General features: G+C 49.3%; 3 protein-coding genes and 1 pseudogene across 3 annotated transcripts; 3 read left to right on the top strand and 1 right to left on the bottom strand.

Moving 5' to 3' along the window:
• The first annotated feature begins 4,946 nt into the window (after positions 1–4,946).
• LOC121749498 lies at positions 4,947–6,185 on the top strand. The gene has a single exon (XM_042144065.1). The coding sequence runs from the start codon at positions 4,947–4,949 to the stop codon at positions 6,183–6,185; it is 1,239 nt and encodes a 412-aa protein (XP_041999999.1).
• Positions 6,186–39,712: 33,527 nt separating this feature from the next.
• On the top strand, positions 39,713–41,943 carry LOC121746469 (annotated as a pseudogene).
• Positions 41,513–42,022, top strand: LOC121749496 (casein kinase 1-like protein HD16). The gene has a single exon (XM_042144063.1). It carries the CDS (start codon positions 41,513–41,515, stop codon positions 42,020–42,022), a length of 510 nt encoding a protein of 169 aa, XP_041999997.1.
• Positions 42,023–68,906: 26,884 nt separating this feature from the next.
• On the bottom strand, positions 68,907–69,881 carry LOC121749495. Its single transcript, XM_042144062.1, has one exon. The coding sequence runs from the start codon at positions 69,879–69,881 to the stop codon at positions 68,907–68,909; it is 975 nt and encodes a 324-aa protein (XP_041999996.1).
• Between the last annotated feature and the right edge of the window lie 2,208 nt (positions 69,882–72,089).

Raw genomic sequence — 72,089 nt, 5'->3', positions numbered from 1 at the left:
ACAAGATAATTGGTCAGGAAGGAATCAAGAGGGGCAGGGCAACTGGATTAATCGGAACCAAGGAGACCACTCGAGCTGAGGAAACAGGAATCAGAGCAGTCAAGGGAACTGTTATGTACCCCCACACCAAAGGAATTTTCAGAACAATTACCAGGGCCAAGGAAATCAATACAATAACTCTTCAGGCGGTCAAGGAAACGCTCGTCAGAATCAAGCAAGTGGACCGACTCTAAGTATCGGCCCAGGACCCAGTCAGCCACCGAAACCACCAAAAAGTATCGATGATATGGTGCACGACCTCGTCAGTTCTCAGCAACATATGCAAAACAACCTGCAATCGAACAATGACGTAGTGCACAAGCTTCAAGATGCTCAACAGGAGCAGAAAGCAGCCATGGATATGCTGGCTAAGCAATTGTCCCAGATAGCTACTTCTTTGTGTGATATGACGGGAAATGAAGGGAAGATTCCCGCCTCCGTAAGGCCACCGGACAGAGCTAATATAAGTCAGATTACCTTGAGATCCGGGAAGGGATATGATGGGCCAGTGGTAAGAACAAAGGAGGTGACAGATCCCAAGGAAGACAGGGAAGAAGAGGATACAATTCCTAGGCCAAGACACTTGGAGGGAGGAAGTCCCTTGGTCAAGGATGACTTTAAGACAGGAGATTTAGAGAAACCTTTGCCTAGATCAACTGAACCATTCTTCCTTGCTCCAGAGCCGGAGTTGGAAGATGAGGTAGTGGGAAAAGAAACTGGAGAGTTATCAGCTGAAAGTTCTATCGGAGCAAGGAAGCGACTGAAACCCTTTCCGAGTCGGGGGGAAGCCAAGAAATAGAAGGAAGAACCGGTAGCCTTCATGGACATTTTGGGAAGTTGGAAATCAATCTGCCATTCTTACAGGCCTTGAAGATGCCAGTCTTTAGCAAGTTCATCAAGGAATTTATAGCTGGGAAGGCTAGGCCTAGTGGGAAAATTCTGATAGGCGAGAACGTCTCCGCAGTGATTCAGAAGAGGAAGATGCCTTCAAAATGCAATGACCCAGGTATGTTCACCTTGCCCATCTCTATTGGTGATGTGAGAATCGAGCACACTATGTGTGATTTGGGTGCATCGATAAATGTGTTACCACTTTCCATATACAAGAAATTAGTGGGGGTAGGCATGGTAGACACGAGGGTTGTGATTCAACTGGCGGACAGGTCATGCATCTATCCTGAAGGGGTGCTTGAGAATGTGATAGTCAAGGTACATGACTTCTTGTACCCTGCTGATTTCCATGTGATTAAGATGAGTGATAATGGGTCTGCACAGTCGGGCGGAGTACTTTTAGGGAGATCCTTCCTACGTACCGCTAAGACTATCATTGATGTTTTTGATGGAACAATTTGCCTTGATTATAATGGGGAGAAATACACATTCAGCATTGATGAGGCAATAAAGAAACCTCTTGACGTTGAAAATTTGCATGCTACAGATGTTATTAACCCTTTGGTCCAAGAATACCTTGAGACGGAATTAATGCAGGAACAGATTGAGAACTCCGGGATGAGTCATGCCATTGATAGAGAAGTGGCCAGTTGGTGTCAAGCAATGAACACAAGCGAGTTATCAGATGAGGAGCTAGCTGAAGCAATTCTAAAATTCTGGGCAAATCCGGAGCTAGCTAGGTCAAGGAATACACCTTATGTGGCGAGTGTGGAAGGTTCTGCTGGGTCGAGGAAGGGAATGACAACGGAAGTAACTGAGAGAATTTTTCCAAGAATAGTCAACTTCGATATTCTAGAGAGAGATGCTCTCCCTTCTCTCTAGCAATTCTCCCTTTTGAACGATAATCCACCTTTCGACCACCCCCCCACGCCGACCTTCCGTTCATCTCCGACCACCACCCTCGTTCGTCCAAGGCCACAACCACAACCCCGGCTCGCTCCACCAGTCTCGAGCCACACCTCACCAACCTCCGCTCAACTCCCCGGTGCGGCTGGTGTCTTGACTCTCCTTCAGCCATGCCGGAACACCCGCCGGATCCTCCATTGGGGTCCGAGGAACCCCGCACCATCTCGGATCAGCAAATGGTCCTCCGGGCGGCCGAGGACCCTCCCTTGGTCCAACAAATGACGTTCACGTCGGAAGAGGCTTCCTCCACAAGCCTTCCCTCCAAGAAAATGGCGAGGAAATCCTTGAAAACAAACGTGAAAGAGAGGAAAAGTACCCCGGCCCCTTCCACCAAAGGCGATGGTCGGAAAAGGTTTGTACTCTCACCTATGCCGGAAGACAAGCAACTCCGGAAGAAGATTGATTTCGGGGCCGAAGGTGGCTCACCGGGTGGAAGTCCCAAATGCAAAACAACCATCTTTCCGGCGCCTCCCGGCCGCGATATGAAGGTGGCTCCACCCGGGAATGAGGCCGAAATCGTCACCTATGATGAAGGGGATGAGAAAATTGCCATTGTTCTTGACTCTTACGACTATGCCGGCGAGATTCCGTCCTCCGGCCAAGACTCCGGCGACGGCCAGTCGACCGTCGAAGCAAGTGACGAGCCAGCCGCGCACCCTCCCCCACCACCTCATGTTGGACCACGTGATGCACAACTCTCCAAGATGGTTGGTGAAGTCATCTTGCCAAATATGGATAAAGGAACCAAACCACCTTTGAAAAGCTCCTTTATCCCTTACCCTCCCAATAAAGGTGTCACATGTGCTGCAAAGAATACCTTGAAAGAAGGAGTAGTCAACTTGCCCGAAATGGAGTTAGGAACAAAATCACCTTTTGAAAGTGCCTTGGTGCCTTACCACAATGGGGGCTCACGTGAGTTGCTAGCCGTTGAGGCTCCAATACAGCCACAAACCCATGAACTCATCCACCTCGCCACCTTGGACTCGGCGGAGACCCTCGACACAATGGCCGCCCAACCCTTCATCATTGCCGGACCACCGGAGACCGGAAGTAAGCCCTACGTGGCGCGCGCCAGCCGGGTGCCGAGACTTGAACCTCCGGGGTCCTCACCCTCGACGGACCTTATCGCCTCACTTGAGGAGTTTCCACCACTTGAGAAAGGTAGAACACTCAAAATTCGGGACACTTTTGAGAAGGGATCACCGAGTCGGAAGGAGGAGATGGCCGCGACAAATCCAAAACTAAGATGGGGCAGCTCCGTGCCACAAGGAACGCAACCGAAATCGCCTCTTCGATTAGGATATGGAGTCCCAAGCATTGAAACGTCCATCCCGATGGTAATTGGAGATGGAGACGAGCAACAACTATACACCTCCGGATTTGCATGGGCCGAACCAACAAACTTCCGGAACAGGGATGGGGCCGAGCACGGGATTGAACCATGCGAACCTGCCCAAGACACACGAGCCACACTCGGTGAACGCCGGGAAGCCAATAACATTGGCCGAAGTGCTAAAAGGCTCCTCCGACCCAACCGGCCCGCAAGTGTTCGAACCGGAGAAGATTGAAAACATTGGCTTTGCCTCAGCATCAAACGGCATCCCGACCATTTACTTTTCCGGGGCGGAGACACGAAAGTTGGCTGAAGGCATTGGGCACGCAATCGTGGGTAAGTTTTCTCATTCTATCCCTACGGGGCATCAAATTCAAAAGGCCCTTGACAACATCAAATTGAGTCGTGGCTTTAATTGGAAATATATTAATGCTAAACACATTCTTATTCAATGCGAGGACATTGGGGATTATGCTCGCCTTCTTGGTGGCCCGAGGGGCTCCCCCGTATGGTTCATTGACCGACACCCGATGAGGGTATTCAAATGGTCCCCGGAATTTGATGCGTATTGTGAGTCCCCGATCGCGGCAATTTGGTGCAATTTAATAGGCCTCCCAATTCACCTCTATGATCAATCGGCCCTATTCGCCATCGGCAAGCTCCTCGGTACCCCAATTCAAATCGACCGTGCCACGGCCAACAAGTCTCGGCTATCCTTCGCACGCATTTGCATCGAGATTGATATTACAAAGCCACCTCCCGAGGAGATCATTCTTGATCTTTGTGGGCGGGAGACGGTGCAACAAGTCCGATGGGATAAGATTCCTTCCTATTGTCAAGATTGCAAACATGTGGGACACACGAGGGAGGTTTGTTATGCAACGGGCAAGAAGGAACGACCGGCCAAGAGAAACTATAATGTCGGCCCACTCAAACAGCCACATTCGGACGACCGAGGTGTTAAACACATGCAAGACACCGGGGGGAATGATGCTAATCCTAATGATGCTAATCCTAATGAATGGAAACGCCAAGGGAAGAAAAAGAATAGTGGTGCTGATCGAGCAAACTACAAAGCAAAAGGAACCAAAGGTGCGGACACACATTGGCAAGGCCCGGACATCTTAGGAGATTTCAATGACAACAAGGAAGCTTCGTCGGATTCACAGCGTGCGAGTGGAACTCGGAATGGTCGAGAGGCCTCAAGCCATCTTAAAGGCTTCAAGCCTTTTGCCTATCCACTCGAGGAAGCGACACCGGGTGTCGTTAACCGGGGCTCGGCCGTCCGGGGTGGGAATCCCGTCTCGGCACCCTTCGGCCCAAGCGGCTCAACAACAAAGACCACCGTGGCCAAGAGTAGAGAACAAGAGAAGGCAAACTGTTTGAGCACTAATCAATACTTCTCCCTCATGGAAGATGAAGAATATGAGGATGGTGATCATGATGCCAATGAGAGCTTCGAGAGGGGTGCGCACAATAGTGATGATGCTGGTGGTGCGAGCAACCCAATCTTGGAGGCCGAGACGGATCACGAATGGCACGACCAACAAATGACCGAATACCGAGGGGGGCCTTCACACCCGCCGGGTACGGAACCTCACTGTTAATTATGTCCTCAAACTATATGTTTTGGAACGTTAGGGGTATTGCGAATGCTCCAACCCAAAACGTTTTAAAAAGATTGATCAAGTCTCATAATGTTCAATTTCTTGCAATAATGGAGCCGTTTACAGACCCCAACCCGGAGAAATTCTCTAGGGCATTGGGGCTAGTGTTTAAAGGCTCTAATAATAATGGAAAAATTTGGATTTTTGTTGAGGAGGGCGCCAACTTTGTTGTGGAAGAGGACTCGGATCAAATGCTCTACGGCCGTTTCCTTTCTCCTCGCCTTGAAAGACATATTTCAGTCTCGGCTATCTACGCGAAGTGCTCACGGACGAGAAGATACCACCTTTGGGATAAGTTGAGGGAGATTGCGGTCATCACCGACGGAACACCTTGGATCGTCGGCGGGGACTTCAACACTATTCTATCCCCACATGAGAGAGTTGGGAGCGACACCAACCGGCAAGCTGAGATGATTGACTTCGCCGAGATAATTGTAGATTGCAGGCTTCTTGACCCGGGGTTCGACGGATCGGACTACACGTGGGCAAAGAAAGGACTTATGGAGAGGCTCGATAGAATTTTGGTGAATGATGCTTGGCCACAGGTTTTCGAGGCAACGAGGGTTACTAACCTCCCACGCGTCTCATCGGATCATGGGCCGGTCTTGGCAAGATGTAGATGTCCTAATCGGCAGCCAGGAGGAAAGGCCTTCCGATTCCAAAACATGTGGATCCGCCATGAGGGCTTCTTGGATACTGTACGCAATACTTGGAACCAGCCTACGGAGGCCGAGGGATTGCTTAATCTTCAAATCAAGCTTGCGCGAACAAAAAAAATGCTCAAACTTTGGAATAAGGAAGTCTTTGGAAATATACATGCAAATCTAAAGGAAATGGAAGATAAGGTGGCTGAGGCCCAAAGTGAGTTTGAAATAAACCCGTCGGGCGAAAACAGAGCCTTGGTAAACAAGCTCATTGCCAATTACATCCTTCTCCTCAAAATGGAGGAAGACTATTGGAGACAAAAAGCGGCCCTCCGATGGCTAGCGGATGGAGACAAAAACACAAGGTTCTATCAAAGCTGGGTTAAACAGAAGAGGATTCGATTGCGGATTCATAGAATATCCGTGAATGGAGTGGAAATCACTGGGGAGGAAGAGATCAAGAACTCGGCGGTTGATTTCTACAAGAACCTCCTAGCACCTCCACCCTTGGCCCTCGGCGTGCCGGACTTTAGTTTGATCCGCCAGCTCCCACCTTCGGAACAACTCCGGGATCTTCCTACACCACCTGAGGGGGATGAAATTAAGCGAGCTGTGTTTGATATATCTGGGGATAGTGCACCATGACCGGATGGTTTTACGGCTACCTTCTATCAAACGTGCTGGGGTATCGTGGGACAAGATGTGGTTCATGCGGTTAGACAATTTTCCTTGGGGCGTTCCTCCCGCGGAGTGTCACAGCAACAAGTATAGTCCTGATCCCCAAGAAGCTCACTCCTGAATCGTGGGGGGATTATCGCCCCATCAGCTTGTGCAATGTGATCAACAAGATCATTACAAAGGTCCTTACGAAAAGGCTTACTCCTTTCCTTCCCCACGTCATTGCCCCAAACCAAAGTGGGTTCGTGAAAGGTCGACTTTTGAACGATAACGTGCTCCTGGCCCAGGAAATGTTCCACGAGCTTCCAAGGTGCTCCCCTGCCCCGAATGTTGCTCTTAAAATTGACATGACAAAGGCCTATGACCGCGTCCAATGGCCGTTTCTCATCAAGGTCATACGACAAATGGGATTTCCGGAAGCTTGGATCTCCCTCATTGAAAGATGTGTTGGCACTTGTTGGTTCTCGGTGCTAATTAATGGCGCCCCCTCGGGCTTCTTCAAGTCTACCCGAGGGCTCCGACAGGGCGATCCTATCTCACCGGCCCTGTTTGTGATTGCGGCGGAATACCTCTCTAGGGCGCTTGATAAACTTATTTTGGGACACAAAGAGATGGCTTTCAAGGCGGCCCGGCACTGCATGGAGATTAGCCACTTAGCCTATGCCGATGATATCATCATCTTCACCCAAGCGGCGGCGCCCTCTATTAGGCGCCTAAGAGCATACCTTGAAGATTATGCGGAGGTCTCGGGCCAACAAGTCAACCTTGCTAAGAGTAATTTCTACATTACCGAGATTCATGATGGTTGGGCAGGATCAATCCACTCGGAAGGAGGATTCTCTCAAGGTACATTCCCTTTTCTTTACTTGGGAGTACCCATATTTTGAGGAGTTAAACGAACGGACATGTTTATGTTCCTCCGGGAGAAAGTGGCGTCGCGGATCTCGGGATGGGCTCATAGGCATCTCTCGTTCGGGGGGAGGCTAACACTAATCAAGAGTACCCTGGAAGCGGTTCCCCTTCACATTTTTCAAGCCATCGAGCCAACAGCCGGCGCTCTCAAACAGATTGATCAACAGCTGGCTAGGTTCTTCTGGGGATCCTCAAATGAAAGGAAGAAGACACATTGGATCGGGTGGGATCAAATCTGCCTACCCACCGCCGAGGGCGGCCTTGGCATCCGCAAGTCAGAGGAGGTTCTCCGAGCCTTCAATGTCAAATTGTGGTGGCGATTTAGGGAGCAAAACTCTCTTTGGGCTATTTATATGATGACCAAGTACTGTACCATGGCTTCCCCTCTTGTGGCTAGGCCCTCGGGACGAAGTAGCCCAAATTGGAAACGGCTCATGAAAGTTCGGGTGCAAGCACAGCCGCACATCAGATGGGTGGTGGGGCAAGGCAAGATCTTTTTCTGGGACGACATATGGCTCGGCAATTGCACCTTAAGGGAGCTAGCGCTTGATGATCGAAGATGCGCAAGGGATAGGATCGAGGACTATACCCGGGATGGAGTATGGGACGAAACCAAACTCCAACTCCTCCAAACCCAAGCCGGCCTCCCGCACCATGTAATCCAGCAAATTATCGGCACCCCAATTGTTCATGGAGAACCGGACATCCCAAGATGGAACATCTCTCGGCTCGGGGACTTCTCCCTTGCCACGACATGGGAGACCATCCGTAACCGGAGGCCTATCATCCGGGGCTTGGATGACTTATGGAAGGCCGGCCTAACACATTCAATTTCCATCTTCATTTGGAGGTTGCTCTCTAACCGTATCCCGGTCGACACAAAGCTCCAGTGGAGAAAGATTGAGATGGCCTCTAAATGCCAATGTTGCCAATTTAGGCCAAACATTGAGTCCCTACAACACCTCTTCATCCAAAGAACGGGGGCTACCAGGGTGTGGAGGGAGTTTGATGCTTGGTTTGAAGGATCAGCACCACGAATCCAGGTCAATGACACCATTCCGGACCGACTGGAGGTCTGGTCGAGAAGAACCAGGCAAGATAACAAGAAACACCTGAGCCACGCTATGCCTTATCTTATCATGTGGTTCCTATGGGCCGAGAGGAATCGTAGTCGTCACCAAATGACCCAATTCAAGGCGTACAACGTGGTGTGGCAGGTACAAACTTATATCCGAAACAGCATGATTAATGGGAACATAAAGAAAAAACATTGGAAGGGAGTGAGATTCAATTTTCACCTACCGGCCGAAGCGGAGAATAAGGTGCCGAGGGCTCTTGTTGTATCAATTAAATGGCACCCTCCGGACGGGGCATGGATCAAGATCAATACGGACGGTGCCTTCCTGGAATCCTTGGATAAGGCCGGAGGGGGAGGAATTATCCGTGACTGTGCAGGGCGAATGTTAGTCGCCTTCACCACACCGCTCCGAGCCCACTCGGCCCTTGAGGCTGAACTCCAGGCCATCCATCACGGACTAACCTTGGCGAAGGAGTTTAACCGACCTATTTGGCTCGAGGTGGACTCTGAACAGGCGTTTAACCTCCTTAATGGTGCCAGCTGGGGGCCGCCCCAAGTTAGACATGAAGTAGCTCGTCTAATCGTCCTCAAACGACATATAACACTCCGCACATCCTTTATTCATCGGGAGGGAAACAAAGTGGCTGATTTTCTAGCAAAAATGGGTGCGGAGAAATTAGAGTATCACCGCATGAATGATAGCACAGCCCCTCGGCTATTAAGGGCAATGATCCGCTTGGAGGAGATGGGCATTCCGAATATCCGAGTCCGAGATGAAGACTCTACCTAGTCTAGGTCGTTTTTATCGTTTTGAGTTTTGAATGGAGTAGGGCGAGGTCCGCACCATGTTGGCGCGGACCGCTCACTACTCTAATGGCTCTTTCTTTGTCGGGACACCACTATCGGGTGTGGCCATGAATTGTAACCTACCCCCTTTTTTGAAATATAGGGATGAGGGACCCACGAACCCTCCACCGTGACGGTGTTTACTAAAAAAAAAAAAAAAAAAAAGTAACTGAGAAAAATCCCTTGCCCCAGGAAAAAGATGTTCCCAAGAAAGAGTTGAAAACACTTCCACCAGGCCTGAAGTATGCTTATCTAGAGGAGAACGAAACTTTCCCTGTGATTATCAACAGCAGCTTGACCGAGGGACAAGAAGAAGGACTGCTGAAGGTAATCCGAAGAAACAAGAAGGCTATTGGGTGGACACTCTCTGACTTGGTAGGAATTAGTCCAGATTTGTGCATGCATCACATCCGCTTGGAGGAAGGAGCAAAAGCCTGCAGAGATCCTCAACGCAAATTGAATCCTAACATGAGGGAGGAAGTGCTGAAAGAAGTATTGAAACTACTCTCCCTAGGAATCATTTATTCCATACCAGACAAGAATGAAGTCCAGTCCATATGGTACCAAAGAAGTCAGGAATACAGGTGATCAAGAACGACAAGAATGAATTGGTGCCCACCAGACTAGTTACTGGGTGGAGGATGTGCATCGATTATAGGAAGTTAAATGAAGCGACCAAGAAAGACCATTTCCCTCTACCTTTCATTGACCAGATGCTGGAGAGGCTAGCAGGCAAGCAATACTTCTGTTTCCTAGACGGGTATAGTGGGTATTTTCAAATCTATGTGGATCCCGAGGACCAGGAGAAGACAACTTTCACGTGTCCTTTCGGCACGTACGCTTACAGGAGGATGCCGTTTGACCTGTGCAATACGCCAGGCACTTTTCAGCGGTGTATGATGAGTATCTTCTCGGATCTTTTGGAGGACTGCATCGAGATTTTTATGGACGACTTCACTGTGTACGGGAATTCATTTGACTCATGTTTGGCTAGTTTGGATATAGTATTGAGAAGGTGCCAGGAAAAACATTTGGTTTTGAACTTCGAGAAATGCCACTTTATGGTCCCTGAGGGAATTGTCCTTGGGCACGTAGTCTCGGAAAGAGGTATACAGGTAGACTAGGCAAAGATTGAGGTGATCTCAAAACTGCCTTACCCGACGAATCAGAAGGAGGTGAGAGGATTCCTAGGGCATGCAGGATTCTATAGGAGGTTCATAAAAGATTTCGCAAAAATTGCTCAGCCACTCACCCACTTGTTGCATAACGATGTTGATTTTGTCTTTGATTTTTTTTTTTTTTTTATCAAACACCTCTACGGTGGAGGGTTCGTGGGTCCCTCATCCCTATCATTCCAAAGGCAGTAATTACAAGGCGTGGCCACACCCAAAAGTGGTGTGCCGTAACAAATCAAGAGTAGTATGCGGTCCAATCCCACAAGGTTCGGACCTCATCATACTCTTTTCCAAAATACAATTAACCAAAAAGCTAGTCACTATTGTCTCCCATCGTCTCATTATCAACTTTAATGCCCGTTCCCGTCAAGGTATCGGATGTGTGACACTCCCATCTCGTCCAATCTAACCAAGTCCAACAGTTCTCTCGGTGCTGAGTTGTAGTACATTCGTAGACCACTGTCTTGGACTAGCCCCATTTTCGCAAGGAAATCCGCCGCTTTGTTCCCCTCCCTGTGTATGAAGGTGGCTCGGAATTTGAGTTGGCGTTTATGAAGGGTTAGTTGCGCCACCGCGTGCCGGGCGAGTGCCGGGCCCCATCCTGTCCCATTGACCAATTTGATTGCTTGCTCTGCATCGGACTCAATCCAGATTGGTAGGGCGAGTTCTTTGGCTATATTTAGCCCGTGGAGCATGGCCAACAGCTCCGCCTCTAACGCCGAGTGTGCTTCTAGGGGTGTGCTGAAGGCGACGAGCATCTTACCCAAGTGGTCTCGAATAATCCCTCCAGCCCCTGTTCTACCGTTCGCTTCATTGTAGGAGCCATCGGTGTTGAGCTTTATCCACGGCTGGTCCGGGGGGTTCCATTTGATTGCCATGGCTAGGGGTAGCGCCCTGATTGCCGCCGCTTGAGGAATATTGATTCCAAGTTTAACTCCCTTCCAATGTTTCGGCTTCAAGCTTCCATTGGACATAGCATTCCGAATGAACATGTGGACCTGCCATACCACATTTTGTGGTTTAAACTGTGTGCCTTGGTGGCGACTCCTGTTTCTCTCCGACCAGATAAACCACAGAATGAGGTATGGAGTGGCTCGGCTAAGATGTTTCTTGTTCGGCTGTTGGTACCTTCGCGCCCACACTTCGATTCTCGTAGGGATTGTATCATTGATATGGATGCGGGGGAACGGGCCTGTGAACCAACCGTCAAACTCACTCCATACTCTGCGAGCTCCATGTCCCTGGATGAAGAGGTGTTGGAGGGACTCGGTATTCGGTCGGTGGGGGCAGCATTGGCACTTAGAGGCTAGCTCAATCTCCCGCCACTGAAGCTTCGTGTCAACCGGCACCCGATTGGAGAGAAGCCTCCAGATAAAGATGGCTATTGAGTTGGTGAGGCCTGCCTTCCAAACGTCCCCCAACCCTTGGATGATCGGGTTTCGCCCTCGAAGTGTGTCCCATGTCGAAGCCACCGTGAAATCCCCATGTTTAGAGAGGTTCCACCTCAGGATATCCTGTTCATCATGGAGGATCGGTGTATTAATGATGCCATCGATAACATGCTGAGGGAGGCCGGCCTGATTGTGGAGAAGCTGAAGCTTGGGCACATCCCAACCCCCATTAGTAATGAACTCCGAAACCCGGGTGGTTGGTCTTCCCCTATCATCAAGACTAAATTCCCTCAGAGGGCTATTGCCAAGCCAAATGTCATCCCAGAAGTAGATGTCCCCTTGTCCCACTAGCCATCTCATGTGCGGTTGTGCGAGGGGCCATGCTCTTGAGAGCCTTCTCCACGTAGGGCTACTCCTGCTCGGCAGTCTCACGGTGAGCGGTGTGGAGTTGGTGCAATATTTTGCCATCATGTATCTTGCCCAAAGGGAGTTTTGCTCCCGAAAGCGCCACCAAAGTTTGATATTGAAGGCGCGGAGGACCTCCATAGTTTTCCGGATCCCAAGGCCTCCTTCATCAGTGGGCCGACACATTTGTTCCCAACCAATCCAATGGGTCCGCTTCTTCTCATTCGTAGACCCCCAAAAGAATCGGGCCATTTGTTGATCAAGTTGCTTAAGGGTACCGGCCGTGGGCTCGACGGCTTGGAAGATGTGTAAGGGGATCGCTTCAAGGGTGCTCTTAATCAACGTAAGCCTTCCTCCAAAGGATAGGTGACGGTGTGCCCATCCTGAGATCCTTCTTGCAATCTTTTCTCGTAGAAAGAGGAACATGTCCGTGCGTTTGACACCACGATAGATAGGTACTCCGAGGTAGAGGAAAGGGAAAACCCCTCTAGTGAAGCCCCCTTCCGCCTGGATCGAGTTTGCCCAATGCTCATGGGCCTCGGCAATATAGAAATTACTCTTAGCAAGGCTGACTTGTTGGCCGGAGACTCTTTCATACTTTTCAAGACAAGCTCTTAGCCGGCGCATAGGATTTGCCGCCGCTTGGGTGAAGATGATAATGTCGTCCGCATAGGCTAGATGGCTGATCTCCATGCATCTCCGGGAGGCTTTGTACGTCATGTCCTTTTGGCCGAGGATGAGCTTATCTAATGCTCGGGACAGGTATTCCGCAGCGATCACGAACAGAGCGGGGGAGATCGGATCTCCTTGCCGAAGTCCACGAGTTGATCTAAAGAAGCCCGCGGGTGCCCCGTTAACAAGGACCGAGAACCAGCAATACCCAATACACCTCTCCATAAGTGAAATCCATGAATCCGGGAATCCCATACGGCGTAAAACTTTGAAGAGGAAGGGCCATTGGACCCTATCATAGGCTTTAGCCATGTCAATCTTTACTGCCACATTAGGCGCTGGGGAGCATCTAGCAAGCTCATGGAACATTTCTTGAGCCAGAAGTGCGTTGTCGTTAAGGAGCCGACCTTTGACAAAACCACTTTGGTTTGGGGAGATGACCTGTGGGAGGAAAGGAGAGAGTCGAGAGGTGAGTACCTTGGTAATGATCTTGTTTAAAACATTGCAGAGACTGATGGGTCGGTAGTCGGTCCATGACTCCGGCGATGCCTTCTTTGGGATAAGGACAATGCTTGTGGCCGTGATGCTCCTTGGCAGGAAGGCCCCTCTGAAGAACTGTCTGATTGCTTCCACTACCTCCGGCCCCACAATGGACCAGCAGGCTTGATAGAAGGTGGCCGAGAAGCCATCAGGTCCGGGTGCACTATCTCCGGAAATGCAAAAGGTGGCACTCCTGACCTCGTCCGCACTTGGAGCATCTGCGATGTCAACGAACTGCTCGGCTGAGTGGACCTGCTGGATTAGGTCGAGGTCTGGGTCTTCAAGTGTCGGATTGTTGGGAGCAAGGAGTTGTTGGAAGAACTCCACTGCGGACTTTTTAATCTCGGCTTCCTCGGTGAGCTCCTGCCCATTGACACGAATTGAATGGATGCGGAGACGGACCCTCTTTTGTTTCACCCAGCTTTGATAGAACCGGGTATTTTTGTCTCCCTCGGCAAGCCACCTCAAAGCTGCCTTCTGTCGCCAAAAATCTTCTTCCATTCTCAGCAAAAGGATGTACTCGGCAATGTGTTTGTTGATCGCTGTCCTGTGCTCCGGAGTCGGCCTTGCCTCGAAACTAGTTTGAGCCAGAGCAATTTCTTCCTCCTTTTCCTTTAGATTAGCATGGATGTTCCCAAAGACCTCTTTGTTCCACTCCTTAAGGGCCTTTTTAACTCTGGCCTGCTTGATTTGAATGTTTAGGATTCCACCCGCCCCCGTGGGCTCCTCCCATGCTTTTTGCACTACGGCCATGAATCCTTCATGTCGGATCCACATGTTCTGGAACCTGAATGCCTTGGCTCCAGCGGATGTGTTCATCTTCGTGCACCTGACAAGAATTGGTCCATGGTCCGAGGCCACCCGGGGGAGATTCGTAACCCGAGTAGCCTCGAAGGTCTTAGTCCAATCCTCACTGACAAACACTCTATCCAACCTTTCAAAGAGGCCATTCTTGGCCCAAGTGAATGCCGCTCCATCGAAACCAGGATCAAGCAGCCTACAGTCCTCCGTTGCCTCCGCAAAATCAACCATCTCGGCTTGCCGGTTAGTATCACTTCCGACTCTGTCTTGGTGTGATAGAATGGTGTTGAAATCGCCACCGATGATCCAAGGTGTTCCCTCGAGAGGCCCGGCAATCTCTCTCATCTTGTCCCATAATTGATGTCGTTCAGCCCTTGTGCATTTGGCGTACACGGCTGAAATGGCCACCGGCCTAGCAAGGCGGTGGGACTTGAGGTAACAGTGAAGGATTTGTTCCGAGTCATTCTCAATATCAAAAGTGGACCCCTCTTCCGCGAACATCCAAATCTTCCCGTTCGTGTTCGAACCAATGAAGGGCAGCCCCAAGGCCTTAGAAAATCGGTCCGGGTCCGGGTGTGTGAGCGGTTCCATTATTGCAAGAAATAAAACATTATGACAATCAATAAGTCTTTTTAGAACGTTTTGAGTGGGCGCATTCGCAATCCCCCTCACGTTCCAAAACATGAAATTGTACGACATCATTAACAGGAAGGGTGCGTACCCAAAGAGGCTGAAGGCCCTCCTTGGTAGTCAGTGCGGTGTTGCTCTTTGTTCGGGGCGACCTCCTCGGCATCGTCGGCCGAACTGTTGCCTCCTAACCTCTCGACCCCCATGTGCAACTCCATGGGGTCTTCGTCCGCATCCCCACAATTCTCAACATCAAATTCTCCGTTCGCCATGAGAGAGTAATATCGGTTAGTACTCATGTGGTTCTTTGCCGAGAAGAACCCACGCCCCCTTGTCATGGCATGGCGCGCGCCTCCTCTCGGATTCCCTCGACGAGCTGGTGAGACCGAGCGCCTCGCATTAGGGGAGCCCCACTCCACGTCCATGTTCCCACGTGGTGATGGTGGTTCGGAGGTGGGATGCAATGGGTTCCCCCGGTTCGGTGGGGACTTCCCAACCTCGGTCCCGGCCTTGAGCCCGGCATTTTGAGTTCCGGAGCTCGGTCCGCTCCCCAAAGCAGAGTCCGGCATTCTAGAGTCCGGTCTTGAGCCCGGCATTTTCGAGTTCGGTCCCTCCCAGGAAGTACCACCGATATCCTCCCCATTTGTTTTGTTATTGTTTGGTCGATCACCGGCCTTGCCTTGCTTCTTCCCATAACGTTTCCATTCATTGGAGCTGGGGGCATTCTTCCCCGTATCTTGCTTCCCCTTCTCGGTTTGTCTCTCGGGTTGTGACTGTTTAGGCGGGCCGTTATGGTAGTTTCTCTTTGGCGGCCGTTCCTTCTTGCCCGTCGCATAGCACACCTCACTTGCATGGCCGACGTGTTTACATTCTTGACAATATGATGGTATCTTGTCCCATCGGACCCGCTGTACTGTTTCTCGCCCACCAAGGTCAAGGATTATCTCTTCGGTAGGCGGTTTTGTGATGTCTATCTCGACGTAAATTCGGGCAAATGAAAGCCGAGTCTTGTTTGCCGTGGCTCGATCAATCTGTATTGGAGTGCCGAGAAGCTTGCCGATGGCGAATAAGGCGGATTGGTCGAAAAGATGAATGGGGAGGCCAATTAGGTTACACCAAATTGCCGCAATGGGGGACTCGCAGTATGCATCAAAGTCCGGGGACCATTTGAAGACCCTCATCGGGTGACGGTCAATGAGCCATACGGGCGTACCCCTTGGGCCTCCAAGGATTCGGGCATAGTCCGCCAAGTCCTCGCATTGAATGAGAATATGTTTAGCATTAATGTACTTCCAACTGAATCCACACCGGAGTTTAATATTATCGAGAGTCTTTTGGATTTGCAGTCCGGTAGGGATAGAGTGAGAGAACTTACCCACAATGGCGTGTCCCATGCTCTCAGCAAGCTTTTGAGTTTCCGCTCCGGAGAAGTAGATGGCCGGGATGCCATCGGACACTGAAGCGAATCCAATGTTCTGAAGCTTATCCGGCTCAAAGGCTTGAGGGCCGTTAGGGTCAGTCGAGCCTTTAAGCATGTCCGCCATCGTTTTCGGCCGGCCGGGGTGGCTTGAGGTGCCATCACCCCCGCCATGTAGCGTGTTACTCGCCGAGCCCGACGGAGTACCCTTAAGCAAGTCCGCCATCGATTTCGGCCACGCCGAGGTCCCCGGGGTAGCTTCTACCCCCCCATGTTGAGTAACTTCATTTGGCCCTTGTGTTGCGGCATTCGCCGAGGGCTTAGATGTATTTCCTTTTCTCTTCGGGTTGTTGTGTTCGGCTTTTCCATTCTCGGTGTGGGTCTTCTCGGCACCATCGTTTTCGTTGTGTACCCTTCTCGGCTTTTCCATTCTCGGCAGTTCGGCTTTTCCTTTCTCGGTGTGGACCTTCTCGGCCTCTTCATTCTCGGTGTGGATCTTCTCGGCATCATCCATTGGCGTGTCGTTGGGTGTTGGTGTTTCTCTTGTCAATACGCCCATCTCGGCACTAGTCGTGGCCTTGTTCGTTGTCTCGATAATAAGCTTTTCTCGGTTGGCGTTAGGGTTCGCCTTAGATCGCGGCTGGCCGAGCTCCACACAATAATGTTCCGGGCTGGCCTCAAACGTAGCTCGGATCTTGCTAGTTCGTCCTCGTTCGAGAGGGGGGAAGTCCTCAAGAGATGCCCCACTCCCATTCCAAGGTGTGTGTGTGACACTTTGCATGCATCCCGAAGAGTTTTGGGGGAACTCCGGTGGTTTGTGACTGGCCGTCGGTAGGTTTCCGGCACGGAGAGGCTGCGCCGCCGCTGCATCGAGCGTTTCCACCGAGTCCAACGCTGCAAGATGAAGGATCTCATCTAGTTTTGGGTTCCTTGGTGGGGATCCAAACGATGCAACTCGTGCCATGTTAGAGGGGAAAGGGGGGGGGGGCACTTTCAAGGGGGGCTTTTGTACTTGCTATCATTTTAGGCAAGTTTGCTTTGTACCTGATGGCTTAGGTAGGAAAGGTGGATTAGTGCTTTCAAAGTCAACTTTTGTCCCAGCCTCCAGATTAGGTAGGTTTGCATTTCCACTTTCCAATGGGGCAAGGACAGCACATGGGGCAGCTTGTGCTTCACGTGACCTAGCAAGTCTTGGCTGGGGATTGTGGAGGGAGGGGACTTCACCGGAAACGGTCATAAGCTCGACGGCGGGAGCAGCAGTTTCCGGCGAGCCGCCTCCTTCCGGCACGGTTCTACCGTTGAGGGCATCGAACTCTTCTTCACATTCATTGCAATGCTCCACTTCCTCTTCCTTCTTATGAGGCAAATCGGGGTCCTCCAACCTGAAAGAGACCCCCAAGTCGAGGGACAGAGTCGCCGGGAACAGGGATCCTTTGCATTTGGAACTACCGGTCGAATGTCCTTCCTCCTCACCGAAGTCTATCTTCTTCCTTAGTTGCTTGTCCTCGGGCATCGGAGACGGGACAAATCTCTTACGACCATTGCCTTTGGTAGGAGGCGCCGGCGTACTTTTCCGGGCTTTGAGCTTTGCTTTAGCCATTTTTAGTTCCATGGATTTGGTCGGACGTTGAAGGGAAGCGGCCTCACCAGCTCGGAAGACCATTTGCTGATCGGAGAGGACCCGAGCTTCCTCATCCCCGGGAACAATGTCAGGCAAATCATCCGGATTTAGGGCCGGAGTGTCTCTCTTTTCGTCGGGGTCCGGCGGTTGCCCCATTGTTTCGGCCAGCCGGGCGGGCTTCGGCAAGGTATAGCCAAGACGTGGAGTAGAGGTTGACGGGAGCCGCGAGCCAAGGAGGATGATGAAAGGGGTGGTAACCGCCAAGGAGGATGATGAAAGGTGATGAACCGTTGGACGAGGGAGTGGTGGCTGGGGTCGGCGAATGTCGTCGGGTGGGGAGGTGGTGGTGGGAGATTGGCGGCGGAGGTCAAGGGTGGTACAATAGGGTGGAGTATTTTAGAGAGAAGGAGGAGCTTCTCTCACTTAGGCGGCTGCGGACTTGCCATACCACGTTTTGTGGTTTAAACTGTGTGCCTTGGTGGCGACTCCTGTTTCTCTCCGACCAGATAAACCACAGAATGAGGTATGGAGTGGCTCGGCTAAGATGTTTCTTGTTCGGCTGTTGGTACCTTCGCGCCCACACTTCGATTCTCGTAGGGATTGTATCATTGATATGGATGCGGGGGAACGGGCCTGTGAACCAACCGTCAAACTCACTCCATACTCTGCGAGCTCCATGTCCCTGGATGAAGAGGTGTTGGAGGGACTCGGTATTCGGTCGGTGGGGGCAGCATTGGCACTTAGAGGCTAGCTCAATCTCCCGCCACTGAAGCTTCGTGTCAACCGGCACCCGATTGGAGAGAAGCCTCCAGATAAAGATGGCTATTGAGTTGGTGAGTTGATTTTGTCTTTGATGAGGAATGCAAAAAGGCTTTTCAGTTGTTAAAAGACAGGCTACTATCTGCGCCTATTATTAGAGCGCCCGACTGGAATCTACCCTTTGAGATTATGTGTGACGCAAGCGATTATGCCATGGGAGCGGTGCTAGGCCAAAGAGTTGATGGGAAAAGCTATGTGATCTTTTATGCTTCAAAAATGCTGAATCAAGCTCAGAGAAATTATGACACTACTGAAAAAGAAATGCTGGCGGTAGTATACTCATTTGAGAAATTTCGCCCGTACTTGCTTGGGTCGAGGGTGATAGTCTTCACCGACCACGCAGCTATAAAGTACCTGTTGGCAAAGAAAGAATCCAAGCCGAGATTACAGGTCCAGGGGATGCCGAAAAAGGGAAATGTCATCAAAACGCTGAGCCATGGTTCGCAAACCTGGCAAATTACTTAGTCACTGGAGAGGTGCCCAGTTCGCAAGTAATTTCCCGGGCCCAGAAGATGAAATTGAAAAGCGAGGCCAAGAACTATTTCTGGGATGACCCGTATTTGTGGCGAATGGGAGCCGTCCAAGTAATCCGGAGGTGTATTCCGGAGTGGGAACAGAGGGATGTGCTGAATCATTGCCATACCCTAGCTTGTGGAGGTCACTTTGGACCTAGGAAGATCACAAGGAAGGTGTTAGATAGTGGTTTTTATTGGCCTACATTGCATAAGGATGCGTTCGAGTTTTGTCAGAATTGTGAGAGGTGTCAACAGACTGGGGGAATCTCCAGAAGAGATGAAATGCCGCAAGTACCGGTGATCGTTTGTGAAATTTTCGATGTTTGGGGAATGGACTTCATGGGTCCATTTCCATCTTCATACGGGAATACATACATACTAGTGGCAGTGGATTATGTTTCGAAATGGATAGAAGCCAAGGCGACCACGTCTTGCGAAGCTAAGGAGGTATCGAAGTTTCTTAGAGCTAATATCTTCAATCGGTACGGAGTGCCCAGAGCTATAATATCTGACAATGGGACGCATTTCTGCAACCGGACTATTGAAGCTTTGATGAGAAAGTATGGCGTCCACCACAGACTGTCTACACCTTATCATCCTCAATCTAACGGCCAGGCGGAAATATCCAACAGAGAGATAAAGGCGATACTGGAAAAGACGGTTAATCCGTCTAGAAAAGACTGGAGTAAGAGGCTTTGAGACGCACTATGGGCTTACCGGACGGCATACAAGACGCCTATTGGGATGTCACCATATAGGCTTGTGTTCGACAAAATGTGTCACTTGCCCGTGAGAGTAGAACACCGAGCATATTGGGCGGTCAAGGAGATAAACATGAGACCCGAACCTTGCGAGGAAGAGAGGAAATTGCAGCTGCAGAAGTTGGAGGAGCTAAGGCTGGAGTCACATGAATCGGCAATGTGGTACAAAGAGAAAACAAGACTTTGGCATGACAAGAACCTCCGAGTCAAGGATTGCAAGTTGGGCAGAAAGTTCTCCTATTCCAATCCCAGCTCAAGTTGATGCCTGGTAAGCTGAAGTCCAAATGGGTCGGACCATACACTGTTGTGAGTCTTCGTGCAAATGGAGCAGTAGAGATCCATGGAAGTGCTCCAAACTCTACTCCATTTCTTGTCAATGGCCATAGGGTGAAGGTATTTAGGGATAATTCGGAGATGTGTGTAGTGGACGAAATGCCACTACGCGCACTCCCTGATATCGCCTAATCGGTCTGGGAAGTGAGTGTTCTTAGAGAATTTCCTAGGTCCTGCATCCAAGAAGTTTTAACATGTCCTAACCTAGGGAATCTTGAGAACACTTGAACATAAAATGTAAATATTTAATCGCTTTCTTTAAAATCAAGAAAACCCAAACAAATCAGAAAAAAAATAATCTTCCAAAAATATTTTCGAAATACTAGACTCCTTAAGGAATGTTTTTGATACTGTCATACCCTAGACCCGGGGAGTCTGGCGTTTCATTTTTTTTTAGTTTAATGTTTTTCTCTAAGTGTGACTTTGCAGAAGGAAGTTACTTGGGCAGGGAATTGAGAAGTAAAATTTTGGAGGGAGTTGGCACCGGTTCGGATTTCAAAAGACACGTTTATGGGAGCCGTACAGTCGCTGGCGTCATGCCTGCAACCCGCCTGCAAAAACAGTCCTCGCCCATACTTATCGGATAATAACCGTGTTCTTTTATTTTTACTTACTTACTCTCTCTCTCTACATCCCAAATTCTCTCTAGGTTTTCTTTTCTAACCCTAATCAAATAAGTTTCCGTCCAAGTCTTTGTCAAAAAAAAAAAAATTTCTACAGAATTCTCCATGGATAACAAGCAAAGTGCCGGGAACACCTCAGGATCCGCCGATTCAAGTGCAGCGGCGTTTATGGCAGACATGCTACAAAAATTTGGGGGACCAGAAAAGGCGATGGAGGCGTTTGCCATGTTCGCGGCTGTAATGGGGAAATCCGTACCAACCGCCTCAACATCCTCCGCACCACCACCAGAGACTGTTCAAGAAACCACCGCTGAGCCGGAGGCTGTCGCAGAACCCACTGCCGCCGTTTCAGAACCAACCGCTGCAGAAACTCATGAAGACGAAGCAGATCTGGCTGCGGGGTTGGAGTTGTTGGCCGTAAGTGCACCCAGGTTAGGATCTGCCACTGAGGGGGAAACCCCTGTTTTAGAGGATAGAGTGGTTGGTGTTTCTGAGGGGGAAACCCCTGTCACTGATAGCCGTGTTGAGGGGGAAACCCCTGTTTTGGAGGAGTTTGTTGAGGGGGAAACCCCTGTTGATAGAGTTGAAATTCCAGAGGGCAACGAAGCCCTAGATGCTGAAAGAGATGTGGAGGGGAAACCCCAGAAGTGGTTGGGGGCGACGAAGCCCTAATTACTGAGGAAGATGTCAGAGAGGGGGACACCCCTGAGAAGTCTGCGGGTACAGAAACCCACGTTGGAGAAGGTTTGGAGGGGATAGTGACCCCTGTTTATTTTTCAGGGGCAACCCCATTGTTTAGAGAGAGATGCTTACTGACCAATTCATTCTATAGAGAGATGCTCTCCCTTCTCTCTAGCAATTCTACCTTTTGAACGATAATCCACCTTTCGACCACCCCCCCATGCCGACCTTCCGTTCATCTCCGACCACCACCCTCGTTCGTCCAAGGCCACAACCACAACCCTGGCTCGCTCCACCAGTCTCGAGCCATACCTCACCAACCTCCGCTCAACTACCCGGTGCGGCTGGTGTCTTGACTCTCCTTCAGCCATGCCGGAACACCCGCCGGATCCTCCATCGGGTCTGAGGAACCCCGCACCATCTCGGATCAGCAAATGGTCCTCCGGGCGGCCGAGGACCCTCCCTTGGTCCAACAAATGACGTTCACGTCGGAAGAGGCTTCCTCCACAAGCCTTCCCTCCAAGAAAATGGCGAGGAAATCCTTGAAAACAAACGTGAAAGAGAGGAAAAGTACCCCGGCCACTTCCACCAAAGGCGATGGTCGGAAAAGGTTTGTACTCTCACCTATGCCGGAAGACAAGCAACTCCGGAAGAAGATTGATTTCGGGGCCGAAGGTGGCTCACCGGGTGGAAGTCCCAAATGCAAAACAACCATCTTTCCGGCGCCTCCCGGCCGCGATATGAAGGTGGCTCCACCCGGGAATGAGGCCGAAATCGTCACCTATGATGAAGGGGATGAGAAAATCGCCATTGTTCTTGACTCTTACGACTATGCCGGCGAGATTCCGTCCTCCGGCCAAGACTCCGGCGACGGCCGGTCGACCGTCGAAGCAAGTGACGAGCCAGCCGCGCACGCTCCCCCACCACCTCATGTTGGACCACGTGATGCACAACTCTCCAAGATGGTTGGTGAAGTCATCTTGCCAAATATGGATAAAGGAACAAAACCACCTTTGAAAAGCTCCTTTGTCTCTTACCCTCCCAATAAAGGTGTCACATGTGCTGCAAAGAATACCTTGAAAGAAGGAGTAGTCAACTTGCCCGAAATGGAGTTAGGAACAAAATCACCTTTTGAAAGTGCCTTGGTGCCTTACCACAATGGGGGCTCACGTGAGTTGCTAGCCGTTGAGGCTCCAATACAGCCACAAACCCATGAACTCATCCACCTCGCCACCTTGGACTCGGCGGAGACCCTCGACACAATGGCCGCCCAACCCCTCATCATTGCCGGACCATCGGAGACCGGAAGTAAGCCCTACGTGGCGCGCGCCAGCCGGGTGCCGAGACTTGAACCTCCGGGGACCTCACCCTCGACGGACCTTATCGCCTCACTTGAGGAGTTTCCACCACTTGAGAAAGGTAGAACACTCAAAATTCGGGACACTTTTGAGAAGGGATCACCGAGTCGGAAGGAGGAGATGGCCGCGACAAATCCAAAACTAAGATGGGGCAGCTCCGTGCCACAAGGAACGCAACCGAAAGCGCCTCTTCGATTAGGATATGGAGTCCCAAGCATTGAAACGTCCATCCCGATGGTAATTGGAGATAGTGACCCGGAGACGAGCAACAACTATACACCTCCGGATTTGCATGGGCCGAACCAACAAACTTCCGGAACAGGGATGGGGCCGAGCACGGGATTGAACCATGCGAACCTGCCCAAGACACACGAGCCACACTCGGTGACCGCCGGGAAGCCGATAACATTGGCCGAAGTGCTAAAAGGCTCCTCCGACCCAACCGGCCCGCAAGTGTTCGAACCGGAGAAGATTCAAAACATTGGCTTTGCCTCAGCATCAAACGGCATCCCGACCATTTACTTTTCCGGGGCGGAGACACGAAAGTTGGCTGAAGGCATTGGGCACGCAATCGTGGGTAAGTTTTCTCATTCTATCCCTACGGGGCATCAAATTCAAAAGGCCCTTGACAACATCAAATTGAGTCGTGGCTTTAATTGGAAATATATTAATGCTAAACACATTCTTATTCAATGCGAGGACATTGGGGATTATGCTCGCCTTCTTGGTAGCCCGAGGAGCTCCCCCGTATGGTTCATTGACCGACACCCGATGAGGGTATTCAAATGGTCCCCGGAATTTGATGCGTATTGTGAGTCCCCGATCGCGGCAATTTGGTGCAATTTAATAGGCCTCCCAATTCACCTCTATGATCAATCGGCCCTATTCGCCATCGGCAAGCTCCTCGGTACCCCAATTCAAATCGACCGTGCCACGGCCAACAAGTCTCGGCTATCCTTCGCACGCATTTGCATCGAGATTGATATTACAAAGCCACCTCCCGAGGAGATCATTCTTGATCTTTGTGGGCGGGAGACGGTGCAACAAGTCCGATGGGATAAGATTCCTTCCTATTGTCAAGATTGCAAACATGTGGGACACACGAGGGAGGTTTGTTATGCAACGGGCAAGAAGGAACGACCGGCCAAGAGAAACTATAATGTCGGCCCACTCAAACAGCCACATTCGGACGACCGAGGTGTTAAACACATGCAAGACACCGGGGGAATGATGCTAATCCTAATGAATGGAAACGCCAAGGGAAGAAAAAGAATAGTGGTGCTGATCGAGCAAACTACAAAGCAAAAGGAACCAAAGGTGCGGACACACATTGGCAAGGCCCGGACATCTTAGGAGATTTCAATGACAACAAGGAAGCTTCGTCGGATTCACAGCGTGCGAGTGGAACTCGGAATGGTCGAGAGGCCTCAAGCCATCTTAAAGGCTTCAAGCCTTTTGCCTATCCACTCGAGGAAGCGACACCGGGTGTCGTTAACCGGGGCTCGGCCGTCCGGGGTGGGAATCCCGTCTCGGCACCCTTCGGCCCAAGCGGCTCAACAACAAAGACCACCGTGGCCAAGAGTAGAGAACAAGAGAAGGCAAACTGTTTGAGCACTAATCAATACTTCTCCCTCGGATCAAATGCTCTACGGCCGTTTCCTTTCTCCTCGCCTTGAAAGACATATTTCAGTCTCGGCTATCTACGCGAAGTGCTCACGGACGGGAAGATACCACCTTTAGGATAAGTTGAGGGAGATTGCGGTCATCACCGACGGAACACCTTGGATCGTCGGCGGGGACTTCAACACTATTCTATCCCCACATGAGAGAGTTGGGAGCGACACCAACCGGCAAGCTGAGATGATTGACTTCGCCGAGACAATTGAGGATTGCAGGCTTCTTGACCCGGGGTTCGACGGATCGGACTACACGTGGGCAAAGAACGGACTTATGGAGAGGCTCGATAGAATTTTGGTGAATGATGCTTGGCCACAGGTTTTCGAGGCAACGAGGGTTACTAACCTCCCACGCGTCTCATCGGATCATGGGCCGGTCTTGGCAAGATGTAGATGTCCTAATCGGCAGCCTGGAGGAAAGGCCTTCCGATTCCAAAACATGTGGATCCGCCATGACGGCTTCTTGGATACTGTACGCAATACTTGGAACCAGCCTACGGAGGCCGAGGGATTGCTTAATCTTCAAATCAAGCTTGCGCGAACAAAAAAAATGCTCAAACTTTGGAATAAGGAAGTCTTTGGAAATATACATGCCAATCTAAAGGAAATGGAAGATAAGGTGGCTGAGGCCCAAAGTGAGTTTGAAATAAACCCGTCGGGCGAAAACAGAGCCTTGGTAAACAAGCTCATTGCCAATTACATCCTTCTCCTCAAAATGGAGGAAGACTATTGGAGACAAAAAGCGGCCCTCCGATGGCTAGTGGATGGAGACAAGAACACAAGGTTCTATCAAAGCTGGGTTAAACAGAAGAGGATTCGATTGCGGATTCATAGAATATCTGTGAATGGAGTGGAAATCACTGGGGAGGAAGAGATCAAGAACTCGGCGGTTGATTTCTACAAGAACCTCCTAGCACCCCCACCCTTGGCCCTCGGCGTGCCGGACTTTAGTTTGATCCGCCAGCTCCCACCCTCGTGGGACAAGATGTGGTTCATGCGGTTAGACAATTCTTCCTTGGGGCGTTCCTCCCGCGGAGTGTCACAGCAACATGTATAGTCCTGATCCCCAAGAAGCTCACTCCTGAATCGTGGGGGGATTATCGCCCCATCAGCTTGTGCAATGTGATCAACAAGATCATTACAAAGGTCCTTACGAAAAGGCTTACTCCTTTCCTTCCCCACGTCATTGCCCCAAACCAAAGTGGGTTTGTGAAAGGTCGACTTTTGAACGATAACGTGCTCCTGGCCCAGGAAATGTTCCACGAGCTTCCAAGGTGCTCCCCTGCCCCGAATGTTGCTCTTAAAATTGACATGACAAAGGCCTATGACCGCGTCCAATGGCCGTTTCTCATCAACGTCATACGACAAATGGGATTTCCGGAAGCTTGGATCTCCCTCATTGAAAGATGTGTTGGCACTTGTTGGTTCTCGGTGCTAATTAATGGCGCCCCCTCGGGCTTCTTCAAGTCTACCCGAGGGCTCCGACAGGGCGATCCTATCTCACCGGCCCTGTTTGTGATTGCGGCGGAATACCTCTCTAGGGCGCTTGATAAACTTATTTTGGGACACAAAGAGATGGCTTTCAAGGCGGCCCGGCACTGCATGGAGATTAGCCACTTAGCCTATGCCGATGATATCATCATCTTCACCCAAGCGGCGGCGCCCTCTATTAGGCGCCTAAGAGCATGCCTTGAAGATTATGCGGAGGTCTCGGGCCAACAAGTCAACCTTGCTAAGAGTAATTTCTACATTGCCGAGATTCATGATGGTTGGGCAGGATCAATCCACTCGGAAGGAGGATTCTCTCAAGGTACATTCCCTTTTCTTTACTTGGGAGTACCCATATTTCGAGGAGTTAAACGAATGGACATGTTTATGTTCCTCCGGGAGAAAGTGGCGTCGCGGATCTCGGGATGGGCTCATAGGCATCTCTCGTTCGGGGGGAGGCTAACACTAATCAAGAGTACCCTGGAAGCGGTTCCCCTTCACATTTTACAAGCCATCGAGCCAACAGCCGGCGCTCTCAAACAGATTGATCAACAGCTGGCTAGGTTCTTCTGGGGATCCTCAAATGAAAGGAAGAAGACACATTAGATCGGGTGGGATCAAATCTGCCTACCCACCGCCGAGGGCGGCCTTGGCATCCGCAAGTCAAAGGAGGTTCTCCGAGCCTTCAATGTCAAATTGTGGTGGCGATTTAGGGAGCAAAACTCTCTTTGGGCTATTTATATGATGACCAAGTACTGTACCATGGCTTCCCCTCTTGTGGCTAGGCCCTCGGGACGAAGTAGCCCAAATTGGAAACGGCTCATGAAAGTTCGGGTGCAAGCACAGCCGCACATCAGATGGGTGGTGGGGCTAGGCAAGATCTTTTTCTGGGACGACATATGGCTCGGCAATTGCACCTTAAGGGAACTAGCGCTTGATGATCGAAGATGCGCAAGGGATAGGATCGAGGACTATACCCGGGATGGAGTGTGGGACGAAACCAAACTCCAACTCCTCCAAACCCAAGCCGGCCTCCCGCACCATGTAATCCAGCAAATTATCGGCACCCCAATTGTTCATGGAGAACCGGACATCCCAAGATGGAACATCTCTAGGCTCGGGGACTTCTCCCTTGCCACGACATGGGAGACCATCCGTAACCGGAGGCCTATCATCCGGGGCTTGGATGACTTATGGAAGGCCGGCCTTACACATTCAATTTCCATCTTCATTTGGAGGTTGCTCTCTAACCGTATCCCGGTCGACACAAAGCTCCAGTGGAGAAAGATTGAGATGGCCTCTAAATGCCAATGTTGCCAATTTAGGCCAAACATTGAGTCCCTACAACACCTCTTCATCCAAAGAACGGGGGCTACCAGGGTGTGGAGGGAGTTTGATGCTTGGTTTGAAGGATCAGCACCACGAATCCAGGTCAATGACACCATTCCGGACCGACTGGAGGTCTGGTCGAGAAGAACCAGGCAAGATAACAAGAAACACCTGAGCCACGCTATGCCTTATCTTATCATGTGGTTCCTATGGGCCGAGAGGAATCGTAGTCGTCACCAAATGACCCAATTCAAGGCGTACAACGTGGTGTGGCAGGTACAAACTTATATCCGAAACAGCATGATTAATGGGAACATAAAGAAAAAACATTGGAAGGGAGTGAGATTCAATTTTCACCTACCGGCCGAAGCGGAGAATAAGGTGCCGAGGGCTCTTGTTGTATCAATTAAATGGCACCCTCCGGACGGGGCATGGATCAAGATCAATACGGACGGTGCCTTCCTGGAATCCTTGGATAAGGCCGGAGGGGGAGGAATTATCCGTGACTGTGCAGGGCGAATGTTAGTCGCCTTCACCACACCGCTCCGAGCCCACTCGGCCCTTGAGGCTGAACTCAAGGCCATCCATCACGGACTAACCTTGGCGAAGGAGTTTAACCGACCTATTTGGCTCGAGGTGGACTCTGAACAAGCGCTTAACCTCCTTAATGGTGCCAGCTGGGGGCCGCCCCAAGTTTTTTTTTTTTTTTTTTTTTTTTTTTTTTAATCAAACACCTTCACGGTGGAGGGTTCGTGGGTCCCTCATCCCTATATTTCAAAAGTGGTTGAATACAAAACGTGGCCACACCCGAAAGTGGTGTGCCTACACGAAAATTAGGAGTAGTATGCGGTCCGGTTCCACAAGCCCGGACCACATCATACTCCCTTTCAAAAGGTAAAATACAATTCAACAAAAGAAAGACTATAATCCTTTCCACCAAAAACTCGAGCCTATTCTTCCTCTTCATTATGGACCCGAATGTTCGGGATACCCATTGCATCCATCCTAATCATCGCTGTGAGGTGCCTTGGTGCCGTGAGGGCATTCATACGCCAGTAGTCATTTCTTTCTAATCCCATTTTGGCGAGGAGGTCTCCTGCTCTATTCCCTTCCCGGTGGATGAAGGTGATACGGGTGTCTTGTTGGCGCTTGAGGATTGCTAGTCGTGCCATCGCCCGACTAATATGGGCCGGTCCCCAGTGCGTGCCATTTAGGAGCTTAACCGCTTGTTGTGCATCCGACTCAACCCAAATAGGCCTTCTGAATTCTGCAGCGAGCGTCAACCCGAATTGGATGGCCAGAAGCTCCGCTTCGAGGGCTGAGTGGGCCTCGAGTGGGGAGGTAAAGGCTGCAAGCATGTTGCCCTCGTGGTCACGAACAAGACCTCCCCCCCCGGCTTTATCCGTTGCCTCCATGTATGCTCCGTCAGTGTTGAGTTTGATCCACGGTTCATCCGGCGGGTTCCATTTGACCACCATCGCGAGGGGCCTGGTCCTTCGTGGCTCGGCCTGACTCGGGATGTTGATCTTGAGGCGGACTCCTTTCCAATGCTTCGGTTTGTAGGATCCATTGGCCATGCTATTTCTAAGGAACATTTGCACTTGCCATACCACATTGAAAGGCTTAAATTGCACCGATTGATGACGACTCCTGTTTCGCTCAGCCCAAATGAACCAAAGAATAAGGTACGGCATCGCCCGGCTGAGGTGTTTCTTACCGGGTTGTTGGACTCTCCGTGCCCAAACTTCGAGCCTCTCTGGGATGGTGTCATTGATCCGGAGAGGTGGTGAAGATCCCTCGAACCAGGAGTCAAACTCCCTCCACACACCTCGGGCGCCAGCCCCTTGGATGAAGAGATGCTGCAGTGATTCGATGCGCGGTCTATGAGGGCAGCATTGGCACTTAGATGCCATTTCCATTCTCCTCCACTGTAGCTTCGTATCCACCGGAATTCGGTTGGATAGGAGTCTCCAAATGAAGATAGCAATAGAAGACGTGAGGCCTGCTTTCCATAAGTCATCAAGGCCTTGGATGATAGGTCTTTGAGTTCGGATGGTCTCCCAAGTTGATGCTAGTGAGAACTCCCCATTGTGTGAAAGCCTCCATCTCGGCACATCCGGCCCCTCCGGGATGATTGGCGTGTCAAGGATCTTCCGGACGATGTGTTGTGTAAGGCCGGCTTGCGCTTGTAGAATCCGCAACTTGGCTTCATTCCAAGATCCATTGATAATGTAATCAGCAACATGGACAAGAGGGCCTCCCCTATCATCAAGACAAAGTTCCCTCAAAGGAACCTCTCCTAGCCATAGGTCATCCCAAAATGATATCTTACCTTCTCGCACCACCCAACGAATGTACGGTTGCGCCTGTGCCCGAGCCTTCAAAAGCCTCTTCCAAGTAGGGCTACACCTCCCCGAGGCTCTAGCTGTGAGTGGGGACGCCTTAAGGCAATATTTAGTCATCATGTACGTAGCCCAAAGGGAGTTTTGTTCCCGGAATCTCCACCATAATTTAATATTAAAGGCACGTAAGACCTCCTTGATCTTCCGAATGCCCAAGGGGGGCCGCCCCAAGTTAGACATGAAGTAGCTCGTCTAATCGTCCTCAAACGACATATAACACTCCGCACATCCTTTATTCATCGGGAGGGAAACAAAGTGGCTGATTTTCTAGCAAAAATGGGTGCGGAGAAATTAGAGTATCACCGCATGAATGATAGCACAGCCCCTCGGCTATTAAGGGCAATGATCCGCTTGAAGGAGATGGGCATTCCGAATATCCGAGTCCGAGATGAAGACTCTACCTAGTCTAGGTCGTTTTTATCGTTTTGAGTTTTGAATGGAGTAGGGCGAGGTCCGCACCATGTTGGCGCGGACCGCTCACTACTCTAATGGCTCTTTCTTTGTCGGGACACCACTATCGGGTGTGGCCATGAATTGTAACCTACCCCCTTTTTTGAAATATAGGGATGAGGGACCCACGAACCCTCCACCGTGACGGTGTTTACTAAAAAAAAAAAACCCCATTGTTGAACAAGGAAGGAGAAGCCCTCGGTGCTGAGAATGTCCAAGAACCCGTCGATGTCGGGTTGGATTTGATAGTGGATCTGACTGATGTCCCCGAAGGGACCGATTCACCGGTTAACGCAAGGGAAGCGCGGAGACAGGCTCGTCGGAGCCTGCTTGATGAGATAGATGAAACCGTCCAGCAGACGGAGGAAGAAATGCTGGGTCCAGAAGCCACAGCACCTGAGCAGGCAGAATCTCCCAGACCGAGCAGAGGGGAGAGTGATGCAGAGGAACGCCGCCACGCGGCCGAGAAGAAAAGGAAGGGGAAACAAATTGCTCCTTCCAAGACCAAGAAGGCGAAAGGGAAATCCACTGAATCCCCACTTCCTCGGCCTGCCAAGGTACCATACGCTGCAGAGCCCGAGGATTCTGCTGGGTCTAGTGACTCTGAAGAAGAACAAGAAGAGGAGCTCAACTTTGAGCCAACTGAGATCTGGATTACAAGAGAGCTCCTGGACGAGATGAGAAAGTTTGACGACCCGAAACGCGCAACCATCCACAAGGAGAAGAGTGCCCAAGGCAAGTACGCTAAGTCTGGAAAAATGTACAGCTCATCGGAGCTCAAGCAGATCGCTTGCAATGATGAATTCCGAACTTATATCGACGCAATCGGCTTTGATTGGTTGCTCAAGCACAGCACCGCCGAAGTTCCAATCGACCTGGCAAGGGAATTCTTCTCCACCTTCCGATTTAAGTCCACCACCGATCTGAATGCTGACTCCATCAAATTCCGGCTCTTCAATGAAGAGCATGTGATGAGCATCCGTGAATGGACTCTACGGATGGGACTGCTTACGCGCACAGAGGATGATGAGGGTTTGTGGAGCGAGAGAATGATTGGTCCGCCGAAGCTGACGCCGGGATTCAAGACGCAGAACGCATGGGAGTTTGTGGCTCACCCTAGGGTAGGTCAGTTCAAAAACAGCTGGTCGAAGGCACACCATATTGAGAACAGGGTCCTGCGATTCGCCCAGACCTTCATTAGCTACAACCTGATGGGCACAACCAACAACGCTCTGACGACCCCCGACTTGTACTTCACTTGGTGCATGGCCAAGGGAGTACGTGTTCACTTGGGCTATTGGTTAGCCCAAGCCTGCCATCAAGTGACAGCCAACCCTTCCTGACATCTTTACACATGCCACCTTCTAGGGGCTTACCTGCAACGCAACGTTATTATGAAAATCCACAAGTCCTGCAGAGAAGTGAAGATGTGTCTACCCCCGGAGGTGTTCAGCGTGGACTACTTTTTAAATAAGGGGCTGCTCATTACACAGGGAAGGGACGTGTGCTTTTATGAGGTCGGTCAGTCGGAGGCACAGACGAAGCAGGAGTCTGAGATGGTGGAGGCGAAGGATACTGCTGACATGGAAGCCGGAGCCAGGATAGAAGTAGAAGAAGTAAGGAAAGAGGTTGGATGGATGAGGTCAGAGATGAAAATGGTTTTGGAGGGGATTGTGGCCCTACGGGGTAAAGGAAGGGACAGTGCTGAGGATGCAGAAGTCAGAAAGTTAGTTGAGGAAGTGAGAAACGAAGTAGAGAATGTGAGGAAGGAGGTAATCGGTGTACGAAAAGAAGTGACGGAGATACGGAGGGAAATGGGGAGAAGTAGAGAGGAGGTCGTAGCCCTGAAGGGGTGTATCACCGACCTAGTGGCAGAATCGTCAAGGCGATCCGACAAGATGGCGGAGGCCGTCGCACTGATGATGAAGATGACGAAGTGGCTTCAAGCGAAGTTCCCCGAGACACCGAAGGGACTTCCTGAACCTAGCGGCGGTTCCAAGACGCCGGGTCAAGGGAGTCTAGCTGTGCAGAAGCCGCCACAAGCCCAAAGGCCTCAGACCACCCCGTCTTCCTCCATGCCCGTGCTTTTGAAGAAAACCGTACCCCGACCCACAGAAGATCAGAAGGAGACGCCGGAGTCACCGGGAAGAAAGAAAGTTAAAGTGACCCAACAGACAGTGCCACCCAAGTCTGGCTCCCGCGGGGGCCAGTACCCGAATTGAATTTCCCCCAGAACCAAGTAACTTTTACTTTTCTGTCTTTTACTTTTCGTTTTTCTTTCGCTTGTGTTTTTATGTGCCAGCATGCATCGTTTTGTATATATGTGTTATACCTTCCTACACTTAGCCCAATTTTTGGTCTAAGTGTGAGAAGGGGTTGTTTTGTTTTGGTTTTGTATGTTGCGCTTTCTCCCACTTAGCCCGATGTTCGGTCTAAGTGTGAGAAGTTTGTTTTGTTTTTGTGCTTTGTTTGCGTTTATGTCTGTTGTCTGCTGTTCTTACTTCCTTTTCCCCCCTTCACTGGGATAGCTTGGGGACAAGCTTGAGTGAAGTGGGAGGGGGGGGAGTAAGTATGGTGTTTGTGTTCTTTCTGTTTTAAGAGTCTTTAGGATGTGTGTTTCGCATGAGCTAGTGAGATAATAAGGCAGGTTTCCCTTAGTGAGAGCGATTGAAGAGAGAATGCATGTCAACTTTGACACCTTTTTCCTTAATAAACCAAAGGCGGTCTGAATGAAGTTGGGACGATGGAAAAAGCCTTAGATAACCCAGCTGTGCAGCCCTACTATAAGAGCGAGTTATAAGCCTAAACACTTTTTTGTGCTAACATGTAAATTGGGCTGCCACTTGATGCTTAGGGAGTAGAGTATGAAGGAGAAAAAAATGGGTTTCGGAGGTATAAGCTGGACGAAGTCCAGGGAAGGAGTAAAAAAAAAAAAAAAAAATTGGAGGTATAAGCTGGACGAAGTCCAGGGAAGGAGTAAAAAAAAAAAAAAAAATTGGAGGTATAAGCTGGACGAAGTCCAGGGGAAAAGGGGATATAATACAGGAAAAAATAAAAAAAAAATAAATATAATATCAGTATCCTCAAGGGCAGGAAGCAATTTCAACCTGACCTAGGAAAATCAATGGGAAAAAAAGAGAAGAAGGGTAAAGCTCTCATAACCCAACGCATCAGTGGCATAACTTTAACTGGGGAGCGTTTTGATCCTAACATACCTGGTGAGGAATGAGTGATCGAGCGAACCTAACAGCTAGGGTGTTAATAGGCTATCTTGACGAACTGACGGACCGTTTAGGTAGAAGAGGGAAGGGGGAAGATTTGAAGACTGTAGACGATCGGATTGAACTTAAGCTTGTGGGGACGGTTGCCTAAAAGTCGAACCTAGTTCATGCTTGTTTGTGTTTTGATTCTTTGTGTTGTTTTTTTAAGCTTAAGTCTTTTTTTTTTTATTTTGCCAGTTGTCTAGGTCCAGGAGTCTGTTTTTGTTTTTGTTTGTAGAGTCGTTCTTGGGGACCGTGCATTGAAATTCGCCTTATTTCTTTCTCTTGTCTTTCATACTTGAGGACAAGCATGGTTTAAGTGTGAGCAGTTTGATAAGGCTAATTTCATGCATCGGTCTAGGGGTTTTATTTCGTGAAATTACTGGGTCTAACGCATGTTTTAAGCCAGGTGTGTGAAGGTTTTCGCTAGATCCAGGAAAAGAAGAGGACGCTTGCATAGTCCTAGGAAACTGGCGAAAGAGCGGACATTATGAAAGAAATTGCTTGACGGAGGAAGCCTCGGAGTTGAAGGGTAGAATAGGGATTCCTACGAAGACTCTAGAAGGCTATGTCCGCATCTATAAAAGGAAGAAGCATGCAAGCTGGAGGGATCTTCTCGGTGGAGGCCTCACGAACAGCCTGTTGCTCAGTTTACTTTTCACATACTTGGTTCTAATTCGCGGAGGATCTCGGGTTCGCGCTGGGGTTCACCTTTAGCTTTCCGATAGTGTTTGTGGGTTGTAACACCGTCCTTCTTTGGGGCGAAGAAACAATTTATTTCTGTTTTTTGTTTCTGCTGAATTCGCCGAGCTTCGCTGTTCGAAGCTCGGTCCTCTTTTGTTTCTGGATATTTCTCTACTTTTATGCAAGTTTCGTTTTCGCTTACGTAGATCGTGATGATTTTTGTTGATTGATTGTGTTTACTTGAATTCTGGAGTTGGATTGTTGGAGTTGGTTGTTTTCGTGGTTATTTTCTGGATTATTGCAGGTTAATGGTGAGATCTGGAAGAATGGAGTTTGTTTGTGGATGAATCGGGGTTTTGATTTGCTGATGTTGTGGAGTTGTTTGTGATTGTTGGAATTTGGAGTTGATCGGAGCAGATCTGTGAGAATCGGAGTTATGGAGTTGATTTTGTTTGTTGTTGAGTTCGGATGGCTTGGATCCGGAGTGGATTAAGCGTCTGAAGTGATTCTGAGCAGGAGTGTTTTAATTTTATGCCTAGCTTACGTGTTTTCATTTCATTTCGCCTAGTTTATGTAGATCTGATGTATTTCCGATTCATAGCAAGTTTCCGGCGTCCAAATCTTTATATTCTGTTTGAATCTAGGAGTGTGCTCTGTTTTCTTCATCTGCGAGTTTAGTTTAGTTGCGAAGGTGCATGTCGTAGTTAGTTGGAGAATGGGTTGGTTATCTGCAGCTTTTTACCGTACTTGCTATTTCTGGAAATATGGTCCCCACTGTTAGTTGCTTACTGTTTAGCTAGATTAGGTAGTCGTTTACTTAGTCTAGGGAGCAATTGTGTCTGTCGGTATTGATGTCTGATTCCAGTAAGTTTTCTGTGTCCTAGGCCTAGCGTTTACATTTCTTGCCTAGATCTAGTGGTAGTTTAAATCTCAACCCCTTGTGTGGCAGCAGCCGTTTATTTCCATAGTCTCTTAGCACTACTTTGCGAATCCATCTCTGTGGGATCGACCCCACTTCCCTATACTAATTCATAGTATTTGGGTTGAGGGATTTATTTTTGAAGGGGAGTCGAGTGTGTCCAACGACAAAAACACTGTCGTTCTCTAGAGTTCCTGGACCCAGTAATCCAGCGGATTTAAGGGGCGTTGTGTCTGGACCGAGCTTTGCATTAATTCTCAAATGTGCACACTCGCTTACTCCTGAGTCTAGTCATTCGACATTAGAGTCGAGCGAGACCCCCACTTCACGGAGCCTTCGCCGGAAAAGCTGGCACCGCCGAAGTCTTCATGGGAAAAGCTGGCTCCGCCGGCGAGTGTGTGGAAGGCGGCAAGGGATCCATTCAACCGTGGGGGGACCGGGACCGTGGAGGGTACATCGGCCTCAAACTGAAAGCCCAAGCCAATCCCCTTGGACGCCGGCAAGACCAAGCCTTTGGGGACAACCGGCTTTTATGAAGGTACGCCATCATTCTCCTTTTCCGATTTAGAAACAGATTATCTCTCAGAGAAACTAGGGCTAGCCATTGTCGGGATGTTTTCCCATTCGCTCCCGTCCACAACCCAAATTCAAAAAACCCTAAGTGGCATGGGGCTAGTTGGTGCATTCACATGGAAATACTTGAATGCAAAGCATATTTTACTCCAATTTCAAGAGGTGGCCTATTATGCAAAGGTACGAAATGGCCCTAATGGGAGTCCGAATTGGTATGTTGATATCCATCCGATGAGGGTGTTCAAGTGGGCGCCGGATTTTGACACATTCTTTGAGTCACCAATTGTTTCCGTTTGGTGTAACTTCATGGGAATCCCGACTCATCCATATGAGGAATTGGCCCTCATGGCAATGGTAAGCTCCTTGGCAAGCCACTACAAGCCGACCATGCCACAATTCATCAAAGTCGGCTCTCCTTGCCCTGGATATGTGTAGAGATTGACATCTCTATTCCCCCACCGGAAGAGATCATCCTCACTATCCGAGGTAAAGATTCAAGGTACAAAGTGGCATGGGACCGTATCCCCTTGTTTTGTGCCAATTGTAAACATGTTGGGCATGTGAAAGAGGATTGTCATGCATTGGGAAGAAAGGCTCGGGGTGGAGACAAGGCTCACCGATCACCAACCAAGGAGAACTACTCGAGCCATGCCTCCAAGATCAACTGCAGCGAGTGGATCCCAAAGGCAGATACTTGGGCCGGCACTTCATCGACCATTGGACATTCGAAGAAGGCGAAAGATTGTAACAACCAAGCGAAGAACATTGAGGGTACATCCGGTGCAGAACCGTTGAAATCAAGAGTGGCTAGTAGGAGTCAACCAAGTGTGGACGAGGATGGTTTCCAATGAGTGTAGCATGTGGGGCACCCAACCGGGAGATAGAGGGCTTCATCGAGGACCTTGACCCAGGAGGGTGTGTCTCTTGCGGAGGTATCCTTATTGCGGGCCTTAATTAGGAGATGGAATAAGGTTTTGGGGATGCGAAGGCTGCATCAAAATTGTAATTGGGTGTTTAAGAGTATATAGATGACCACTCTAGTTGCTAGGGAGGCCCTCGTTGTACTCTAATTTTTTTTTTATTTTAAACACCACGAGGGTGGAGGGTTAAGGCAGACCCACACCTGTGCATTGCCAAGACCATTGCAACAAACAAACAAAACACCGAGCCGCCCAAAAGTGACGACTCGCAAAGACCTATTAGAGTACAACGAGGGCCTCCCTATCAGCTAGAGTGGTCATCTAAATACTCTTAACAAACCTTTTACAATTACAATGATGCGATCTTTGCAAAACCAAAACCTAAGACCATTTCCTAATTGAGACCCGCAATAGGGATACCTCCGCATGGGACGGTTCCTCCCGGGTCAAGGTCCTCGATGAAACCCTCCATCTCCCGGCTGGGGATCCCACAAGAGACATTCATTGAGCCAATACCCGGCTCATTCGCATCCGAATTACCACTCCCAAACGTCACCGTAGCAACGTTCTCCTTCAAACGCCAATCATCAATGTGGTGGCCTTTGGTAATCAAATCTCCCTCGTGCACCTTTTTTTTTTTAATCAAACACACCCCAAAGGGCGGAGGGTTGAGGCGGACCCACACCTGTGCATTACCAAAACCATTGGTTACAAACAAACATACACCGAGTCGCCCAAAAGTGACGACTCGCCAAGGCATGACAAATTAGAGTACAACGAGGGCCTCCTTAACAACTAGAGGTGGTCATCTATATACTCTCAAAATCCAATTACCATTTGATACAACCTTTGTATCCCCAACACTTCTATTCATCACCTAGCTAAGGCCCGCGATAGGGATACCTCCGCTAGGTACATGCCCTCCTGGATCAAGGTCCTCGATGTGGCCCACTATCTCCCGGTTGGGGCGCCCACATGCGACACTCATGGAGCTAAAGCCCGCGTCATTCGCACCCGATGGGACACTCCCAAATGTCACCATAGCAACATTCTCTTTCAAATCCCATTCATCCAAGTGTGGAGCCTTGGTGTGCATATCGCCCTCATGCACTTTTCCTTTCCTCCTCCTCGACACCAATTGGAAGCCATCCTCATCCACATTTTGGTTACTCCTACTAGCCACTCTTGACTTCGACGATCCCGCACCCAATGTACCCTCGCTGTACTCCGCGTGATTGTTACAATCTTTGGACTTCTCCAACTGTCCAATGGACGATGGAGTGCCATTCGCCTTTGGGCGCCACTCACGGTGGATGATCTTGGCGGCCTGGCTTGAAAGGTTCTCCTTGTATGATGCTCGGCGACCCTTGTCTCTACCCCGAGACTTCCTTCCCGCTGCATGGCAATCCTTTTTCTCATGCCCAACATGTTTACAATTATCACAAAACAATGGAATACGGTCCCATGCCACTTTGTACCTCGAGTCTTTGCCTCGGATATTAAGGATGATCTCTTCCATCGGGGGGAGTAGAGATGTCAATCTCTACGCAAATTCTTGCGAAGGAGAGTCGCCTTTGATGAATTGTGGCATGATCGGCTTGTAGTGGCTTGCCAAGGAGCTTACCGATTGCCAAGAGGGCCGATTCCTCATAGAGATGAGTCGGTATACCTAATATGTTACACCACACGGCAACAATTGGCGACTCAAAGAACGTGTCAAAATTCGGCGCCCACTTGAACACCCTCATCGGATGGCAATCAACATACCAATTCGGACTCCCATTAGGGCCATTTAGCACCTTAGCATAATCGGCCACCTCTTGAAATTGGAGTAAAATATGCTTAGCATTCAAGTATTTCCATGTGAATGCTCCAACTAGCCCCATGCCACTAAGACTTTTTTGAATTTGGGTTGTGGACGGGAGTGAATGGGAGAACTTCCCGACAATAGCTAGCCCTAGCTTCTCCGAGAGAAAATCCGTTTCAAAATCGAAAAAGGAGAGCGATGGCGTACCTTCAAAAGAGCACCTTGCCTTTCCTCTTCCTCGACACCACTTGGAACCCATCCTTGTCTATGCTTGGTTTGTTTCTATTTGCCGCTCTTGGGGCCGATGAAACAACATCCATTGTACCTTCCTTGCGCTTCTCTTGGTTGGCACATTCTTTATCCTTATTTCTATGCTCATAACTCGTGGAAGTGCCGGCCCAAGTATCCACCTTTGGATGCCATTCTCGGCGAATGATCTTGGAGACATTGCTCGAGTAGTGCGTCTTTGTTGGCGTTCGGTGGTTCTTACTACCATCACGTTCCTTCCTTCCCAAAGCATGACACTTATCAATGGTGTGCCCAACATGCTTACAATTGGCACAAAACAAAGGTATCCCATGCCACTTTGTGCCTTGATTCTTTACCTAAGATATTGAGAATAATCTCTTCCGTAGGGGGCGTAGAGAAGTCAATCTCAACGCATATCCTAGCAAAGGAGAGTCGGGATTGGTTAATTGTGGCATGATCGGCTTGTAATGGCTTGCCTAGGAGCTTGCCGATCGCCATGAGGGCCGATTCCTCAAAGAGATGCGCCGGGATTCCCATGATGTTACACCAAACGGCAACAATCGGTGACTCAAAAAAAGTATCAAAGTCCGGCGCCCACTTGAACACCCTCATCGGATGTATATCAATAAGCCAATTCGGATTCCCATTGGGGCCATTTAGCACCATAGTATAATCAGCCACATCTTGGAATTGTATTAAAATGTGCTTAGCATTCAAGTGTTTCCATGTGAAAGCACCAACTAGCCCCATACCCCCAAAGCTTTTTTGAATTTGAAACGTAGATGGGAGCGAGTGGGAGAACTTCCCGACTAAGGCTAATCCTAGTTTCTCCGATAGATATTTCGTTTCTAAATCGGTAAATGAAAGAGATGGGGTACCTTCATCACAGCCGGCCGTTTCCATAGGCTTGGCCTTGCCGGCATCAAGTGTGATTGGCTTGGCCTTTTGGCTATTGTACAAGGTTGAAGCTCCCTCCACATTCCCCATCCCTCCATGGGAGAATAATTGTTTTGCTTTTTTCCAATCAACCGCCGGCCGGACCAGGTTTTCCGGCGAGGATTCCGGCGGTGGTGCGTCGGAGCCGTGGTCAACCTTGCCTCCATCTTTGCCAAGATGAGGATGCATAGTACTCTCTTTTTTCTTTTCCCCAATTCAACCTAATTTTTCCATCTCACACTCCACAAACCCTCACTCGAGCTCACCTCGATCGCCGATCATCCTGCAGCCGATCCTACCTCATCTTATTCCTCCGATTTCCGCTGCACCTCACAGCTAGCTGGTTCGATCTCGGAGTTGATGACGAAGAAGTCACCGATTTCGCGACGGAGTTGATGGACGGCCACAGATATGCCTCAACTGCGTAGCGGAGCACGCAGAGGCCGCCGACCCGCTGTCGCAGCTCCTGCTCCCGAACGGAACAAGGGGAAAGCTGCTCGAGCTGACAAGGGAACCGTACCAGCTGCTGGGAAACGAGCTGCAGGGAATAGAGTCGACGCCGCCGCCGCAGGTGGTGCTGATAAGGAGAAGGAGGTTTTGGTAGGGGATTGTGGTGGTGGTGGAGAGGCACACGTTGATGCTGCTGAGAAGGAAACGACGTCGTTGAAGGTTGGGGAGGATAATAATAACAAATTAGAGGAGGTTGGAGAAGACGTGGAAGAGAAGAAGATGGATGAGTGTGATAGTGGTGATAACGGAAGTAAGGGGTTGGGTGCTGAGGATGAAGGAAGCACTGCTCCTATTCCCGAAAGGGTCCAGGTTGGTGGTTCTCCAGCTTATCGAATTGATAAGAAACTAGGGAAAGGTGGATTCGGCCAAGTTTATGTAGGCCGGCGAATCAACCCCCCAAACCCAAATGAAAGAAATGGACCAGGAGCGGTAGAAGTTGCTTTGAAATTTGAGCACCGTAGTAGTAAAGGTTGTAATTATGGACCACCTTATGAATGGCAAGTTTACAGTGCTCTTGGTGGTAGTCACGGCATACCACGTGTGCATTACAAAGGACGTCAGAGTGATTACTATATTATGGTAATGGATATGCTAGGTCCTAGTTTATGGGATGTCTGAAATGGTGGCATGTATTGCCATTGAAGCAATATCCATTTTGGAAAAGTTACATTCTAGAGGATATGTGCATGGGGATGTAAAGCCAGAAAACTTTTTGCTTGGTACACCTGGAACTGCTGATGAGAAAAAACTTTTTTTGGTTGATCTTGGATTGGCTGTTCGGTGGCGTGATAATTCAACTGGTCTTCATGTTGATTATGATCAACGACTTGATGTATTCAGAGGAACTGTGCGGTATGCTAGTGTGCATTCTCATCTGGGAAGGACCGGTAGACGTAGGGATGACCTGGAATCCCTTGCTTATACCCTCATTTTTCTTCTTCGAGGTCGCCTTCCTTGGCAAGGTTACCAGGGCGAGAATAAAGGCTTTCTGGTCTGCAAAAAGAAGATGGGAACTTCTCCAGAAGCCCTTTGTTGTTTCTGTCCTGCACCTTTTAAACAGTTTGTTGAGTTTGTTGTTAACTTGAAGTTTGATGAAGAGCCTAATTATGCAAAATATATATCCCTTTTTGATGGGATTATTGGTCCGAATCCGGACATCAGGCCAATCAACACTGAAGGTGCTCGAAAGCTTGTATATCAAGTCGGACAGAAGAGAGGAAGGCTTATGATGGACGACGATGATGATGAGCAGCCAAAGAAGAAAGTCCGCATGGGAATGCCTGCTATACAGTGGATTAGTGTGTACAATGCTCGAAGACCGATGAAGCAAAGATATCATTACAATGTTGCAGATTTAAGATTGGACCAGCATATTGAGAAAGGAAATGAAGATGGACTTTATATTAGCAGTGTGGCCTCTTGTTCAAATCTATGGGCCTTGATTATGGATACAGGGACCGGTTTCAGTGATCAAGTCTATGAACTTTCACCTCATTTCCTTCATAAGGAGTAGATCATGGAACAATGGGAGAAAAATTACTACATAAGTGCCATAGCAGGGGCTAATAATGGGAGCTCATTAATAGTCATGTCTAAGGGTACCCCGTATCTGCAGCAGTCATATAAAGTTAGTGAGTCATTTCCATTCAAGTGGATCAACAAGAAATGGAGAGAAGGTTTTTACGTTACTGCCATGGCTACACCTGGAACTAGATGGGCAATTGTTATGTCCCGTGGGGCAGGTTTTTCTGATCAGGTTGTCGAGTTGGACTTTCTATATCCAAGTGAAGGTATTCATAGGACGTGGGATTCTGGCTATCGCATCACATCAACTGCAGCAACATGGGATCAAACTGCCCTTGTTCTTAGCAATCCACGACGGAAACCTTCAGATGAAACACAAGAAACACTTCGGACTTCTGCTTTCCCAAGCACACATGTTAAGGAGAAATGTTTTCGTTGTCAAGGTGTTGGACACATTGTTGGTAAGATGCAAAGTGACAAGCAACAACAGCGGAGCCCTTAGAGAGAGACGCTCTCCCTTCTCTCAAAAATAACTCCCTATTGCATCGCCGGAAAACACCCACCCATCCCTCACGTCGCCACCCGCCCCTCCACCCTCACCACCCTGTCGGCCACCACCCAATCCCACTCCGCCTGTCACCCCCGGCCAATCCCCGACGAAAGCCACTTCAACGTCGGACTTGGCTCGCGGCTCCCGTCAACCTCTACTCCACGTCTTGGCTATACCTTGCCGAAGCCCGCCCGGCTGGCCGAAACAATGGGGCAACCGCCGGACCCCGACGAAAAGAGAGACACTCCGGCCCTAAATCCGGATCATTTGCCTGACATTGTTCCTGGGGATGAGGAAGCTCGGGTCCTCTCCGATCAGCAAATGGTCTTCCGAGCTGGTGAGGCCGCTTCCCTTCAACGTCCGACCAAATCCATGAAACTAAAAATGGCTAAAGCAAAGCTCAAAGCCCGGAAAAGTACGCCGGCGCCTCCTACCAAAGGCAATGGTCGTAAGAGATTTGTCCCGTCTCCGATGCCCGAGGACAAGCAACTAAGGAAGAAGATAGACTTCGGTGAGGAGGAAGGACCTTCGGCCGGTAGTTCCAAATGCAAAGGATCCCTGTTCCCGGCGACTCCGTCCCTCGACTTGGGGGTCTCTTTCAGGTTGGAGGACCCCGACTTGCCTCATAAGAAGGAAGAGGAAGTGGAGCATTGGAATGAATGTGAAGAAGAGTTCGATGCCCCCAACGGTAGAACCGTGCCGGAAGGAGGCGGCTCGCCGGAAACTGCTACTCCCGCCGTCGAGCTTATGACCGTTTCCGGTGAAGTCCCCTCCCTCCACAATCCCCAGCCAAGACTTGCTAGGTCACGTGAAGCACAAGCTGCCCCATGTGCTGTCCTTGCCCCATTGGAAAGTGGAAAAGCAAACCTACCTAATCTGGAGGCTGGGACAAAAGTTGACTTTGAAAGCACTAATCCACCTTTCCTACCTAAGCCATCAGGTACAAAAGCAAACTTGCCTAAAATGATAGCAAGTACAAAAGCCCCCCTTGAAAGTGCCCCCCCCCCCCTTTCCCCTCTAACATGGCACGAGTTGCATCGTTTGGATCCCCACCAAGGAACCCAAAACTAGATGAGATCCTTCATCTTGCAGCGTTGGACTCGGTGGAAACGCTCGATGCAGCGGCGGCGCAGCCTCTCCGTGCCGGAAACCTACCGACGGCCAGTCACAAACCACCGGAGTTCCCCCAAAACTCTTCGGGATGCATGCAAAGTGTCACACACACACCTTGGAATGGGAGTGGGGCATCTCTTGAGGACTTCCCCCCTCTCGAACGAGGACGAACTAGCAAGATCCGAGCTACGTTTGAGGCCAGCCCGGAACATTATTGTGTGGAGCTCGGCCAGCCGCGACCTAAGGCGAACCCTAACGCCAACCGAGAAAAGCTTATTATCGAGACAACGAACAAGGCCACGCCTAGTGCCGAGATGGGCGTATTGACAAGAGAAACACCAACACCCAACGATACGCCAATGGATGATGCCGAGAAGATCCACACCGAGAATGAAGAGGCCGAGAAGGTCCACACCGAGAAAGGAAAAGCCGAACTGCCGAGAATGGAAAAGCCGAGAAGGGTACACAACGACAACGATGGTGCCGAGAGGATCCACACCGAGAATGGAAAAGCCGAACACAACAACCCGAAGAGAAAAGGAAATACACCTAAGCCCTCGGCGAATGCCGCAACACAAGGGCCAAATGAAGTTACTCAACATGGGGGGGTAGAAGCTACCCCGGGGACCTCGGCGTGGCCGAAATCGATGGCGGACTTGCTTAAGGGTACTCCGTCGGGCTCGGCGAGTAACACGCTACATGGCGGGGGTGAAGGCACCTCAAGCCACCCCGGCCGGCCGAAAACGATGGCGGACATGCTTAAAGGCTCGACTGACCCTAACGGCCCTCAAGCCTTTGAGCCGGATAAGCTTCAGAACATTGGATTTGCTTCAGTGTCCGACGGCATCCCGGCCATCTACTTCTCCGGAGCGGAAACTCAAAAGCTTGCTGAGAGCATGGGACACGCCATTGTGGGTAAGTTCTCTCACTCTATCCCTACCGGACTGCAAATCCAAAAGACTCTCGATAATATTAAACTCCGGTGTGGATTCAGTTGGAAGTACATTAATGCTAAACATATTCTCATTCAATGCGAGGACTTGGCGGACTATGCCCGAATCCTTGGAGGCCCAAGGGGTACGCCCGTATGGCTCATTGACCGTCACCCGATGAGGGTCTTCAAATGGTCCCCGGACTTTGATGCATACTGCGAGTCCCCCATTGCGGCAATTTGGTGCAACCTAATTGGCCTCCCCATTCATCTTTTCGACCAATCCGCCTTATTCGCCATCGGCAAGCTTCTCGGCACTCCAATACAGATTGATCGAGCCACGGCAAACAAGACTCGGCTTTCATTTGCCCGAATTTGCGTCGAGATAGACATCACAAAACCGCCTACCGAAGAGATAATCCTTGACCTTGGTGGGCGAGAAACAGTGCAGCGGGTCCGATGGGACAAGATACCATCATATTGTCAAGAATGTAAACACGTCGGCCATGCAAGTGAGGTGTGCTATGCGACGGGCAAGAAGGAACGGCCGCCAAAGAGAAACTACCACAACGGCCCGCCTAAACAGTCACAACCCGAGAGACAAACCGAGAAGGGGAAGCAAGATACGGGGAAGAATGCCCCCAGCTCCAATGAATGGAAACGTTATGGGAAGAAGCAAGGCAAGGCCGGTGATCGACCAAACAATAACAAAACAAATGGGGAGGATATCGGTGGTACTTCCTGGGAGGGACCGAACTCGAAAATGCCGGGCTCAAGGCCGGACTCTAAAATGCCGGACTCTGCTTTGGGGAGCGGACCGAGCTCCGGAACTCAAAATGCCGGGCTCAAGGCCGGGACCGAGGTTGGGAAGTCCCCACCGAACCGGGGGAACCCATTGCATCCCACCTCCGAACCACCATCACCACGTGGGAACATGGACGTGGAGTGGGGCTCCCCTAATGCGAGGCGCTCGGTCTCACCAGCTCGTCGAGGGAATCCGAGAGGAGGCGCGCGCCATGCCTTGACAAGGGGGCGTGGGTTCTTCTCGGCAAAGAACCACATGAGTACTAACCAATATTACTCTCTCATGGCGAACGGAGAATTTGATGTTGAGAATTGTGGGGATGCGGACGAAGACCCCATGGAGTTGCACATGGGGGTCGAGAGGTTAGGAGGCAACAGTTCGGCCGACGATGCCGAGGAGGTCGCCCCGAACAAAGAGCAACACCGCACTGACTACCAAGGAGGGCCTTCAGCCTCTTTGGGTACGCACCCTTCCTGTTAATGATGTCGTACAATTTCATGTTTTGGAACGTGAGGGGGATTGCGAATGCGCCCACTCAAAACGTTCTAAAAAGACTTATTGATTGTCATAATGTTTTATTTCTTGCAATAATGGAACCGCTCACACACCCGGACCCGGACCGATTCTCTAAGGCCTTGGGGCTGCCCTTCATTGGTTCGAACACGAACGGGAAGATTTGGATGTTCGCGGAAGAGGGGTCCACTTTTGATATTGAGAATGACTCGGAACAAATCCTTCACGGTTACCTCAAGTCCCACCGCCTTGCTAGGCCGGTGGCCATTTCAGCCGTGTACGCCAAATGTACAAGGGCTGAACGACATCAATTATGGGACAAGATGAGAGAGATTGCCGGGCCTCTCGAGGGAACACCTTGGATCATCGGTGGCGATTTCAACACCATTCTATCACACCAAGACAGAGTCGGAAGTGATACTAACCGGCAAGCCGAGATGGTTGATTTTGCGGAGGCAACGGAAGACTGTAGGCTGCTTGATCCTGGTTTTGATGGAGCGGCATTCACTTGGGCCAAGAATGGCCTCTTTGAAAGGTTGGATAGAGTGCTTGTCAGTGAGGATTGGACTAAGACCTTCGAGGCTACTCGGGTTACGAATCTCCCCCGGGTTGCCTCGGACCATGGACCAATTCTTGTCAGGTGCACGAAGATGAACACATCCGCTGGAGCCAAGGCATTCAGGTTCCAGAACATGTGGATCCGACATGAAGGATTCATGGCCGTAGTGCAAAAAGCATGGGAGGAACCCACGGGGGCGGGTGGAATCCTAAACATTCAAATCAAGCAGGCCAGAGTTAAAAAGGCCCTTAAGGAGTGGAACAAAGAGGTCTTTGGGAACATCCATGCTAATCTAAAGGAAAAGGAGGAAGAAATTGCTCTGGCCCAATCTAGTTTCGAGGCAAGGCCGACTCCGGAGCACAGGACAGCGATCAACAAACACATTGCCGAGTACATCCTTTTGCTGAGAATGGAAGAAGATTTTTGGCGACAGAAGGCAGCTTTGAGGTGGCTTGCCGAGGGAGACAAAAATACCCGGTTCTATCAAAGCTGGGTGAAACAAAAGAGGGTCCGTCTCCGCATCCATTCAATTCGTGTCAATGGGCAGGAGCTCACCGAGGAAGCCGAGATTAAAAAGTCCGCAGTGGAGTTCTTCCAACAACTCCTTGCCCCCAACAATCCGACACTTGAAGACCCAGACCTCGACCTAATCCAGCAGGTCCACTCAGCCGAGCAGTTCGTTGACATCGCAAATGCTCCAAGTGCGGACGAGGTCAGGAGTGCCACCTTTTGCATTTCCGGAGATAGTGCTCCCGGACCTGATGGCTTCTCGGCCACCTTCTATCAAGCCTGCTGGTCCATTGTGGGGCCGGAGGTAGTGGAAGCAATCAGACAGTTCTTTAGAGGGGCCTTCCTGCCAAGGAGCATCACGGCCACAAGCATTGTCCTTATCCCAAAGAAGGCATCGCCGGAGTCATGGACCGACTACCGACCCATCAGTCTCTGCAATGTTTTAAACAAGATCATTACCAAGGTACTCACCTCTCGACTCTCTCCTTTCCTCCCACAGGTGATCTCCCCAAACCAAAGTGGTTTTGTCAAAGGTCGGCTCCTTAACGACAACGCACTTCTGGCTCAAGAAATGTTCCATGAGCTTGCTAGATGCTCCCCAGCGCCTAATGTGGCAGTAAAGATTGACATGGCTAAAGCCTATGATAGGGTCCAATGGCCCTTCCTCTTCAAAGTTTTACGCCGTATGGGATTCCCGGATTCATGGATTTCACTTATGGAGAGGTGTATTGGGTATTGCTGGTTCTCGGTCCTTGTTAACGGGGCACCCGCGGGCTTCTTTAGATCAACTCGTGGACTTCGGCAAGGAGATCCGATCTCCCCCGCTCTGTTCGTGATCGCTGCGGAATACCTGTCCCGAGCATTAGATAAGCTCATCCTCGGCCAAAAGGACATGACGTACAAAGCCTCCCGGAGATGCATGGAGATCAGCCATCTAGCCTATGCGGACGACATTATCATCTTCACCCAAGCGGCGGCAAATCCTATGCGCCGGCTAAGAGCTTGTCTTGAAAAGTATGAAAGAGTCTCCGGCCAACAAGTCAGCCTTGCTAAGAGTAATTTCTATATTGCCGAGGCCCATGAGCATTGGGCAAACTCGATCCAGGCGGAAGGGGGCTTCACTAGAGGGGTTTTCCCTTTCCTCTACCTCGGAGTACCTATCTATCGTGGTGTCAAACGCACGGACATGTTCCTCTTTGTACGAGAAAAGATTGCAAGAAGGATCTCAGGATGGGCACACCGTCACCTATCCTTTGGAGGAAGGCTTACGTTGATTAAGAGCACCCTTGAAGCGATCCCCTTACACATCTTCCAAGCCGTCGAGCCCACGGCCGGTACCCTTAAGCAACTTGATCAACAAATGGCCCGATTCTTTTGGGGGTCTACGAATGAGAAGAAGCGGACCCATTGGATTGGTTGGGAACAAATGTGTCGGCCCACTGATGAAGGAGGCCTTGGGATCCGGAAAACTATGGAGGTCCTCCGCGCCTTCAATATCAAACTTTGGTGGCGCTTTCGGGAGCAAAACTCCCTTTGGGCAAGATACATGATGGCAAAATATTGCACCAACTCCACACCGCTCACCTTGAGACTGCCGAGCAGGAGTAGCCCTACGTGGAGAAGGCTCTCAAGAGCATGGCCCCTCGCACAACCGCACATGAGATGGCTAGTGGGACAAGGGGACATCTACTTCTGGGATGACATTTGGCTTGGCAATAGCCCTCTGAGGGAATTTAGTCTTGATGATAGGGGAAGACCAACCACCCGGGTTTCGGAGTTCATTACTAATGGGGGTTGGGATGTGCCCAAGCTTCAGCTTCTTCACAATCAGGCCGGCCTCCCTCAGCATGTTATCGATGGCATCATTAATACACCGATCCTCCATGATGAACAGGATATCCTGAGGTGGAACCTCTCTAAACATGGGGAATTCACGGTGGCTTCGACATGGGACACACTTCGAGGGCGAAACCCGATCATCCAAGGTTTGGGGGACGTTTGGAAGGCAGGCCTCACCAACTCAATAGCCATCTTTATCTGGAGGCTTCTCTCCAATCGGGTGCCGGTTGACACGAAGCTTCAGTGGCGGGAGATTGAGCTAGCCTCTAAGTGCCAATGCTGCCCCCACCGACCGAATACCGAGTCCCTCCAACACCTCTTCATCCAGGGACATGGAGCTCGCAGAGTTTGGAGTGAGTTTGACGGTTGGTTCACAGGCTCGTTCCCCCGCATCCATATCAATGATACAATCCCTACGAGAATCGAAGTGTGGGCGCGAAGGTACCAACAGCCGAACAAGAAACATCTTAGCCGAGCCACTCCATACCTCATTCTGTGGTTTATCTGGTCGGAGAGAAACAGGAGTCGCCACCAAGGCACACAGTTTAAACCACAAAACGTGGTATGGCAGGTCCACATGTTCATTCGGAATGCTATGTCCAATGGAAGCTTGAAGCCGAAACATTGGAAGGGAGTTAAACTTGGAATCAACATTCCTCAAGCGGCGGCAATCAGGGCGCTACCCCTAGCCATGGCAATCAAATGGAACCCCCCGGACCAGCCGTGGATAAAGCTCAACACAGATGGCTCCTACAATGAAGCGAACGGTAGAACAGGGGCTGGAGGGATTATTCGAGACCACTTGGGTAAGATGCTCGTCGCCTTCCGCACACCCCTAGAAGCACACTCGGCGTTAGAGGCGGAGCTGTTGGCCATGCTCCACGGGCTAAATATAGCCAAAGAACTCGCCCTACCAATCTGGATTGAGTCCGATGCAGAGCAAGCAATCAAATTGGTCAATGGGACAGGATGGGGCCCGGCACCCGCCCGGCAAGCGGTGGCGCATCTAACCCTTCATAAACGCCAACTCAAATTCCGAGCCACCTTCATACACAGGGAGGGGAACAAAGCGGCGGATTTCCTTGCGAAAATGGGGCTAGTCCAAGACAGTGGTCTACGAATGCACTACAACTCAGCACCGAGAGAACTGTTGGACTTGGTTAGATTGGACGAGATGGGAGTGTCGCACATCCGATACCTTGACGGGAACGGGCATTAAAGTTGATAATGAGACGTTGGGAGACAATAGTGACTAGCTTTTTGGTTAATTGTATTTTGGAAAAGAGTATGATGAGGTCCGAACCTTGTGGGATTGGACCGCATACTACTCTTGATTTGTTACGGCACACCACTTTTGGGTGTGGCCACGCCTTGTAATTACCGCCTTTGGAATTATAGGGATGAGGGACCCACGAACCCTCCACCGTAGAGGTGTTTGATAAAAAAAAAAAAAAAAAAAAAAAAAGGAGAAATGGGTAAAAAATCTTTACATAGCATCGGTGTGCTATGGGAGAACTGTATCTTGATGTCTCGTAATTTTGTTGGAGTAGGTTACTCGAAGATGAAGTCCTCTCTGATCAAACTCAATTGTTATTTCTGTAATCAGAGGAAGGGGAGATCTTTGGTCTGTGGTCAAGCTGACTCTTGTTGCTCTTAGGACCTGATTTGTGCTTACTATTGCCATTGACATATAGGAGCCTGTCTAAAACCTCTGCACCGGACTGTGATTATGTCTAAATGCTTTAGGACTCCGACAAGTGTAATTCGATCATTCCTTAATGTTTGTATAGTGATGGAAATTTAATGTTTGATGACAGTATCCAGCGGCTGTGTCTGTATTAGCAGTGCTTGTATATGTAAAATCAGGCTATGCAACCCAAGGATATGTTCTATTAAATGTACTTGTTTCTCTTCAAAAAAAAAAGATGAGGATGCATAGTACATGGTGGTGATTTTGAATTCAAAATGGCATTTTCCACAAATGCGCCAACATTATCTTGCCCATGAAAAGTGGCCTTTTTCTTTTCCTCCTTTTGTGAGTCACATGCACCCACCAACTCACATGCCACCCCATCCTTCACGTGGGGCATGGTACTTGCAATGGTCAGCCGGTTGACCATCTCTTTCTCCATGCTTGATCCTCCAAGATTCCGGCCTGCCGGTGCCAGCGACATTCCGGCCATCTCATCACCATCGTGCCCTTCCATTCCACTCGTCGGGACGCTCCCTTCCTTGGCCATTTGGGCTAGAGAGCTCAACATATCCCCAAAAGGGGCGAGCTTGTTTTCCGACGTCCCTTTCCTTTCACCATGGCGTTCCGCAACGAGACTATCCACCATATCAAAGACCATCTTCTTCTTAGCCCGACTAACCTCCGAACCAGATTCAAGGCCGGCTCGTTTGAGGGCTTGTCGAGCTTTCTCCGGGTGAGGCGTGCCAACCATTTTGGTTTTAGACTGTGCAATCGAATGAAACTTCCACTCCGGCGAGGAGAGGGGCTGCATCGTGTGTTCCAAGGCATCGGCATCCCCCTCCGGCAACTCACCGCCGGACTTCACCATGTGTTGGATGCAACAATCACACTACATCTCCCTCAAAGGGGAGGGAGAGGGAGTGGACGAATTCTAGAGAGAAGGGAGAGCTTCTCTCTCGTGTTTTTAATTGATTGTTGTCAATGTTAAATTCTCGTTGTACTCTAATTTGTCATGGCGAGTCGTCACTTTTGGGCGACTCGATGTTTGTTTGGTTGTTGCAAATGGTTTTTGGTAATGCACGGGTGTGGGTGCGCCTCAACCCTTCACCCCTAGGGTTGTTTATCTTTAAAAAAAAATATTACGTCACAAACGTCACAAAATGTATAATTGTGGGCAATTTTGATTCAAAAGTGATATGAATTGGGATAGGACGAAGGACCCGTTGGATATATTGATCCAAGAACCCCACGTATAAGGTTTGGCAGCGGACTCCCTTGATTGATAATCTGGTTTGATCCACTTCCAGAGCTTGAAAAACCTCGACCCGTTGGCTATATGATCAGCCAAGAACCTCGGTATGGTTGAACGCCACAAGAACTTGCTCAAAGTATCTTGATAAGTTCCAAACAAGTGAAAAACTCTACAAAGAGAATTCAACTCACAAGACAAAGTCTATTTTTCGTATTTGATCAATGGTGTCCTCAAATGACATGCTTACAAGCCTATTTATAGGCTAGAATGGACTCTTGAAAGTCTCATATCATTAGTACAACTTAAGACCTTTAGAATGACTCATAATAAGTGAAAAGTAACTCCTAACTATTGGTGTGACTTTAGGACATCTAAAGTCACTTATTTAACTCAAAAAGTAACTTAAAAATGACTCTTCATTTTTGCTGCTCCAACTTGGACGAAAATGCATCATTTATCTTCAATTTGGGCCTCCAAAATGTGATATATATTGACTCAAAACTTCATGCATTGGGCTGCCCACTAACTTGAATAATATTCACCATTTGGCCCAATGTTGAATGGTCTTGGAATTGGGCTTTTATTTCATCAACTAAAAGCATCATGGACTCCTTTATCTTCTTAGCTCTAGCTCTTGTAATTGGTCCACTTTGAATGATTAATGGATCCATCTTCTTGTCCTTGTTGATCAGCTTGGGTGTACCTCCATCATTCCCTTCTTCTTCAAGAGGATTCGTCCTCGAATCTAATTCACCAACATAAGGAGATAAATCAGAAACATTGAAAGTAGCACTTACATTAAACTCACCAGGTAAGTCAAGTTTGTAAGCATTATCATTGACTTTTCCAATCACTTGGAATGGTCCATCTCCTCTTGGCTGCAACTTGGACTTTCTTTTCGAAGGAAATCTCTCCTTTCTCATATGCAACCAAACCCAATCTCCCGGCTCAAAGATGACTTGTTTTCGACCCTTGTTGGCTTGCTTTGCATATTGTTCTGTCCTCTTTTCAATGTTGAGTCTTACCCTTTCATGCAATCTTTTCACCATTTCAGCCTTAGCTTTTCCATCAAGACTTGCACGATCTTCAATAGGTATTGGAATCAAATCTAGTGGACTCAATGGATTGAAACCATACACAACTTCAAATGGGGAAAAGTTAGTAGCAGAATGGACACTTCGATTATAAGCAAACTCAGCAAAAGGTAAGCATTCCTCCCAACTTTTCAAGTTCTTTTTAACTAAAGTTCGTAGTAATTGAGACAAAGTCCTATTAACTACTTCAGTTTGTCCATCAGTTTGTGGATGACAAGTAGTAGAAAACAAGAGTTTAGTTCCCAACTTATTCCACAACACTCGCCAAAAATGACTCACAAATTTAGCATCTCGATCACTCACAATTGATCTAGGAACACCATGCAAACGGACAATTTCTTTAAAGAACAAATCAGCGATATGAGATGCATCATCAGTTTTGTGACATGGATTAAAATGTGCCATTTTTGAAAACCTATCAACAACCACAAAAACTGAATCTCTACCTCTTTTTGTTCTTGGCAAACCAACAACAAAGTCCATTGAAATATCCTCCCAAGGTGCACTAGGAATTGGTAACGGTTTGTACAAACCATGTGGGTGTGATTTAGACTTGGCTTGCATGCAAGTTATGCATCTTTTACAAATTCTTTCAACATCCACACGCATTTTAGGCCAAAAGAAATGTTCAAGCAAAACATTCATTGTCTTATGGACTCCAAAATGACCCATTAAACCACCACCATGAGCTTCACGCACAAGCAATTCACGCATAGAACCTTTAGGAATGCATAATTTGTTTTCTCTAAACAAATAGCCATCATGCCTATAGAACTTGTCAAATGCAGCATGCTCACAAGCTAAATAGATAGAAGAAAAGTCCGGGTCATTATCATACATTTCCTTAATCAACTCAAAACCAAGCAACTTAGAACTCAAAGTAGTGATCAAAATGTACCTCCGAGATAATGCATCAGCCACAATATTTTCTTTTCCCTTTTTGTATTTGATTACATAGGGAAATGATTCAATGAATTCCACCCACTTAACATGTCTCTTGCTAAGCTTACCTTGACCTTTCAAGTACTTGAGAGATTCATGATCCGTGTGAATTACAAACTCTCTAGGCCACAAGTAATGCTGCCATGTTTCCAAAGCTCTAACCAAAGCATATAACTCCTTGTCATACGTTGGATAGTTCAATTGAGCTCCTTTCAACTTTTCGCTAAAGTACGCGATTGGCTTCCTATCCTGCAACAAAACAGCTCCTATGCCTACCCCAGATGCATCACATTCAAGCTCAAACATGTTATCAAAGTTAGGCAAAGAAAGAATTGGTGCAGTTGTAAGTTTTTCCTTAAGGAGATTAAAAGCATGTTCTTGTTTTTCTCCCCAATAAAAACAAACATCCTTTTTCACAATTTCATTCAAAGGTGCAGCAATTGTACTAAAATCCTTGACAAACCTCCTATAAAAACTAGCAAGACCATGAAAACTTCTAACTTGTGCTACATTTTGAGGAATTGGCCATTCTAAAATAGCTTTCACCTTCTCTTTTTCCATTTCAATCCCATTAGCACTTATAACAAAACCCAGAAAAACAACTTTATCCATGCAAAAAGAACACTTTTTGAGATTTGCATACAATGATTCTTTTCGTAAGGTATCCAAAACTGCACGCACATGGTTAAGATGTTCATTCACATTTTTGCTATAGACAAGAATATCATCAAAATAAACAACCATAAATTTTCCAATGAATTTTCTCAAAACATGGTGCATCAACCTCATGAAAGTACTTGGTGCATTAGTTAAACCAAAAGGCATTACTAACCACTCATATAGACCAAATTTTGTTTTAAAGGCTGTTTTCCATTCGTCTCCTTCTCTAATTCGAATTTGATGATAACCACTTTTCAAATCGATCTTACTAAACACAACAGAACCATGCAATTCATCAAGCATATCATCTAGCCTAGGAATAGGATAGCGATACTTTACCGTGATTTTGTTGATTGCTCGGCAGTCGATGCACATCCTCCATGATCCATCTTTCTTAGAAACAACAATTACCGGAATAGCACATGGACTCATACTCTCACGGATTTTTCCATTGTCCAACAACTCTTGCACTTGCCTTTGAATTTCCTTAGTCTCTTCGGGATTGGCTCTATAGGCTGGTCGATTTGGTAGAACTGCCCCGGGAATAAGGTCAATTTGGTGTTCAATACCTCTTAATGGCGGTAATCCACTTGATTCTTCCACGGGAAAAACATCTTCGAATTCCTGTAAAAGAGACACAAAAGCACTTGGCAAAGAAGTGGTTAATTCGTTAGTGGTAAACAAAGACTGTTTGTACACTAAGATGAAAACACTCTTTTTTTCAACTATTGCACTCTTTATTTCTCTTGCTCCCACATAAAAGTTCTTTTTTTCATTCGGACTCTTTTCACTTGACTCTTTTTCAATGCCCTCACCTTTTTTCCTCTCATTCTTACTTTTCTCTCGACTCTTTTTTTCACTCGACTCTTTTTCAATGCTCTCACTTCTTTTCCTCTCAACCTCACGAGCTCTCCTTGCTTGTGACAATTTCTGTTGGTCCTCTTGAACTTGTTGAGGTGTTAAAGACACAAGCATAATAGACTTGTTGTTGTGCTTGAAGGTGTAGTGGTTGTGAAATCCATCATAAGTCACTCTACGATCAAACTGCCATGGCCTCCCCAAAAGAATGTGACTAGCATGCATTGGCACAACATCGCAAAGAACATCATCTTTATAATTGCCAATTGAAAACGAAATTAGAACTCGCTTAGTCACTCGAATTTCTCCACATTCATTAAGCCATTGTAGCTTGTACGGATTAGGATGTTTTTCCGTTGTTAAGCTCAACTTTTCCACCATTTCAGAACTTGCAACGTTTGCACAACTACCACCATCAATAATCATTATGCAAAGTTTACCTTGGACCAAACACCTTGTGTGGAAGATGTTCTCCCTTTGCTGATCATCGTTTCTGTTTTGCATGTTTAGAGCCCTTCGAACCACCAAAAGTTCTCCATGTTCTGGTTCAATCTCCTCCAATTGTTTATCCTCCTCCTCCTCATCATCATCTTCACGTTCACTTTCAGATTCTATCTCTCCATTTGGCTTCAAAATCATCACCCTTTTGTTTGGACATTGAGATGCAATGTGTCCAACACCTTGACAACGAAAACATTTGATATCTCTATTTCGAGTAGAAGTAGAAGTAGAAATACCTTTACCCTTCTCAAATTCTTTGGACTTGGATGTCGACGCCTCATTTTGGGGTTTAGAACCTGCCCCAAAATTGGGTTTGGTTGAAGTCCACTCTTTTGTCCTTGAAGAATGAGAACTTGTTGAAAAATTCTTTTGGATTGTTCCCTTCTTCTTCAATTGTCCCTCCACCTTCATGGCCATATGAACCATGTCCTCCAACTCCACATAGTGTTGAAGCTCCACAATGTTTGCAATCTCCCTATTCAGCCCACATAAGAATCGAGCCATAGTTGCTTCTCTATCTTCTTCAACATTTGCCCTAATCATGGCAATCTCCATGTCTTTGTAGTACTCATCAACAGATTTAGTACCTTGTTTCATAGATTGTAATTTTTGATACAATTCACGAAAATAATGAGAAGGTACAAATCTCTTACGCATTATGCTTTTCATTTCTTCCCAAGTCGAAACTGGTCTTCCTCCGTATCGCCTTGTACTGGTTGTCAATTGATCCCACCAAACTATAGCATAGTCAGTGAATTCAATAGCAGCAAGTCTAACCTTTTTCTCCTCGGAATAGTTGTGACATTCAAAGATGAGATCCACCTTTCTTTCCCACTCCAAATAAGCTTCGGGGTCACTCCTTCCTTGGAATGTTGGGATCTTCAGTTTGATGCTTCTCAAATCACCATCCACTTCATTTGTACGCCCTCTTCTACCGTTTCCACGTCTCTCATTTCGATGCATATATGAAGCATCATCTTCTCCTCCACTCTCTTCCTCCTCGTTATTATTTTCATTTGTTGCCTGAACTTCTAGCCTCTCCAACCGCCCTGAAACACTTTCCAGAATCCGTGCAAACCTTGCAAATTGTTGTTGCATGGCTTTCAACGTAGGATCAACTGGAATATGATCGTCAGTAGAATCCATCCTCACAGTTCACTCGTGTATCACACAAAATTAAACCTCACAAAACACTCGTGTATATCACTCGTTGGCTTTTACCTCCCCTCAAATAACCTCACCACTCAAGCCTTTTACCACTCTTTCTCTTTTGCAAAGATAACACAAGTAAAAAAACAAATCAAAAACAAAACAAGAACTAATAACGACCAACCAAACTTCAGCCCTTTGAATGAAGGATGAAAGGAAATGGTCAAGAAAATATGAGGTGAAATATGTATTGGGGTTTTTTTTTTCGGATTTTTTTTTTGGATTTTTTTTTTTCGAATTTTTTTCTGATTTTTTTTTCGGATTTTTTTTTAATTTTTTTTTTTTCAAGGATATGAAAGATAAACAATGTAAGATAAAGCTATGGATAGATCAATACCAGTTGGCTCGTGATACCAAATGATATGGATTGGGATACGACGAAGGACCCGTTGGATATATTGATCCAAGAACCCCACGTATAATGATTGGCAGCGGATTTCCTTGATTGATAATCTGGTTTGATCCACTTCCAGAGCTTGGAAAACCTCGACCCGTTGGCTATGTAATCAGCCAAGAACCTCGGTATGGTTGAACGCCACAAGAACTTGCTCAAAGTATCTTGATAAGTTCCAAACAAGTGAAAAACTCTACAAAGAGAATTCAATTCACAAGACAAACTCTATTTTCGTATTTGATCAATGATGTCCTCAAATGACATGCTTACAAGCCTATTTATAGGCTAGAATGGACTCTTGAAAGTCTCATATCATTAGTACAACTTAAGACCTTTAGAATGACTCATAATAAGTGAAAAGTAACTCCTAACTATTGGTGTGACTTTAGGACATCTAAAGTCACTTATTTAACTCAAAAAGTAACTTAAAAATGACTCTTCATTTTTGCTGCTCCAACTTGGACGAAAATGCATCATTTATCTTCAATTTGGGCCTCCAAAATGTGATATATATTGACTCAAAACTTCATGCATTGGGCTGCCCACTAACTTGAATAATATTCACCATTTGGCCCAATGTTGAATGGTCTTGGAATTGGGCTTTTATTTCATCAACTAAAAGCATCATGGACTCCTTTATCTTCTTAGCTCTAGCTCTTGTAATTGGTCCACTTTGAATGATTAATGGATCCATCTTCTTGTCCTTGTTGATCAGCTTGGGTGTACCTCCATCAAAAAGTATTGCTTGTTGGCCAAGTAAACCAACGTATAAGAGTTATGCTTCAAATAGGTTGTTAAGAGATGACAATTCCTATGATGTTATATCGATGAAAATAATCCTATCTTGATCCAATTACCTAACAAAGATCGTACAATAAAATTTTGTAGGTCATTTGGATAGAAGTGGTTTCCTTGTTGGCCAAGGAAAGCCAAATATAAATAGTTAAGCCCGGTGGTGAGTTAGTAATTGTCATATCTTCATCCTCCTTCTCACTAAAAACCCCTCCCTCATAGTCCCACGCCGAATCATCCTTTCCGACCAATATGTCACCACTGCGAACCACCCACCACCCTCATTAACTCACGTTAGCACCCCACCGCCGGTCACCCTCTCCAACCAACCCCAGCCACCCATACATCCCTTCTCCGGCTTACCCTCTCTGCCACCTCAACCACCACCACGCAAGCTCCCCCCTAGTCGGACTTGGCTCGCGTGCCCCACCGAGCTCCAATCCACATCTCGGCCACACCTCGCAGAAGTCTTCCCCTCGGCTGGCCGAAACAATGGGCCACCCGCCGGACTCCGAGGAGGCGATATCCATCTCGGATCAAAATATGGTCAACCCACCGGACCTTGCTCCGGGGGTTGAGGAAGCACGGGTCCTCTCGGACCAACAAATGGTTTTCCGATCAGCCGAGGCCACCTCCCCCAAACAACCGACCATTGGGCAGTTGGAGAAGTCCAAAGATTGTAACAACCACGCGGAGTACATCGAGGGTACATTGGGTGCGGGATTGTCGAAGTCAAGAGTGGCTAGTAGGAGTCACCCAAATGTGGATGAGGATGGCTTCCAATTGGTGTCGAGGAGGAGGAAAGGAAAAGTGCATGAGGGCATATGCACACCAAGGCTCCACACGTGGATGATTGGCATTTGAAGGAGAATGTTGCTACGGTGACATTTGGGAGTGTCCCATCGGGTGCGAATGACGCGAGCTTTAGCTCCATGAGTGTCGCATGTGGGCGCCCCAACCGGGAGATAGAGGGCCACATCGAGGACCTAGATCCAGGAGGGCATGTACCTAGCGGAGGTATCCCTATTGCGAGCCTTAGCTAGGTGATGGACAGAAGTGTTGGGGATACAAAGGTTGTATCAAATGTTAATTGGATTTTGAGAGTATATCGATGACCACCTCTAGTTGTTAGGGAGGCCCTCGTTGTACTCTAATTTGTCATGCCTTGGCGAGTCGTCACTTTTGGGCGACTCGGTGTATGTTTGTTTGTAACCAATGGTTTTGGTAATGCACAGGTGTGGGTCCGCCTCAACCCTCCGCCCTTTGGGGTGTGTTTGAATAATAAAAAAAAAGGTATGGACCTGTAGAGGTGTTTTGTGTCTTGAAGATGGGTCCTCCGTGACCAGACTTCTAGCCTCTCCGGAATGGTGTCATTAATTCGTATGGAAGAAGCCGAACCCTCGAACCATTCATCAAACTCGCCCCATACTCTAGAGGCTCCCCACCCTTGAATAAAAAGGTGTTGGGGCGACTCCGTGTGTGGACTGTGGGGGCAGCATTGACACTTTGACGCCATTTCGATGTTCCTCCATTGTAGCTTAGAATCCACCGGGATTTGGTTCGACAACAGTCTCCAATTGAAAATTGCTATTGAGTTGGTAAGGCCAGCCATCCAAATGTCCTCCAGCCCCTGGATTTTCGGCCTCCTTGCGCGGGTTGTTTCCCAAGTAGAAGCCACCGAAAAGTCACCGAGCTAGGATAGCGACCAACGCGGAACATCCGGTTCCCCCGATACGATTGGCGTGTCTAGGATGTGTGTGATCACCTGCTGCGAGATCCCAGCCTGGTATTGGAGCAGCTGGAGCTTAGCCTCGTCCCATGCTCCTTCTCTTATGAAATCCTCCCCCAAGGTAGTCGGGGCTCCTCAGTCATCGATGGAAAGGTCCCTAAGCGCCGTGTCTCCGAGCCATATGTCATCCCAGAAATAGATGTCTCCTTGGCCAACCACCCATCTGATGTAGGGATTGGCTTGGGCACGCGCTCTCAGGAGTCTCTTCCACGTCGGGTTGTTTTTCCCTGTTGGACGGGACGCCAGGGGAGAGGTCTTGAAACAATATTTGGCCTTTATATACTTGGCCCATAGAGAGTTTTGTTCATGAAAGCGCCACCATAGCTTGATGTTGAAGGCTCAGAGGACCTCTTTGAATTTGCGGATTCCTAGCCCCCCCTCGGCAGTCGGCCTACAAATTTGATCCCAACCAATCCAATGTGTCTTTTTTCTCTCATTGGTCGAGCCCCAAAAGAAGCGTGCCAATTGTTGATCAAAAAGTTTGAGCGCCCCGGCCGTGGGCTCAATGGCCTGGAAAATGTGAAGAGGTACCCCCTCTAGTGTGCTCTTGATAAGTGTAAGCCTTCCTCCAAAGGATAGGTGACGGTGAGCCCATCCGGAGATTCGTGCTGCTATCTTTTCCCGAAGGAACATAAACATATCTGTTCGTTTGATGCCACAATAAATAGGAACCCCTAGGTAGAGGAAAGGAAAGGTACCTTGTGAGAAACCTCCCGCGGATTGTATGAGATTAGCACTCTCTTCATGACAATCGGCAATGTAGTAGAAAGAAACGCATCATCCTAATGTTTTAGTGAGAGAAGCTCCTCCTTCTCTCTAAAATACTCCACCCTATTGTACCACCCTTGACCTCCGCCGCCAATCTCCCACCACCACCTCCCCACCCGACGACATTCGCCGACCCCAGCCACCACTCCCTCGTCCAACGGTTCATCACCTTTCATCATCCTCCTTGGCGGTTACCACCCCTTTCATCATCCTCCTTGGCTCGCGGCTCCCGTCAACCTCTACTCCACGTCTTGGCTATACCTTGCCGAAGCCCGCCCGGCTGGCCGAAACAATGGGGCAACCGCCGGACCCCGACGAAAAGAGAGACACTCCGGCCCTAAATCCGGATGATTTGCCTGACATTGTTCCCGGGGATGAGGAAGCTCGGGTCCTCTCCGATCAGCAAATGGTCTTCCGAGCTGGTGAGGCCGCTTCCCTTCAGCGTCCGACCAAATCCATGGAACTAAAAATGGCTAAAGCAAAGCTCAAAGCCCGGAAAAGTACGCCGGCGCCTCCTACCAAAGGCAATGGTCGTAAGAGATTTGTCCCGTCTCCGATGCCCGAGGACAAGCAACTAAGGAAGAAGATAGACTTCGGTGAGGAGGAAGGACATTCGGCCGGTAGTTCCAAATGCAAAGGATCCCTGTTCCCGGCGACTCTGTCCCTCGACTTGGGGGTCTCTTTCAGGTTGGAGGACCCCGATTTGCCTCATAAGAAGGAAGAGGAAGTGGAGCATTGGAATGAATGTGAAGAAGAGTTCGATGCCCTCAACGGTAGAACCGTGCCGGAAGGAGGCGGCTCGCCGGAAACTGCTGCTCCCGCCGTCGAGCTTATGACCGTTTCCGGTGAAGTCCCCTCCCTCCACAATCCCCAGCCAAGACTTGCTAGGTCACGTGAAGCACAAGCTGCCCCATGTGCTGTCCTTGCCCCATTGGAAAGTGGAAATGCAAACCTACCTAATCTGGAGGCTGGGACAAAAGTTGACTTTGAAAGCACTAATCCACCTTTCCTACCTAAGCCATCAGGTACAAAAGCAAACTTGCCTAAAATGATAGCAAGTACAAAAGCCCCCCTTGAAAGTGCCCCCCCCCCCTTTCCCCTCTAACATGGCACGAGTTGCATCGTTTGGATCCCCACCAAGGAACCCAAAACTAGATGAGATCCTTCATCTTGCAGCGTTGGACTCGGTGGAAACGCTCGATGCAGCGGCGGCGCAGCCTCTCCGTGCCGGAAACCTACCGACGGCCAGTCACAAACCACCGGAGTTCCCCCAAAACTCTTCGGGATGCATGCAAAGTGTCACACACACACCTTGGAATGGGAGTGGGGCATCTCTTGAGGACTTCCCCCCTCTCGAACGAGGACGAACTAGCAAGATCCGAGCTACGTTTGAGGCCAGCCCGGAACATTATTGTGTGGAGCTCGGCCAGCCGCGACCTAAGGCGAACCCTAACGCCAACCGAGAAAAGCTTATTATCGAGACAACGAACAAGGCCACGCCTAGTGCCGAGATGGGCGTATTGACAAGAGAAACACCAACACCCAACGACACGCCAATGGATGATGCCGAGAAGATCCACACCGAGAATGAAGAGGCCGAGAAGGTCCACACCGAGAAAGGAAAAGCCGAACTGCCGAGAATGGAAAAGCCGAGAAGGGTACACAACGAAAACGATGGTGCCGAGAAGACCCACACCGAGAATGGAAAAGCCGAACACAACAACCCGAAGAGAAAAGGAAATACATCTAAGCCCTCGGCGAATGCCGCAACACAAGGGCCAAATGAAGTTACTCAACATGGGGGGGTAGAAGCTACCCCGGGGACCTCGGCGTGGCCGAAATCGATGGCGGACTTGCTTAAGGGTACTCCGTCGGGCTCGGCGAGTAACACGCTACATGGCGGGGGTGATGGCACCTCAAGCCACCCCGGCCGGCCGAAAACGATGGCGGACATGCTTAAAGGCTCGACTGACCCTAACGGCCCTCAAGCCTTTGAGCCGGATAAGCTTCAGAACATTGGATTCGCTTCAGTGTCCGATGGCATCCCGGCCATCTACTTCTCCGGAGCGGAAACTCAAAAGCTTGCTGAGAGCATGGGACACGCCATTGTGGGTAAGTTCTCTCACTCTATCCCTACCGGACTGCAAATCCAAAAGACTCTCGATAATATTAAACTCCGGTGTGGATTCAGTTGGAAGTACATTAATGCTAAACATATTCTCATTCAATGCGAGGACTTGGCGGACTATGCCCGAATCCTTGGAGGCCCAAGGGGTACGCCCGTATGGCTCATTGACCGTCACCCGATGAGGGTCTTCAAATGGTCCCCGGACTTTGATGCATACTGCGAGTCCCCCATTGCGGCAATTTGGTGCAACCTAATTGGCCTCCCCATTCATCTTTTCGACCAATCCGCCTTATTCGCCATCGGCAAGCTTCTCGGCACTCCAATACAGATTGATCGAGCCACGGCAAACAAGACTCGGCTTTCATTTGCCCGAATTTGCGTCGAGATAGACATCACAAAACCGCCTACCGAAGAGATAATCCTTGACCTTGGTGGGCGAGAAACAGTGCAGCGGGTCCGATGGGACAAGATACCATCATATTGTCAAGAATGTAAACACGTCGGCCATGCAAGTGAGGTGTGCTATGCGACGGGCAAGAAGGAACGGCCGCCAAAGAGAAACTACCACAACGGCCCGCCTAAACAGTCACAACCCGAGAGACAAACCGAGAAGGGGAAGCAAGATACGGGGAAGAATGCCCCCAGCTCCAATGAATGGAAACGTTATGGGAAGAAGCAAGGCAAGGCCGGTGATCGACCAAACAATAACAAAACAAATGGGGAGGATATCGGTGGTACTTCCTGGGAGGGACCGAACTCGAAAATGCCGGGCTCAAGACCGGACTCTAGAATGCCGGACTCTGCTTTGGGGAGCGGACCGAGCTCCGGAACTCAAAATGCCGGGCTCAAGGCCGGGACCGAGGTTGGGAAGTCCCCACCGAACCGGGGGAACCCATTGCATCCCACCTCCGAACCACCATCACCACGTGGGAACATGGACGTGGAGTGGGGCTCCCCTAATGCGAGGCGCTCGGTCTCACCAGCTCGTCGAGGGAATCCGAGAGGAGGCGCGCGCCATGCCATGACAAGGGGGCGTGGGTTCTTCTCGGCAAAGAACCACATGAGTACTAACCGATATTACTCTCTCATGGCGAACGGAGAATTTGATGTTGAGAATTGTGGGGATGCGGACGAAGACCCCATGGAGTTGCACATGGGGGTCGAGAGGTTAGGAGGCAACAGTTCGGCCGACGATGCCGAGGAGGTCGCCCCGAACAAAGAGCAACACCGCACTGACTACCAAGGAGGGCCTTCAGCCTCTTTGGGTACGCACCCTTCCTGTTAATGATGTCGTACAATTTCATGTTTTGGAACGTGAGGGGGATTGCGAATGCGCCCACTCAAAACGTTCTAAAAAGACTTATTGATTGTCATAATGTTTTATTTCTTGCAATAATGGAACCGCTCACACACCCGGACCCGGACCGATTTTCTAAGGCCTTGGGGCTGCCCTTCATTGGTTCGAACACGAACGGGAAGATTTGGATGTTCGCGGAAGAGGGGTCCACTTTTGATATTGAGAATGACTCGGAACAAATCCTTCACGGTTACCTCAAGTTCCACCGCCTTGCTAGGCCGGTGGCCATTTCAGCCGTGTACGCCAAATGCACAAGGGCTGAACGACATCAATTATGGGACAAGATGAGAGAGATTGCCGGGCCTCTCGAGGGAACACCTTGGATCATCGGTGGCGATTTCAACACCATTCTATCACACCAAGACAGAGTCGGAAGTGATACTAACCGGCAAGCCGAGATGGTTGATTTTGCGGAGGCAACGGAGGACTGTAGGCTGCTTGATCCTGGTTTCGATGGAGCGGCATTCACTTGGGCCAAGAATGGCCTCTTTGAAAGGTTGGATAGAGTGTTTGTCAGTGAGGATTGGACTAAGACCTTCGAGGCTACTCGGGTTACGAATCTCCCCCGGGTTGCCTCGGACCATGGACCAATTCTTGTCAGGTGCACGAAGATGAACACATCCGCTGGAGCCAAGGCATTCAGGTTCCAGAACATGTGGATCCGACATGAAGGATTCATGGCCGTAGTGCAAAAAGCATGGGAGGAGCCCACGGGGGCGGGTGGAATCCTAAACATTCAAATCAAGCAGGCCAGAGTTAAAAAGGCCCTTAAGGAGTGGAACAAAGAGGTCTTTGGGAACATCCATGCTAATCTAAAGGAAAAGGAGGAAGAAATTGCTCTGGCTCAAACTAGTTTCGAGGCAAGGCCGACTCCGGAGCACAGGACAGCGATCAACAAACACATTGCCGAGTACATCCTTTTGCTGAGAATGGAAGAAGATTTTTGGCGACAGAAGGCAGCTTTGAGGTGGCTTGCCGAGGGAGACAAAAATACCCGGTTCTATCAAAGCTGGGTGAAACAAAAGAGGGTCCGTCTCCGCATCCATTCAATTCGTGTCAATGGGCAGGAGCTCACCGAGGAAGCCGAGATTAAAAAGTCCGCAGTGGAGTTCTTCCAACAACCCCTTGCCCCCAACAATCCGACACTTGAAGACCCAGACCTCGACCTAATCCAGCAGGTCCACTCAGCCGAGCAGTTCGTTGACATCGCAGATGCTCCAAGTGCGGACGAGGTCAGGAGTGCCACCTTTTGCATTTCCGGAGATAGTGCACCCGGACCTGATGGCTTCTCGGCCACCTTCTATCAAGCCTGCTGGTCCATTGTGGGGCCGGAGGTAGTGGAAGCAATCAGACAGTTCTTCAGAGGGGCCTTCCTGCCAAGGAGCATCACGGCCACAAGCATTGTCCTTATCCCAAAGAAGGCATCGCCGGAGTCATGGTCCGACTACCGACCCATCAGTCTCTGCAATGTTTTAAACAAGATCATTACCAAGGTACTCACCTCTCGACTCTCTCCTTTCCTCCCACAGGTCATCTCCCCAAACCAAAGTGGTTTTGTCAAAGGTCGGCTCCTTAACGACAACGCACTTCTGGCTCAAGAAATGTTCCATGAGCTTGCTAGATGCTCCCCAGCGCCTAATGTGGCAGTAAAGATTGACATGGCTAAAGCCTATGATAGGGTCCAATGGCCCTTCCTCTTCAAAGTTTTACGCCGTATGGGATTCCCGGATTCATGGATTTCACTTATGGAGAGGTGTATTGGGTATTGCTGGTTCTCGGTCCTTGTTAACGGGGCACCCGCGGGCTTCTTTAGATCAACTCGTGGACTTCGGCAAGGAGATCCGATCTCCCCCGCTCTGTTCGTGATCGCTGCGGAATACCTGTCCCGAGCATTAGATAAGCTCATCCTCGGCCAAAAGGACATGACGTACAAAGCCTCCCGGAGATGCATGGAGATCAGCCATCTAGCCTATGCGGACGACATTATCATCTTCACCCAAGCGGCGGCAAATCCTATGCGCCGGCTAAGAGCTTGTCTTGAAAAGTATGAAAGAGTCTCCGGCCAACAAGTCAGCCTTGCTAAGAGTAATTTCTATATTGCCGAGGCCCATGAGCATTGGGCAAACTCGATCCAGGCGGAAGGGGGCTTCACTAGAGGGGTTTTCCCTTTCCTCTACCTCGGAGTACCTATCTATCGTGGTGTCAAACGCACGGACATGTTCCTCTTTCTACGAGAAAAGATTGCAAGAAGGATCTCAGGATGGGCACACCGTCACCTATCCTTTGGAGGAAGGCTTACGTTGATTAAGAGCACCCTTGAAGCGATCCCCTTACACATCTTCCAAGCCGTCGAGCCCACGGCCGGTACCCTTAAGCAACTTGATCAACAAATGGCCCGATTCTTTTGGGGGTCTACGAATGAGAAGAAGCGGACCCATTGGATTGGTTGGGAACAAATGTGTCGGCCCACTGATGAAGGAGGCCTTGGGATCCGGAAAACTATGGAGGTCCTCCGCGCCTTCAATATCAAACTTTGGTGGCGCTTTCGGGAGCAAAACTCCCTTTGGGCAAGATACATGATGGCAAAATATTGCACCAACTCCACACCGCTCACCGTGAGACTGCCGAGCAGGAGTAGCCCTACGTGGAGAAGGCTCTCAAGAGCATGGCCCCTCGCACAACCGCACATGAGATGGCTAGTGGGACAAGGGGACATCTACTTCTGGGATGACATTTGGCTTGGCAATAGCCCTCTGAGGGAATTTAGTCTTGATGATAGGGGAAGACCAACCACCCGGGTTTCGGAGTTCATTACTAATGGGGGTTGGGATGTGCCCAAGCTTCAGCTTCTTCACAATCAGGCCGGCCTCCCTCAGCATGTTATCGATGGCATCATTAATACACCGATCCTCCATGATGAACAGGATATCCTGAGGTGGAACCTCTCTAAACATGGGGATTTCACGGTGGCTTCGACATGGGACACACTTCGAGGGCGAAACCCGATCATCCAAGGTTTGGGGGACGTTTGGAAGGCAGGCCTCACCAACTCAATAGCCATCTTTATCTGGAGGCTTCTCTCCAATCGGGTGCCGGTTGACACGAAGCTTCAGTGGCGGGAGATTGAGCTAGCCTCTAAGTGCCAATGCTGCCCCCACCGACCGAATACCGAGTCCCTCCAACACCTCTTCATCCAGGGACATGGAGCTCGCAGAGTATGGAGTGAGTTTGACGGTTGGTTCACAGGCCCGTTCCCCCGCATCCATATCAATGATACAATCCCTACGAGAATCGAAGTGTGGGCGCGAAGGTACCAACAGCCGAACAAGAAACATCTTAGCCGAGCCACTCCATACCTCATTCTGTGGTTTATCTGGTCGGAGAGAAACAGGAGTCGCCACCAAGGCACACAGTTTAAACCACAAAACGTGGTATGGCAGGTCCACATGTTCATTCGGAATGCTATGTCCAATGGAAGCTTGAAGCCGAAACATTGGAAGGGAGTTAAACTTGGAATCAACATTCCTCAAGCGGCGGCAATCAGGGCGCTACCCCTAGCCATGGCAATCAAATGGAACCCCCCGGACCAGCCGTGGATAAAGCTCAACACCGATGGCTCCTACAATGAAGCGAACGGTAGAACAGGGGCTGGAGGGATTATTCGAGACCACTTGGGTAAGATGCTCGTCGCCTTCAGCACACCCCTAGAAGCACACTCGGTGTTAGAGGCGGAGCTGTTGGCCATGCTCCACGGGCTAAATATAGCCAAAGAACTCGCCCTACCAATCTGGATTGAGTCCGATGCAGAGCAAGCAATCAAATTGGTCAATGGGACAGGATGGGGCCCGGCACTCGCCCGGCAAGCGGTGGCGCAACTAACCCTTCATAAACGCCAACTCAAATTCCGAGCCACCTTCATACACAGGGAGGGGAACAAAGCGGCGGATTTCCTTGCGAAAATGGGGCTAGTCCAAGACAGTGGTCTACGAATGTACTACAACTCAGCACCGAGAGAACTGTTGGACTTGGTTAGATTGGACGAGATGGGAGTGTCGCACATCCGATACCTTGACGGGAACGGGCATTAAAGTTGATAATGAGACGATGGGAGACAATAGTGACTAGCTTTTTGGTTAATTGTATTTTGGAAAAGAGTATGATGAGGTCCGAACCTTGTGGGATTGGACCGCATACTACTCTTGATTTGTTACGGCACACCACTTTTGGGTGTGGCCACGCCTTGTAATTACCGCCTTTGGAATGATAGGGATGAGGGACCCACGAACCCTCCACCGTAGAGGTGTTTGATAAAAAAAAAAAAAAAAAAAAAAAAAAAAAAAAAATCGGCAATGTAGAAGTTGCTCTTTGAGAGATTGATTTGTTGCCCTGACACCTTCTCATAATCTTCTAGGCATGACCGGAGCCGCCTAAGGGGAGTGGTCACCGCTTGGGTAAAGATGATGATATCGTCGGCGTAGGCAAGATGGCTGATCTCCAAGCACTTTCGGGTGGGTTGCACTTCGAGATCTCATGGAACATTTCTTGGGCCAGCAAGACGTTATCGTTGAGGAGGCGGCCTTTCACAAAGCCACTTTGGTTCGGAGAAATAAGGCGTGGGAGAAGGAGAGCTAACCTTGCCTTATGAATTTTTGTGATGACCTTGTTGATGACGTTGCATAGACTAATGGGGCGGTAGTCACCCCACGAGTCCGGCGATACTTTTTTGGGGATGAGGACTATACTTGTTGCCGTGACACTTCGGGGGAGGAAGGCCCCTCGAAAGAATTGGCAAATTGCTGCAACCAGATCCGATCCGATAATACCCCAACAAGCTTGGAAGAAGGAGGCCGCGAAACCATCCGGGCCTGGGGCACTATCTCCCGAGATGCCAAATACGGCTCTTTTGATCTCCTCCTCACCCGGCTCTTCGGCCCCAATGCGCCCATGTCGTCCGAGGGTGGGAGTGGGTCTATAAGGCTAAGATCCGGCTCCATTAGCGCCAAGGGGTTGGGTGCTAGGAGTTTTTGGAAGAAAAGAACCGCCGACTCTCTAATCTCCGCTTCATCAGAGAGTTCCCGTCCGGCAGCGTTAATCTTGTGAATACGCATCCGGATTCTCTTTTGCTTAACCTAACTTTGATAGAATCTCGTATTTTTATCTCCCTCCGTGAGCCATCGGAGAGTAGTTTTTTGACGCCAGAAATCTTCCTCCATTCTCAAGAGACAAATGTACTCGGCAATGAGTTTGTTAATTCCCATCCTATTCTCCGGCGAAGGCCTCTCCTCAAAGTCGGCTTGGGCCTTCACAATTTTCTCTTCAAAGTCCCTGAGATTAGTGTGGATATTCCCAAAGACCTCCTTGTTCCATTTCTTCAAGGTTTTCTTGATTCTAGCAAGTTTGATTTGGAGGTTGAGAAGACCTTGTGCTTCCGTCGGCTTGCCCCAATCTTCTTGAACTAGATCACTGAAGCTATCATGGCGGATCCACATATTTTGAAAGCGGATGGGGCTGCCCCCGGAGTGAGTACTTGGCAACTTGCACCGCACCAGCACCGGGCAATGATCCGAGGCCACCCGCGGAAGGTTTGTTGCCGTCACCGCTTCAAAGATTCGGGCCCACGGTTCATTTACCAACACCCGATCTAGTCTTTCGAAGAGGCCATTCTTGGCCCACGTAAAGTCCGACCCGTCATAGCCTGGGTCAAGTAGTCTGCAGTCCTCGATTGCTTCGGCGAAGTCGATCATCTCCGTTTGTCGATTAGTGTCACTTCCGGCCCTATCTCGTGTAGAGAGGATGGTGTTAAAATCCCCGCCAATGACCCAAGGCATCCCTTCGGTGTTTACTGAAATTTCTCTCATTTTGTCCCAAAGCGCAACTCGTTCTCCCCTAGTACACTTTGCGTACACGGCCGACACCATAATGGAACAAGGTAGCCACGGGCAAAGGTATTTCCCGTGGATTATTTGGTCCGAGTCGTCCACCACCTCAAAATCCGCCCCTTCCTCCACAAAAAACCATATCTTTCCGTTGGAGTTTGCTGCCTTAAAATTCATCCCCAAAGCTTTAGAAAACTTCACCGGATTTGGGGCCGTGAGTGGTTCCATGATTGCAAGACAATTAATTTTGTGAGATACAATTAGTCTTTTAAGGATGTTTTGGGTTGACGCATTCGCGATCCCCCTAACGTTCCAAAACATGAAGTTAATTAAAATGATTAACAAGGGGGGGACGTACCCGGTGGGTGTGAAGGCCCGCCTTGGAATGCAATGATTTGTAGATCATTTCCTTTTTGGCATGGTTCGGCTTCCATAAGATTGGGGTTCGCCTCGTCCACCTCCTCAACATGGGCCATGGAATTCTGGCGACCAATCTGGGTGGAATCGGATGCACAACAAGCAATCAAGATGATTAATGACTCATGCTGGGGGCCGGCCCACCTCTGCCGAGTGATCTCGCGGATCAAACTCCTCAAGCGCCAACAGGACATGCGCTTCACCTTCATCCATCGGGAAGGTAATAGCGCGGGAGATCTCCTTGCAAAAATTGGTATGGAGAGGATTGATTTTTGCAGAATGGGAGCCGGATCAGCACCAAGACACCTCGCAGCAATCGTGCGGATGGATGCAATCGGAACCCCAAACATCAGGGTTCAAAATGAGGAGGAAGAATGGGGATGACTGGCGGTCGAGAGGATTGTAGTTTGTTTGGTTTGGGCTATTTGTATTTTGCTTTTGGAAGGGAGTATGATGAGGTCCGGACCTGTTGTCACGGACCGCATACTACTCCTGCCTTAGATTTCGGGACACCACTTCTGGGTGTAGCCATGCATTGTACTACTCTCCTTGTGAAATATAGGGATGAGGGACCCACGAACCCTCCACCGTGTTCATTTCCCAGACTTCATGTTCGCCATCATCGTGGTCAACGAAAGTTTCATCGGCCATGAGGGAGTAGTACCGGTTGGAACTCATGAGGCTTTCCCTCTCTTTTGCTTCGGCCTTCTCAAGATCAAAGTGTCAATACGACCCGCTCAATCTCCCTCGTTCCCCGGCCAAGGAGGTCCCTTCGTGGCCATCCTTGAGTTTCCCTAGCATGGCACCTTCCCGCCCTCGTTCTAGTGAGGATGCTCTACCGTGCGAGCCTCTCGGTTGATTGCGGACTTGGGGCCCGTACCGGTCCTTTTTGTTGTGATAGGGAACCATCTCCGAGCCATGTTCACCCGGCATGTCCCCCATGATGTCCGGGCCTAGCCCTCCCGGACCATTGCCTCCTCTAGCCTTCGAACTCGTACTTGGCTGACTTTCCTTGGCTTTGTTCTTCCCTTGTTGTTGCCATTTCGTATTGGATTCATTTTGTCTCAGTTCCACTGTGGTGGTCTTGGTTCCTCGTTCCCCTTGTTGTGGCTGTTTCGGTGGGGCTACATTATAGTTCCGTTTTGGTGGATGCTCCGACGGCTTTGCCGCATAACATACCTCACTCCTATGCCCCACGTGTTTACATTCTCCGCAATACGGTGGAATTTTATCCCATTTTACTTGCTGCACCACTTCCCGTCCACATATGTGTCCAAGATGATCTCCTCGGGGGGTGGCCGTGTAATGTCGATTTCGATGCATATTCGAGCGAAGGAGAGGCGAGATTTGTTGGCCGTTGCTCGATCAATCTGAATTGGCGTGCCAAGCAGCTTTCCTATGGCGAAAAGGGCTGATTGATCAAAGAGATGTATGGGAAGACCGATAAGGTGGCACCAAATTGCCGCAATGGGTGATTCACAATATGCATCAAATTCGGGCGACCATTTGAAAACTCTCATCGGGTGACGATCAATAAGCCAAACCGGCGTGCCTTTTGGGCCACTTAAGAGCCGAACATAATCCGCAATGTCATCGAATTGCACAAGAATGTGTTTAGCATTAATGTATTTCCAAGTAAAGCCACAAAAAAAAAAAAAGTAAAGCCACAACGAAATTTAATTTTTTCGAGAGCCTTTTGAATTTGGTGCGAAGCCGGAATAGAGTGTGAAAATTTACCTACGATGGCGTGCCCAAGGTTTGTCGCTAGCCTGTGAATTTCAGCCTCGGAGAAGTAGATTGAAGGGACTCCATTGGATATCGATGCAAATCCGATGTTTTGGATGTTCTCCGGGTCGAAGGCTTGCGGGCCATCGGGGTTAGGTGCGCCTCGGACCATGTCGGCCATGAAGATCGGCTTGCTCCCGTGTTTCGCGACCCCCTCCTTCCCTTGTACCTTGTTGTTGTTCATCGGGTTCATGTGAGGCTTCTCCGTCGCCATGGCTTGGGGGCCTTCCGTGT

The sequence above is a fragment of the Salvia splendens genome, chromosome 9, assembly GCF_004379255.2.
Source record: "Salvia splendens isolate huo1 chromosome 9, SspV2, whole genome shotgun sequence".
NCBI classification, from domain to species: domain Eukaryota; kingdom Viridiplantae; phylum Streptophyta; class Magnoliopsida; order Lamiales; family Lamiaceae; genus Salvia; species Salvia splendens.
The sequence above is the reverse complement of the archived record's forward strand: the minus strand, read 5'-3'. Positions and strand labels throughout refer to the sequence as shown.

What these genes read in the sequence shown, in the direction of transcription:
- LOC121749496 (XM_042144063.1), top strand. Translation starts at nt 41,513, where the DNA reads ATGGAACAATGGGAGAAAAATTACTACATAAGTGCCATAGCAGGGGCT.
- LOC121749498 (XM_042144065.1), top strand. Translation starts at nt 4,947, where the DNA reads ATGGAGCCGTTTACAGACCCCAACCCGGAGAAATTCTCTAGGGCATTG.
- LOC121749495 (XM_042144062.1), bottom strand. Translation starts at nt 69,881, where the DNA reads ATGGAACCACTCACGGCCCCAAATCCGGTGAAGTTTTCTAAAGCTTTG.